At 39.3% G+C, this 60,948-nt stretch overlaps 3 protein-coding genes across 3 annotated transcripts; all 3 read left to right on the forward strand.

The window, feature by feature from the left end:
• Positions 1 to 1,634: 1,634 nt before the first annotated feature.
• Positions 1,635 to 27,428, forward strand: plppr4b (phospholipid phosphatase related 4b). The gene is made up of 7 exons (XM_088322475.1): positions 1,635 to 1,911; positions 17,976 to 18,161; positions 19,325 to 19,454; positions 19,527 to 19,722; positions 19,810 to 19,867; positions 21,340 to 21,513; positions 21,601 to 27,428. Exons 1-7 carry the CDS (start codon positions 1,822 to 1,824, stop codon positions 23,197 to 23,199), a joined length of 2,433 nt encoding a protein of 810 aa, XP_088178601.1. The 5' UTR covers positions 1,635 to 1,821; the 3' UTR covers positions 23,200 to 27,428.
• An 8,067-nt stretch (positions 27,429 to 35,495) lies between these two features.
• On the forward strand, positions 35,496 to 60,277 carry LOC148348321 (uncharacterized). Its single transcript, XM_088321956.1, has 8 exons — positions 35,496 to 35,721; positions 37,651 to 37,719; positions 38,210 to 38,290; positions 38,377 to 38,507; positions 40,498 to 40,612; positions 48,916 to 50,989; positions 51,475 to 51,563; positions 53,838 to 60,277. Exons 2-8 carry the CDS (start codon positions 37,675 to 37,677, stop codon positions 53,919 to 53,921), a joined length of 2,619 nt encoding a protein of 872 aa, XP_088178082.1. The 5' UTR covers positions 35,496 to 35,721; positions 37,651 to 37,674; the 3' UTR covers positions 53,922 to 60,277.
• On the forward strand, positions 42,181 to 43,604 carry LOC148348322 (palmdelphin-like). The gene is made up of 3 exons (XM_088322840.1): positions 42,181 to 42,213; positions 42,317 to 42,440; positions 42,695 to 43,604. Exons 1-3 carry the CDS (start codon positions 42,181 to 42,183, stop codon positions 43,519 to 43,521), a joined length of 984 nt encoding a protein of 327 aa, XP_088178966.1. The 3' UTR covers positions 43,522 to 43,604.
• Positions 60,278 to 60,948: the final 671 nt, after the last annotated feature.

Raw genomic sequence — 60,948 nt, forward strand, 5'->3', positions numbered from 1 at the left:
ACCTTACTTACAAACACTCACCTGAATTTAAAACCTTATTTCTGACCTACATGTTAAACCAACATATTTGCCAAATAAAACATTATTATACCTTGTTATAAATCATTAAACCCACTTTGGCTTAGTCATACCTTTATCATGAAACCTTAACTATAGTTTAAAACCGTATTTTTAACAGCCTCTTTAAAGAACCCATGAAAATATTTGAAAACACTGCTGCCTAGTGGCCAGAAATTGCAATCGCTTTTTACCTCAAAGTGGAATACAAAGCTGGAAGGCGGACGGTTTATATTGAAATATTACCACTAATAATGAAACACTATGCACCAAATCAATTCATTTTGAAAACACTGCTGTATTATAATAGCCATTATTGTTTCAATATACAGTACAATGAAATTTTACCTCGTGTAATCTTTTAAGAGAGAAAGAAAGAAAAAATAAAGCGAGAGAAAGAGAAATAATTAGAAAGAAAAACAAAGAGAGAGAGAGAGAGCAAGCCAGACAGAGAGAGTAAGAGCGAGAGTGAGAGCGAAAGAGAGAGAGAGAGAGAGAGAGAGAGAGAGAGAGAGAGAGAGAGAGAGAGAGAGAGAGAGAGAGAGAGAGAGAGAGAGAGAGAGGGGGATACAAAGTGTGAAAGAGTAAAAGATCGAAAAGAAGAGGGAGAGATAAAGGGTGAAGAGGGGGGGAGAGAAAAAGTAAGACAAAGGGATAGAGAAAAAGAAAGAGGGTGAGAAAGATAGAGAGAAAGCAAAAAAGAGAGGGAAAGAGGGAAAGCAATAAAAAGAAAGAAAGGTAAAAGAGAGAAGAGGGAGAGAGCAGAAAAGCGAGACGGGAGGCAGAGGGGAGATAGAGACAAAGAGAGAGAGAAAAGTGAAAAGAAAGAGAGAAATAGAGAATAAGAGGGACGGGGAAAGAAAAGGGGAGTAAAAGAGGTAGTGAGAGAAAAAGAGGAGGTGGGAGAAAGAAAGAGACGGAAAAGAAGGTAAGGAAAAGAGAGAAAGAAAAGAGAGAGAAGAGAGAGAAATAGAGTCGGAAAGAGAGTGAGAGTAAGAGAGAAAGAGGGGGTGAGAGAGATAGATAGATAGGGAGGGAAGAGTGAGCAGAAAAACGAGACGGGAGGCAGAGGGGCGAGAGAGAGAGGAAGAGAGAGAGAAAAGAGATAAGGAAGAGAGAAATATGGAAAGAGAGAGATGGGGAAAGAAAGAGGAGAAAAAGAGGGAGTGAGAGAGAAGGAAGGGGTGAGAGAAAGAAAGAGAGGGAAGGGGAAGTAAGAAAAAGAGAGAAGGGAGTATATGACAGAAAGAGAGAGAGAGGATGAAAAGAGGGAGATAAAGCAAGAGAGCGAGCTGGCTCCTTATTGAAGGTGAACCGGCTCTTGACAGCTTATTAAGCCCTTTCATTCGCGAACGATCCCTCACTATAGTGGACTCCAACCCCAACACGTCCTTTACTGCACACGCCCCTGGTATTGCGTGACGTCACCCTAATGAGCGCTGACTCCACTCAGTTTTCCCTTCCAGCGGGGGTTATTATTTAAAGACATCTTAATTTCGCCTAGCACGCTCTTAAAAATAATATAAAAAATTCTAGCTGCGCGCATGCGCGTTGCAGTCTTCCTCTTTTCGTGGCATCCGTGCGCTCCGCCTGCCTTGCAGCGCGTAATATGCTTGGAATCGAGCCCCTAGCAGGAGAATAATCATTCAAAACAGAGAGAATTTTTTAAAAAAAAAAAAGGATATTTATTTTTGAATTGATCATATGTTGTGAGTTTGCAACATGAAGCGCTCGTAAGCAGCATCTCATTTTGGATCCGTTTCGATGTCTGGAGGTTTGGCCATGTCTGCGAGAGAAAAGGGGATTCGAACCAAGGACAGTGTCAGCCTGCTTCCATGTTTCTATTTCGTTGAGGTGGGTCATCCATTCCTTCTTATTTTCCATTATTTGAAACTGAAATATCATGCTAATTCTGTAGGATGAGAACGCGCGCGACGATCGTTTGCATTATGTAGGTCAAATCGAAGCGTTCACGTTTTTACACGCAATCACGTTGAAATGATCATAAATTAACCCGACGTTGCAGCGTTTGGAAATCAACCGAATTCGGATATTGAGGCAACAACCAACTGTTCATTTCTGTAGAAGAAGAGGATCGATACTAGTATCGAGGGGATTTAACATTTAAGTCGAGGGCACAGGTGTCAAAGTCAAGGCCGGTGTTTTTTTGGAGGGTAGAGGAGTCAGTTCTAGAAAGCCTAAGGGACAATTTTTCAAAAATAAGCTCCAGATGTTGACCATAATGTGCAGCAGCAAGTTAAAAATGAAGTACAGCAATACCTCGGTATTAAACCAAAGCTCGAACATCGCATAGTTCGAGTTTCGAAATATTTATTCCAGTACCAAGTAACGTTTTTTATTTATATACGTTCCAATGCATTCCAAAATCTTAATGAATTGGGTAACTAAACAATGCAGATAACTTAAATGTGTAGACCAGGGATAACCAACCTTTCCGTTACTGATTAGCGCGAAGGGTTGCAAGTGTGATTTTCAGAGCAGCCCTTATTGCCTCAAAATATAGAAACAAGATACAAAGAGATATTGGCGGGAGAGGGAGAGCCGTTTATTTATCTTCGTCGGAGTTCAAAACAGAGTTCTCATTCGTCCAAGAGACAATCAGCTTTTTATGTAATAAGATTCGCTGACATTTACACTCTGGAGAAACAAGCCTGGAATTTCCCGTTTGGAACTAATATTTTCTCCTTATGTCAAGCCCGACTCCAATAAACCAATATGCATTCTTAAAATTACATGTTATTACTATGTTGTTACTATGTAATTACCAGGTTGTAATCATTTAAGGTGAAAATAGGCTCGGTCAACGACTAAAGATCATTCCAGTTCGAAATCAAATTTCCAAGAAAATCACAATGATATGTTTTCAAAACAGTTCCGTGGGTTACTTAGGTGGTCTTAAGGGGCTACCTGATGCCTGTGTTAGAGACCCCTGTTTTTGACAAAAACAAACCACACACCAAACGTGATGTTACTGCAAATGTCCGGCAGATGGCGCCGACGAACCATAAGTAACAGAGGAACAATCAACATTGTCAAAACAAAAATTAACATTGCATCGATTTTGTCAGTTTTCTTCGAAAATGCGTATTTCTTAATTTACCTTAGACTGGTGTTGTAAAGTGCGGAAGATTCATAGTATGTGGTAGAACTTTAACTATTTAAATGTGAAAACAATGAAGAAACAGAATAGATATAAAAATGTAAACATTTTTTTTAAGCCTTTACAGCACTTTTGAGCAGCAGTGTGACTTCAGACACTTTTCGCAATCATTTCCTTCAACTTGATCTTTGTTATTCTTCTTTTCTCTTTTCCAAACTTTCTTGGGACCTTTTATGAAAGGCTGAAAAATGAATCAAATACTCTAAATCACAATAAATTCCCAACACGGTGTCGGCATTCGCTGTTCTCACTGTTTTCCCTTTTTTCCTAACTCGCTTGGGACCCTTTGTTAAAGTCTTAAAAGGCAATAAAACACACTAAATAACAATCTATTCTAAATACATGTTTTTGAACTTAGTCCCTATCACTGTTTTCTTCCTCCAATTTTCTCGGGACCCTTTACTATTGTCAAAAAAGGCAATAAAACAGACAAAATCACGATCAATTCTCAACACAGTAAATCATGATCAATTCTCAACAGATGTTTTTGGACTTCATTGTTCGCACTGTTTTTTCCGATTTTACTAACTTTATTATCATCAAAAAAGTAAAAAAAAAACGCATTAAATCATGATAAATTTTCAGTTGTCAGACTTCATAGCTGTTTTCCTTTTTCCCTAACTTTCTGAAGACCCTTTATTATCATCAAAAAGGCAATACAACACAATAATCGCGATTAGATCTCAACATATGTTTTCGGACTTCATTGATCTCACTGTTTTCTTTTTTTCCCAATTTTTGGGACCCTTTATTATGATCAAAAAAGGCAATGAACCGCAGTAAACCACAAACAAACGTCCCTTTTTCTCACAGTTTTACTCTTCACAATTTTCTTGAGCACCTTTATTATCATCAAAAAAAGGTAATAAAACACAAGTGTCAGGACCAGAACGGAAACAGGACCCAATTGCATTACGTTTCTCACAAGTTTTATTAAAGAAAAGAGGAAGGACTGCGCCCACGATCCGGTGTTCGCTTGGCGCGGGAAGCCAGTCGCTCTGAACGCGAAAGCGGGTCTTCCGTGGCGAGCGATGGCGGTGTCGGGGACGGAAAAACAGGTCGATAGCCGGGACTGGAGAGCAAAAACATGGTCGGGTCAGAAACGGGTCGTAAGCCGGGACGGGAGAGCAGACGTGGTCAAGATCAACACGGGTCGTAGACGGAGACAGAAGGGGAGCAAAAACGGCTAAGGTGAGAGTCAGGGTCGAAAAGGCTTGCCTCGTATTCACTGAGGTTCGCAGACAGACTGACAACAGGTGACCGAAAGGAGTGGGTTTAAATAGGGACAGGGAGCCAATCAGAGTCCGAGGCAGTTGGCGCCAAAGGAGCGGGCACATCAGTAATCATGACAACAAGAATCACTATAAATTCCCAACACATGTTGTAACACATCATAGTTCTATTTTCTTAACTTTCTTAGGAACATTTATTATCGTCAATAAAGGCAATAAAACACACTATATCATGATCAAGTCCCAACATATGTCGTCAGACTTCATAATTGTTTTCCTATTTTTCTAACTTTGTTAGGACCCTTAGTTATCATCAAAAAGGCAATAAAACACATTAAATCATGATCAATTCTCGACACATGTTTGTGGACTTCACACTGTTTTATGTTTTTCTAATTTTCTTGGGAACCTTTACTAACGTCAAAAAAGGCAATAAAACACAATAATCGCGATCACTTCTCCACACGCGTTTTCAAACTTTGTTGTTTCTAACCGTTTTCTTCTTTTCCCAATTTTTGGGACCCTTTATTATGATACTTGCAATAAAGCGCACTAAATGACAATCAATTCTCAACACACATGTTGTCGGACTTCGTAGTTTGTTTTTTCTACTTCCCTAACTTTCTTAGGACCCTTTATTATTGTCAAAAAAAGGCAATAAAACACATAAATCATGATCAATTCTCAACACACGTTTTCGGACTCCATTACCTTCTATCAAACTTGCTTAAGGCCCTTTTATTATGGTCAAAAAAGGCAATAAAACACACAATTATGATTAATTCTCAACACATGTTGTCGGAATAGTTTGTTTAACTATTTCCCTAACTTTTCTTAGGACCCTTTATTATCGTCAAAAAGGCAACAAAACAAAACACATTAAATCATGATCAGTTCTCAAAACATGTTGTCGGACTTCATAGTTTGTTTTTTATAGTTCCCTAACTTTCTTAGGACCCTTTATTATCGTCAAAAAAGGCAATAAAACACATTAAATCATGATCAATTCTCAACAAACGTTTTCAGACTTCATTTCCTCTTGTAAAACTTGCAAGGCCCTTTATTACGGTCAAAAAGGACAATAAAACACACTGTCAAGATCAGAACGGAGACAGGACCCACTTGCGTTAAGTTTCTCTCAGTTTTATTGGAAAAGGGAAAGGGTTGCACCCACGATCCAGTAATCACTGGGCGCGGGAAGCAGGTCTCTCTGAACGCGAAAGTGGGACTTCAGTGGCGAGCGATTGCGGTGTCGGGAACAGAAAAACGGGTCAGTAGCCAGGACAGGAGAGCAAAAACGTGGTCGGGGTCGAAAACGAGTCGAAAGCCAGGAGAGGAGAGTAAACGTGGTCAGGATCAAAAAACGGGTCGAAGCCGGGGAACAGATGGGAGCAAAAACTGGTGGTAGTCATTGTCGAAAAAGGCTTGCCTAGAGTAAACTGAGGTACGCAGACAGACTGACAACAGGTGACAGAAAGACGTGGGTTTTAGATAGGGACAGGGAGCCAATCAGAGTCTGAGGCGCCGAAGGAGCGGGCACAGGTGCATCACATCGGTAATCATGACACACACTTAATCATGATCAATTGTTTACACGTTTTGGGACTTTGTTCTCACTGTTTTTCTCATTTCCTGATTTTTGGGGACCCTTTATTATCATCGAAAAAGGTAATAAAACACATCAAATGGCCGAACATTTTTTTAAATGTGTCATCAGAGGGGAAGGCTAAAGCTAACGCTAGACGAAAATAACGGACTGTGTCTTTTTTCCTTTCATACCAAACAAGTCCTACCTCAGAAGTTGGTCACCTCTTAGTAAAACAATACCTTTAAGATCCCAGGACTATCCCTCAGGGGACTGTATCCTCCCACTCAGTCGGCGGAAAATGTATTTGTATTTGTGTTGGTACCCCAAGGACTAGCCAAGATGGCTGCTCATCTTACTTAGCGCTCGAGTTTGTCCAAATATCGGAGCGAAAATAACTCAAATTATTCAGTCCAACGCCGATGAGTCGGAATATTAAGTGATTCATACCTGTCAACCTGTACGTTTTTGCCGTACAAAGTACGTTTATTATGCATTTTAAGACGTGTACGACGTACAAGAAAATCTGTACGGAAAAACGCAAATTTGTCAATTATGGGTACCATCCGGTATACACCTACTATCACCAAACGGCAAATCAATCAAGTCAAACGAGTTCGAGTTGTGTAGTGAAAGGAAGTCCGTCCCTTTTTAGAGAACTGGCTTTTTCGGCTCAAACGGCTCACTTGCTTTGATGCATCATATTACGAATTATTATGTTGTATAAAGTTCAGAAAAAAAGGAAGTATAAAAGGAGAAAATAAAAAAAGACAGGTTTGTGGTTATCCCTTTAATCAGTACATTGCCAACAATAATTTATTGCAGAAAATGAATTCATAATTTGAATAAGATGTATTATTCTACTGAATTACATTTGCATGTATTTTTTCCTTCCTCAGTGAACATCCAAGCGACTTCATTTTTGAACTTTTTTATAATAAACCTCATTCATGTCGAGCAACTAAGTATCTCACAACAAAATGTTAATTAACAATATACATGATATAACGAAACACATGTACCATAACATGTTAAACTACATAAAAAACACGTTTGAAAAATGAATATGGTGTAAGATTTTTTTTTATTTTGTAAGGGAAAATACAACAGTTTGTAAGGGCATGGAGCCGTGGAGCTTGACAGGTATGAGTGATTTGAGTATCGAGGTATCACTGTATTAAAAAAGTACATTTACTTCCGCTCCAATTCGATTCTACAGTAAATACCGATGACGTGCGGCCAATTAAAACTAGTTTACACTAATCTTATCAGGAACATAGTTGGTCTCCCTTTCCAGATTTCGAGTAGAGCTTGTGGTGTCTGCCTCCCTTACCCAGCTTGACAATTTATGCATGCTCCAATTCACCCGTGGCCCCTGGCTCTCCAATCAAACCGCCGTCATATATTATAGATTTGCCTCTAATGCTGTACGACGGATGTTGCTCGGCTAAATCGGCGGAGGCCGGCTTTCGCTCGCCTTTCGCTCGCCTTTCGCTCGCCTTTCGCTCGCCTTTCGCTCGCCTTTCGCTGGAATCGACTCCCAAAACCCACTCTTGGCCCGCAGGTTTCAGAGACCGTTTTCGGTAATCGTTGAAGTATCCTTGCCTGCGGAAGGCTTACTTGAAACCAGGTCAGGGATGGACTTTCTTCTGAATGAATGACTGCATTTGCGCGTGAAATGATGGCCGCTTTGGCTAATTCTTGAGCCCTGAGTAAACTGAATTCACTTATTCTAATTTGTTTCGTGTTCAGAGTCAAATTTGAACTTATTCGCCGAGGCATGAGTGTCCAAACTATTTCCTGCAAGAGCTACTGCAAAATAATTTATAGCTACAAGGGGCAGTTGTAAAATGTTTAATTAAAGTAGTAAATGTCTTGTTATTTCGAATGCCATGGGCTGCTTCAAAGTAGATGACGGGCCACAAAAAGCCCTCGGGCCTTAGTTTGGGAACCACTGAATTAAGGGGAATGCATTTGTGTTTCGAGCTACATAGTAGTTAGGATTGTGGCCTAAATCTTTGTAGATTATATTCTCTATACACATTTGTAAACATTTATAACTATCGATAATTTTAAAAGAAATTAATTGCAATGACATGGTTTCCCACCTTGTGTCTGAATATCAAGGATAGTTAAAGGGACAGTGTGTAATATTTAGCGACTTCTAGCCGTAAAAAAGAACAATATGGAGTTAAAAATAAATACAAATATATAAACTATGACATAAAGATGCAGTTTTTAAATACTTGTAAGAGTGAATTTGTATTTATTTGACATTAAATGAGGATTACCTTGAGGGAGTTGTCATCTTTGTCTGCCATCTTGTTTATTTTCCTTTTCTTTTCTTTCCTTTTCCCTTTTCTCTTTCTGTTTTAATTTCTTTAGTATTTTCTTCTTCGTTTTTGCTTTTCTTTTTCCCTTTTTTCTACTTCTTTTTGTTCTTTCTTTCTCTTCCCTTTTTACTTTTTTCCTTCTTTCTTTTTTTTTTCTTTTTCTTCTTCTCTTTTTGGTCCTTTCCACTTTTCTTAGCTAAGTTTGACGTGTTATAATTCTAGTCAAACTCAGTAAAATTTGCCGTATCTTTGGATTATAAAGCACACCTAAAAACCCCAAATCGACCAGAAATTTGAACGTTTTGTCCGGAAAGATATAAATAAGCGCAAAGTCCGATTCATCATCAGCTTCGTTTCACTCGTTCTTTTTTTGCCTTTTTTTGATATCTTTTAGTATATGAGTTTCTGTTTATGCCATTCTCAAACGATAATACTTGCCGCTAATATTAGTGCGATAATGATATAAAATAAAAAGTCTTTTCATATGTCGTCTGTATCATTAATGGTCCAGTGGTTAGGTTTCTGCATCCTTACCGCCGGGACCCAGGTTCGATTCCCATTGCACGCAATTCTGCAACATATTTTGACTGATTAATCATTGCCCTAGTGACTAACTGGAGCAACAGTTACACATATATAAATACAATAGCCCTTGCTGTAATTTAATTCCATGCGCTTTATAGTCTAATGCTTTTTCTATAAGAAAAATGATCCTTAAAGATAATGATAATGATAATAATCCAGTTCTGAAAATACAATACTTCAAGTTCAAGAAAGTTAAGTTAAACTCGTTTTTTTATATCAGATAAGCTGTCTGAGTGGGTGACCAAAATAGAGGCGGAAAATTTCACCAACACATTTTCCAGCGACTGAGTGGGAGGATACGGTTGATGAAAAGGAGAACAGATCCCCGAGGGATAGTCCTGGGATCTTAAAAGTATTGTTTCACTAAAAGGAGACCAACTCCTGAGGTAGGACTTGTTTGGTATGAAAGGAAAAAAGTCATAGTCCGTTATTATCTTCTAGCGTTGTGTAAGGAATTAAATATTAAAACATGTATCGTTTACCAAATTGTTCAAATTAGTAACAACCTACATTCTCCTTACAATGTGCGCTCGTTTCTTGACGGTAAAATATGGAAAAGAGACTGGCATTTCCACACCGGGGCAGATTTAATTTCTCAAATAATTTACCTAAGTGAACTCCATCGAATTAGCCGAATTAGTGTCGCTCAAGTCTCCGTCAAGCCTCCTCTCTCAATCTTCTCTTCTCTCTCAACCCATGTCTCTTTCCAAGCTGGTGTGCCGGCTCCTCCCATGGGCGTGCCAGGAAAACCCCCACGTGGGGTCCAAACCCCTCGCCTCGATGTCTGAAATGGTCAAAACATCCCCGAGTGTTTCTATGTCACCAGGGCCGTCTGCGTCAAGAAGTGCTGATTATCTTATCAGCCCGTTGTCCCAGTTCCCCGCTATCCCTGTAAACATCATTCTCCACTAGGTTGTATTGACCTCGCCCCACAGCTCAGCCAGTAAATATCTTTTGCATTTAAATGTAATTTGTATTTGATCAAATAAAATCCTTTATAGTAAAATGTATAAAATCCTTCAGTTAGCTTTAGCCATCCCTTGCTATGAGTCACCTCAGCAGCATCGGAGACTGGTATCTATTCATCAAAGCTTTCTATGTCTTCGGAGCCTCACAGACGAGGAACTGTCGCCAGATTCTCATTAGCCCGGTTCGCTCGGTGTTGTGAATTTTAATTCCCCCTATCTTTCAATTACATCGTTTAATCCAAAACATTTGCCCGTCCTCTGTAACTTGGAATGACGCGAACTTCAAATGAACTACACACATCGATTTGTCTTCGTTCCGACTGCCTGTTGCGAAAGGGAAGATATACAGTGCTAAGCAAAAGTATTGGTACCCCAAGAACTTTTGACATGTTGCCAAATTTCAGGCTTCAAATTTAAAAAAAAAAAAAAAAAAAAAATGGAAATATTTAAAAAAAAAAATCAACAAGTGAGACACAATTGTGAATCAGAACCACATTACTTTATTATATTAAAAATTAAAAAAAATTAAAAGTGGATGTTGCAAAAATATTGGCCCTATTTTGTCACAGCTCATCCAACAAACCCCAGGAGTTCCCTGATGACTCCTGAATGATCCAATATCAAACTTAATGACTAACAATGACACAGAGCACCTGTGCGTCACGTGCAAGCAAGAATATTAAAATTGAGAGAGAATAAAACCACAGCAAACCTAAGACCTGGCCGGCCCTCCAAACCTTTGGCCCAAACCAGGAGAAAACTAATCAAGCAAAAGAAGCAACCATGAGGGCCATGATCACATTGGATGACCTGCAAGCATACACAGCTGAGACGGGAATATTTGTGCACAAGACAACACTCGCCTTATGCTGCATCAATCTGCCCTTTAGAAGAATGGCCAGAACAAAAAGCACTGCCTTAAATAATACCATAAGACGGCCATTGCAAGAAGCCGCATGGGAGTCTAGTCAGATGAGACCAAAATGGAACGTTTTGGACCGAATGCAAAGCGTTACATTTGGCGTGAGAGTAACACTGCACATCCCCCTGAAAACACGCAGGCCAAGTCAGGCCCACCAAGTATTTTAATCTGGCCCGCGAAACATTGCCGAAAGAAGCACAAGAGAAAAATTGTCTGCAGTTTTAAAATACTTCCACTTGATGTTGCCAAATTCAGGTGCCACTCACAAATCACCTAGAGCTGTACTGCTTTCTTTCCCTCTCTCTCACACACAAACGCACTCTCTGTGTTTCATTCTTTTCTTTTTTCTCTGACTTTATTCTCAGTTTTTTCTCTTTTTTCTATTTCTCTTTCTTCATCTCTCAATTTCTCTTTTTCTCACGCTCTTTCTCTCCCTTTTTTACTCACCTTATTCCTCGGTTTCACACTCTTTTTATCTTTCTCTCTTTGTCACCTTTTTCTCTCTTTCTTCTCCCCCGCTCCCTCTCTCTTACTCCCTTTTCCCATCACTCTCTTCCTCTCTCAGTCTCTCTTGCTCTTTTTCTCTCACTTTCTCACTTTTTCTTTCTCTGTTTCTTTTAGTCTCTTACTCCCTTTTTTTCTTCCCTCATTCATTTTCTCACTTTCTCTTTTCATATCTCTCCCTGTGTCTCAGTTTCTCACTTTCTTCCTCTCTTTATTTCTTTCTCTCTTTCTTTTTCTGTCTCTTTCTCTCTCTCTCTCTTCTCACTCTTTTCTCTCTCTCTCTGTTTCTTTTTTTCTTTCCTTTCTCTCCCTTTACCTCTTTACTGTGCTCTCTCTCTCTATTGAACTCTCTATTTCCCTCTCTCTCTCTCTCTCTCTTTTTACTTTCTCTGTCTCTTCTCTGTCTTCTCCCTCTCTTTTTAATCTCTCTTTTTATCGCTCGCACTGTTTCTTTCCCTCTTTCTTTTTGATCTACTAGTCTGGCCCCCATGGGAAATTGTTTTCTAGCATGTGCCCCCCAGCTAAAATGACTTTGACACCCCTGCTATAGAGCACTTGTGGAAAGATCTGAAGAATACTGTGCATAAATGATCACCATCAAACATTTAGGAATTTGAGCCGTTATGTAAGGAAGAATGGGCAAATATTTCTGTTTCAAGAACAATTTTTTATCTCAAAGGGGGGCATCATTTTTGCAACCCCTCCTTTTCAATTTTTGTTAGCACCTCATGAAATGTTGATACATTTGGTTTTTTTTCACAATTGTGTCTCACATGTTAATTCTTGCAAAATGTTTCCATTTTTTATAAAAGAGTATTAACTCTTAAATATGGTAATTTTTCAAATGGATCTTAAGGGGCCAACACTTTTCGGTAGACCTTTGTTGAGTATGAGCTAAAAATCAAAATGTGTCCTTGTAGTTTTGTCTCTATCTGTGTCTTTGGTCTAGCACCCCACCAAAATGACTCCTAGTCAAAACCCAGAGGAGCCGAATTTCCATTTTTACACATCTATTATTCAAGTGCCAGTGTCTTTTCTCTGATCCCGTTTGGCAATCACCGAAGGCCTGACACAAACAAGTTGGACTTCTTATTCCGTATTTTCATGCACAATGTCAGTTGCGATCTACTTAGTATCAGTCCATAGGACAACGCTAATGATTTCTTGATTGAAGGTTTAGCCCAGGGGTGGGCAAACTTTTTGAGTCGCGGGCCGCATTGGCTTAAACATTTTTTGAAAGGGCCAGGAGGAGAAAAAAAATGTTGATTACATTTTTTTGTATATAGCGATACAGTCTCGAATGCAAACCTCAGCAATACCTGAGTAGCTCCTATGTTGTTAGACAGAGGAAAGAAAAGCTACTGGACTTTTTTTAGGTTTGAGGAGTGGTAACATTTATTTTGTTAAATATGTTTGATTTCGGGCAGCAATGCGGGGCAGTGGTTAGCGCGTGTGCGACACAGTTCTGAGGTCATGAGATCGAACCTTCCTGTGTGGAGTTTGCATGTTCTCCCCGTGGGTTGCGTGGGTTTCCTCTGGGCACTCCTGTTTCCTCCCACATTCCAAAAACATGCATGTTAGGATAATTGGCTGGTCCAAATTGTCCCTAGGTGTGAATGAGCGAGTGACCTGTTGTCAGATTAATTTGTGAAATTAATCTCTGGCTGATATGAGAGTCAAGGAAGATGCAGATTTGATATTTCACCTGTTGTCAGATTAATTTGGGATATTAATCTCTGGCTGATATGAGAGTAAAGGAAGATGCAGATTTGATATTTCCAGGAGGCCTCCAGTTACCGCGGGGAGAAAAATGGACCCACTCCTCTGAATGACTCCTCTTTCTCACCGTGGCCCTGTGACGCGATTCTTTTTATTAGAAGAAGTCAAGCAGTTGTAAAAACATACCATGATGAGTTTCCTGTACCCTTCAAAATAAAGACTGAAAGTATGCGTGTTTTAAACAGAATCATATAAAAGAGTAGAAAAATAGAGAACCTAGAATAAAAAACAGTAAGCAAGTATATTCCATCAGAGCCATTTGTAACGTGAGTAACTGAGAAAATTACAAATAACTAGATGTAATATGCCTTACACCTGTCTGTCCCTGTGTGTCCTGCGACTGGCTGGCAACCAGTTCAGGGTGTCCCCTGCCCACTGCCCGAAGACAGCCGGGATGGGCTCCAGCACCCCCGCGACCTTACTGAAGATAAGAGGTGCAGATAATGGATGGATTAATGGATGTTTTATTTATTTTTCAGTTTGATAGCCGGTCATCTACTCTAATTTCATTGTTAACCTATTTTTAGTAGCAAAACTTACGTTTATCTGCACTGGTAGGGTTTAGAATTAACAATCAATCTATTTTGTGTCAGAATAAGTTACACAGTAGGGCAGCATGGCGGCGCAGTGGTTAGTGCATGTGCGGCACAGTTCTGAGGTCGTGGGAACCTCCTGCGTGGGTTCAAATCCAGCTCCCGGCCTTACTGTGCGGAGTTTGTATGTTCTCCCCGTGCTTTCATGGGTTTCCTCCGGGCACTCCGGTTTCCTCCCACATTCCAAAGACATGCATTTCAGGTGAATTCGCCGGTCCAAATTGTCCCTAGGTGTGACTGAGCGAGTGAGTTGTCTGTCCCCATGTGCCCTGCGATTGGCTGGCAACCAGTTCAGGGTGTCCCCTGCCCACTGCCCGATGATTGCTGGGATGGGCTCCAGCACCTCCGCGACCCTATTGAGGATAAGCGGTGCAGCTAATGAGATGAGATGAGATAAGTTACACAGTAATACATTTTGAATTTCAATGACAGTTCAAATGAATGACAAGAAGGTTCATTAAATAAGCAAAGAAAACACAATTCCAATGTTTTCCAGTTAAGGGGATCCCAAATGCATGGGTGGAGAAGCACCTTTTCCGTTACTGGCTCCATCTGGTGTTAAAACTGCAACTGAGTTGAGCTCAATCGCCATGTGCGGGCCATATTTAACTATATTTTCAGAATTTGCTGCTGGCCAATAAAAACTGACACCCCTGGTTTAGCCATTACTGGACAAAGAGTGTCCCAATAACAGTGAATATTCAAATAGTTAGTAGGACACAATTTTTATTTAGCAGTCAAAACTTGAATGTTTTATTTCTATTGATGGCACAAGCATGGGACTAAGGTGGAGCCTCATCTTTTAAAAAAGTGTATTTATCCAGAAATTTAGTCCTCAACATGTTGATTTACAAAAGACTGATTTAGAGATTTATTAAAAATAACAAACATCCCTTCATAGAAACACTTTTTTTGTACTAATTACAAGGTTCGACATCTTTCTCATGCTCAAATTCAAGCACTTTTTAAGGACTGTCAATGCCAATTTTCCAAGTTCTCCAGTACCATTTAAAGAAAATATCTGATGTGAGTAATGTATTTTGCAGACCTACAATTATATCTGTGATTATACATGCGAGTTTTAACATTGCGTGTCGATTTATCAAGAAATACCATTTTTAGATCTTGACTAAATCTCAAAAATATTTGTTTTTGAGACAAATCTCACCCATATGTCACAAAGATGAGAACACCCCTCACATTTCTGCAGAGATTTAAACGTAATGTTTTATAGAACATCACTGAAGAAACATCACTTTGACACAATGAAAAGAAGTATGTCAACAAAGGCCATGAGTTACTGGAAAAATATCCCCTGGTCAAAGATGAATTGATTTGGTTTTTATGGTGTGAGGCATGTGTGGCGAGAACCAGGTGAGAAGTACAAACATGTTTGTGTTGTGCCTAAAGTCAAGCATGGTGTTTGAAATGTCATGGTTTGGGGCTGCATGAGTGCAACTGAAATTTGGGAGTTGCATTTCATGAAAGGAAATGTACTGTGGAATACTGGAGTAAGGAATGATCCTCCCCTCCAGAAGCTGGGTCGCAGGGGCAATGTTCCAAGGTTTTTCTAAAAGGGATTAGCATAAAGGGGATGTACTGGCCAAGCATGTGTCCAGATCTAAAGCCAATAGAACATCGTTGGGACTTCCTCAAGGGGAAAGTGGAGAAGAACAAGATCTTGCATATCCCCCACTTCCGTCATGTTGTCATGGAAGAGTGGAAAAGCATTCCAGTGGCTGTTTGTGAGGCTCTGGTTAAGTCCATGGCCCGGAGGATTAAAGTGGTTCTGCAAAATCATGGTGGCCACACAAAATATTGAACTTCAGGAACTTTTACTTAAGGGTGTACTCACTCATGATACCAGGGGTTAAACTACTAATGGCTATATTTGGAGTATTTTGAGGTGAAACATGAATTTACACTGCTAAAAAAGCTTTATTATGATGAAATCTCTGCAGGATTGTGAGTGGTGTACTCACGTTTGTGACATACTGTAGGCGTTGCGTAAAATGACTATGACTATGCAGCTTATATTTTCAGGTTGCAGGAAGTACATTAAAATTCACTACTTGAAAACGTTACCTTAATTTTTTGCACGGCCCATAATGAATGTCCATAATTCATACGTAAGCCTTGCACAATACACATTTCAGAGTGCACTATTTAGGTGCAGCATGACACTTCATAGAAAAATGCAGCTGCAGTAAATCACAAGGGAAGAAGAAATGCAAAGCCACCAGAGAGCATTGTCTGTGTCATTTTTAAGCAGATTTTTTGTGAAACGTGTCAACAATTTCAAGCATTTACAAACACTTCATCCAAAATGCAAGCACTTTTTAATCCTTGAAAGACAACATAAAAATTTAAGCATTTTCATGGATTTCAAGCACCCGAACAGACCCTGTATTTACATACAATTGGAGTGATGTAGACTTAGGTAAGCGGTAATGGTTAGCGAGATCTAAGACATGAACGTGTTTACTTGTTATCACTTTATTCCATTGAGAAGTAGTTAACACTGTCTTCCTTTGCTTTCTCTGCTAGTCTATTGGGAGAAATAATAATGAGTTTCTGTACATTTTGGGCTTTTTTCAAATTATTAAAAATGTAGTAGAGCGCTGGTTGTAGGTTTATTTGCATTGGATGCTGAACCCGCAAGGTACGCCCGGACGATCTCTTGACACGACGTGGGCTGTTCAAAAGCTAAAATTCCTTCAAAAAAGAGATTTTTCTTGAGATTTTTGTTCGAACCTCAAGTCAGTCTAGGGAGAAGGCATTTGAAAGCAAAAATCGACACCCCAGAAGTCTGTTACAGCTTTAGCCATAGGTGGTTCTACTCAACTTGACCCTGAATTCCCTCTGATATTAGACATAAATGGACAGATAAAGCAAAAGGGCAAAAGTTGATGACACATTGATATAATCTACCAAAAATACCCTAAAGCAGTTGATAGTGACATCAGACACACCCTCCAAAGGGCATTCGTGGCTCAGGACCTGAGATCACAGTTTCCCAGGGTAGGTTCAGATTCAGATACGAAATACCCTCAAGTGCTCCTCCCCCAACGAGGAGCTCATCTGTTTGCTAGGTGATAACAACCATTGCCAAAACCAAACTATTGCAGGGTTCTTACTTTTTGGGCTAGCGTTGGCCTTTTAATATTTAATTTTAAAATTACAGATCAATTCAAGAGACACTGCCCCTAAAACAGTTATTAGTGACAACTCCATCCAGTGTGTAGGAGAGACTGGACCACGGTCTAAACAAAGGAATAACTCCGGACTAGAAAGTATAAACCTTTCCCTAGTTTGGTTTAGCCACAGTTGGTTATACTAAACCAGCAGATAACCTTTTCTGGTCTTGATATCCTACCTCAACTTCATTAACTACGCCTAAAAAACGCTAATCAATCTATGTCAAAAAAACCTACAATTCTAAGCTGGAATCATTAATTAATTTATTTTCCAGCCGCTTGATTCACAAGGATTATATGGGTGCTGGACCCCACTCCAGCCAACATCGACAAATGGGCAGGGCACACCCTGGACTGGTTGCCAGCCAGACAACCATGTATATGTTCACTCATACCTAAGGAAAAGTTGGACCTCAAATGAACCTGCCATACATGGTTTTAGGATGTGGGGAAAACACGGTGCACATGGAGATAACCCACGAAGTCATAGAGAGAACATGCAAACTCTTAGAATTGAACCCATTGCCTTTAAACTAAAAATGCTAAGTAGTCATGCTGCAAGCTTTGTCATTTTTAAGCAGATTTGTTGTGAAGAACAGCCCACGTCGTTACCCTAAAAAAAGGAGTAAAAGTTTTCTAGACCGGTAAAGAAACTGTAAGTACGTAACCCGTTAAAAGAAAAACAATTAGGTGTAGACAAACACACCCACACACCAGCAGATGAGGCACCTGGAGAATTGAGCACTTGAGTCTGATTATAATCACACGGTGAAAAAACATTTTATGCATCTTAAAGGCCATCTAGGAAAAGGAGCTAGCTGTGATTCAGGCTCTTCATAAAACTGAATTCAATTCCGCATGGTGGATCCACTCAATCAAAGCTCAATCTCATTTCCCTGCCTTCACCCTCATTACCAAATCAAATTGCTATTGTCGTTGAAGCATAGCATTATGGTGGACGTCTAAAGCATTTACCACCTCGTGACATTTAGTCTTGATGTTTTATGACCTTTAATGTGTCTGTGGTTGTTTTTTCCAGCTGCCAATCCTGGTGTCCTCTATGGTCAGCTTGTACTTCCTGGAGTGGACAGATTTGTTTAAACCAGTGAAGTCAGGCTTCAACTGTCACGACCGTAGTCTGAGCCTACCATACATCGACCCTAACCATGAGGTTATCCCACTGCTGATGCTGCTTAGCCTGGCTTTTGCCGGTCCTGCGATCACGGTAAGGAAGTTATTTCTCGCCATAGATGTAATGCACTCAACGGTTGTTTTACAGATCTCTGGTAACAACAACACAATAAATGTTTCTGGATTCCTGACCAGTACCAAGGTTTTCCATTGTAATGATGATATTTTAGACTTACATGTTGCTTTATAGGACACTGAAAGACCCTTCACAGGTGGTGGTAAGCAACATTCATAGCCACAGCTCTTCTTGGGAAGATCATGCCCAGGGCCTCTCCGGCCACCACCAAATATTTGCACCTTTCATCCACAAATATCAGTGCCACTGGAAGCAAGGTGTATTAGTGTCTTGCCCAGAAGGGAGCTGGAATTGAACAGGCAACCTCAATGTTAGTGAAGCCATGGCCTCCACGTGGACATTCATCAGCTTTCTCATCGATCAAATTATTTGACCCCTGGACAAGAGCATTAGACGTATATAGACACAAATCTCTCTCTCTATCTATCTATCTATCTATCTATCTATCTATCTATCTATCTATCTATCTATCTATCTATCTATCTATCTATCTACCTTGGTCATATCCATTAAGAGGGGTGACCGACAGCAAGACAAACATACAATAACAAATAATATAAAAAAGGGAAGAAAATAGCAAAAATCACACACAAACATTTTTGGACCATGGCCAACCCAAATGCCCAAAAACCCAAACAAGTTAAGCACCTTGGCACCTAAGTTGGTCATGCTTTCGTCCCTCCAGATGAAACGGGACAGAAAAAAGTGACCATGTCACTCAGCTCACACTCTTCTGTTCAACAGCAGGGGCCGACAGCTTTCACTGGTTTATCCCTGCTTCATCATACGGGTGCCCTGCCCATCCCTTAGAATGCGTACAAACATCCCACTATCCTTTTAATGCTCTGTGGTGAGGGGCCCTCTCCCCCTGAGTGGTCCACTGCGTGTCGTAAGAGGCGATAAAAGTGGAGGGAGCGAGGGGACTGGGGATCCTCTTGTCTCTATCTCTACTCCCTAAGAGACAGCAAGGCAAAGAAAGGGGGGGCGGGAGACCGAAAGGTCCAGCAAACACTAGTCATATGGTCACTAAATGTGAGAGGATGTGGAAGTAAAGCGACTGAGTGGAAGAAAGAGGAGATCGGAAGGATGGTGTTAGGAAAAATAAGTGCCTATTTCAACAGATCATGATCGGAGAGGCAATCCTGTTCTGTTGTCTGTCACGAAGAAAAAAAGGCGCCGGAGCTGAGGCGAACATCAACGCAGCCGGCTGCAACTTCAATTCTTTCATCCGTAGAGCCATCCGCTTTGTCGGTATGTTTCTTTAACTTCTCAAGTCTACTTAAGAGTTTTTACTCGGGAGTGATAATCGTTTCTTCTCCTCAGGGGTTCATGCGTTTGGTCTCTGCGCCACAGCCCTCATCACGGATATACTTCAGCTGATGACGGGCTACCCGGCGCCCTATTTTCTCACAGTGTGTAAACCCAATTACACCACTCTCAATATCAGCTGTGAGCAGAACCCTTACATCATGGAGGATATCTGCTCCGGGGTCGATGCTGCAGCTATCAACCAGGGCAGGTTAGCATGAAACGGAAACATCGTTGTGTCCTAATTTCACCCCAAATCTTGAATGACTATAAAATTGAGTTACTTTATTCGTTGTAGAAAATCATTCCCGTCTCAGCACGCTACTCTGGCATCATTTGCAGCTGTCTATGTCTCGGTGAGTTATATTTTTGGAAAACTGGAAATTTTAAGTACACAGTAGACCCCTGGAAAACAGCAACCCAACGTTACATTTTTTTCCCTTTACAGTGTGGGACAAGATGTTTTTTCGTCCCTTATTTATAGCATTTTCCCCACTATTCAACTTGAACTATACATTATTTTACATGCCCAAAAACGTGTGTCTCTAAGAGGCCAATCTGTTATTGGTCGACAACATATAAACTGCCAGTCTTGTATTAGTTTGCATCACAGCATGACAAAAATGACGATATGCATCCCACAGTGCCTTTCTCTTTATTCAGCTCAGAATAATGTGTGTTTTGTAAAGACTTTGCTATTCGGCGGTACAGTATCGTAATTTTTGTACTGTATTTATTTGCTATGGATGCTAAGACTTGCAGTGGTGCTTAAGGGAGAAGCAAACCATGAGAAAAAGCAGAGGAAATGAACCTTGTGATTATCAAGAAATACCGGTCCGGAGCCTTCGCTCTGAAAATGCTGGTCTACTAGTGATCCCAAGAGCCAAGAAAAGAACCACAGGTTCGAGAGCGTTCTCCATTCGGGCCCCGATGTTTTGGAATGGTCTTCCCCCTGAGATTCGATCTGCAACCTCAGTGGAACTGTTTAAATCTAGGCTTAAACACACTTCTATTCTATAGCTTATGCATGACCTATATTTCATGTTGACAATATCTGTGTATTATTTGTTATTACAATATCCATTGCAGCCTGGTCATCCTGTGCGGTCATGTGCGGTCCCTTCTTAAGGTTTCTTCATTTTCCTCAAATTGAGGTTTTTGAGTTTTCCCTTGCCCTCATGTAGGTTTTAGATCAGGGGATGGTGTAATAATAGTCTATGGTTTGCAATAAATAATAATTGTAGAGCCCTTCGAGACTCTTTGTGATTAAGGGCTGTATAAATAAACACGACTTGACTTCACTTAACGAAAAAGACACACATCATAATTAACTTTGTGAAGGAATATGGCCGTAACCATCTGCCAATCGGGACAATTATTAAGAATAAGGAGGCAATTAAAGTCATAAAGTCTTAAAAGAGAAAGCTAATCCTCGCAAGTGATATCAGTTTACATTTTAAAAAGTTGTCTCCTCCGCGCTTCCGCATCTGCCCACTAACTCTAGTGTACCAGGTCAAGTCATGCAAATACAATTTTGTTTTTCATTTACATGTATGTTCATTTACGATGTTTTTTAATCCTAAACGCTTATATTACACAAAAATAGCTTTTACTATATACTAGCTTGTGATTTCAATGTTTTCATCTGGGGTAACCAGCTATGCATTACCCTAGGTGTCTGTCCCCTGTTATACACCAAGTTCAGGTTCTGATACTCTCTTTAGAACAGACTAATGTCACATTCTGGGGGGATACTGTATAATCAAAGCTGAGATTACTTGAACAACATGATCAAATACTGTGATGAACCCTATTAATGTGTCAACAGATGTACTTTAACAGCACGCTGACTGACTCATCCAAGCTGCTCAAGCCCCTTCTAGTCTTTTCCTTCATCATCTGTGCAATCATTTGTGGTCTGACTCGAATTATTCAGTACAAGAACCACGCTATTGATGTCTATTTGGGATTCCTGATCGGCGGTGCGATCGCGGTCTACCTGGTATGTCTGTCCTCATTTTTTCATTAATATATGTTTCAGCCTCTGATTTATTGTAAAACTAACATCTCCACGCACTTGTGTTACCAGGGTTTGTATGCTGTTGGAAATTTCCTCCCTAGTGAAGAGTCAAACGGCAGTTGTCCTCCCAGGCACCACTGCCCCACTTGCTCCTTACCACACATTAGTCAAGAGGCAGTGCTTCATCACTATCAAATGAAAGCCAGTTTATCAGGAGAGCCTGGTATTCCCGTCTCCCAATCCGAAGGCATCCTCCATCGGGGTCTTCCGCAGCAAAAGTTGGACAATAGCCTGAAGTGCGCTGGCAGAGATGCGGACGGTATCTCACCCCACAGTCCACGGAGCAAAGAGACAATAGTGACCTTTAGCCATACCCTCCCTCGCGTTCATACGCCACAGGCAATAGCGGCGTACGAGGAAGCGGCCAGACGTCATGCCGCAACCCTTCACCACGCTTCCATGGATTCAAGTAGGTCGAAACAGCTTTTGTCTCAGTGGAAGAGTAAAAACAACCACAAATGTACACTCCAAGTACCCGACTGTTACCCACCTTCAGGAGATTTGTCAACACCCGGTCAGCATCCTCAACACCACGGTAGCATGGAGGTCCGATCCACATCAGAACCGTCAGCTATGAGTCTGGATGCTAGCTTTGAAGCCCACGCGTATCTATCGAAACTGGCCACAGGAGCAAGTACCACTTTACCAAGTAACTGCAGCGGCATTACCGGAGGTGCTCGAATGTTGATGCAATCTCGACCTGGGTCTTCACAACTGGTCCACATACCAGAAGAATCACATGAAAGTTACCATAATAGCTCACCGAAAACAGGAGGAGGAGGGACTGACAGTCTGTCTCCGGTGGATGGAACGGTCCAGGCCAACTGGCAAAGGGTAGCTGAGAAGACCGCAGGTGGTAGGACCAATGATGACGGGAAGAAAACCCAGCCACGAATAATGCAGGTGATCGCAATGTCAAAACAGCAGGGTCTTCTGCAAACCCATTCCAAAAGCTTGGATGAGAGCAGCACTGTTCCAATTTCCCAAGGCTTGCCGCACTATCGAGCTCTTACTACTGACAAGGATCCAGGAAGCACTACAGGACCCAGCTCACTGGGCAGCACGACAGGAAGTATTTCAGGCAGCACTGGAGCCATCGTCCGAATAGATGCCCACCCTGAAAACAACAAACCGATTATCCAAGCGCCTTCCACTGACGGAAGCGGATCGTGGCGCTGGCGTTCTCTGGACCACGGCAATGGAACGGTCGTCGGGCATGGGAGTACGGGAAGCGGAAGTTTGAGGCAATCCTTTGAAATCAACGATCTGAACAGAGACTCAGAAAGCTCAGACTCGATACGAGAAGGCTCCATTGATAGGAAGCGTGTTGCTTCGCCTGCAGTTACTGTCCAAACAAGCCAGCCAGATCAGAAGCTTCATAATCAGAGCCTCTCTACCATTAGAGTCACTCCGGGGGATATCAGTGGCAACGGGTCAGGTGGAGGCGGCGGAGACACGGCCTCAGATATAACATCCGTTGCTTCGAGTCGAGAATCCACGCTACGGCGGAAAGGCCACAACGTCATCCTTATTCCTGAGCGAGGGAACAGCCCCGATATCACGCGAAATGTTTTCTACAAAGGAGCACCGATACCTAATAAGGAATAACGCACAAATTGACTGTTGGTTTTGACATGTGCACCCTTCTTTGATCTTTTCTCCGTTTTGGTGTAAACATATTAACCAAGTTCCGGTACAATCAACCGGAAGTGATCTTGGTACAGACCCCGTCAAACTCGGAGGGGGTGCTGTAGTGACAATCTCCTGGAATCGCTGAGTCGGAAAATGGAGAGAAAAAAAAATCAGGTTTTATTGATCGTGTACCCAGCTAGTAACAAGTATGTCTGTATAAAGCGCTAACTGGCTGTTAGCCTGAAGAGTTCCGGGACAGACTCACCTGCCAGCAAACAGTCTTCCTGTCTTGTTTTTGCTCCCTTACGTTAGGAAAAAAAAATACCATGCAACACACAATTTTACCGTTCATTATATATACCATCAGCATTGATGATTTATGTAGCATGAGATTTTCGTAAACGAAAGCACAACCTTTTACGTGTTAACGAAAAATAATCACTGTGTACTTTGTAGCCACGTTCAGACACCTTTATCGTTAGCTGTGATTTATCAGTGGTGTCAATGGATTTTTTTCTAAGCGGCTCAGTGCGTTTTTAGATGCGGACAGTATGAAAAATACACTTCAGGATTTGACATCAACAACATATAACACAAACAATTTTTTTATATTTGGGCTCTATATGGACAGTCTACAGAAAAGTGATTTTCAAACCATAAGTGTGCTTAGTATTCCTTCTAGAGGTAAGATCTTGGGCCTGGGCCCGACCCAACCCGAACCTGGTCCGAATTTCGGGCTTAAAATGTCAATCATTAAGTGTGTCCGGCCGGGCTTCTCTCTTACTTGTCTTTTTCCCTTCATGGAGGATCTACAAGGCATGCACTTACTTCTACTCAAGTAATTATGTAGCTAAAGAAATGCTTACCAAACTATTAGTTTAACAAATCACTAAATCCAAAGAAACTTTCATCCTCGGGGTTGGAGTAAAAGACGCGTTTCTTCCTTCTTCCACCTCCCTCACGTAATATGTCATTTCCACTTTTTGCCAATAGCTTACAAACTTTACAAATTTTCTCTCTGCTTTTCAGCTAAATATTTCACTATTTGCAGCTTGTAATCTTCACCACATGAATTTTTTTTTCGGTGCCATTTCGTTCACTTTCACTTTCACATTTGTTTGCTGCACTTCGCCGAACACTTGTCTTGAGGGACTCGGCCCTAAATAAACGCCAAGCTGCATAGTTCAGCAGAAATGCACAGTAAAGCTTCGTGTTTACTTTGGTGGCGAATTAAAGCTTCGGGTTTTTTTTTTCGAACTCGCCTATCAAATCAAGTGAATCGGTAGGGCTTGGTCGGGTTTGGGTTTATATACCCGCGACTTGGGTCGGGTCGGGCTGAATTATTTGGCTTAATCTTACCTCTAATCCCTTCTGTAGCTTTGAGGTCAAATAAGCTGTCACTTGCACTGAAAGTGTTTACCGTACCTTGTACTATATGCTGTTATGCTGATCATATCATTATATCCAATGCATTAGTATACTAGCTGATTTTTTTTTAGAGGGCAAAAAATATTTACCACGCAATATTTAAATATTTTCCGCAGAGTACCATCTGAGAGTCGTTTGATTTTTACGGGCATTCTGGACAATGTTGAGGTCAGTAAGAAAAAAAGAATTGCTTATCCATAGTCTCAGTTTTTTTCAGTTAGAAAATGTTTCAGCGTGCCTTTTGCAAATGAAAAAGAAAATGATGTACAGTTTAGATTATTTTCGAATAATAGTATATCTGTAGCCTCCATTTACTGATGCAATATTAAATAGGATAAACCACCACTCACAAAAGTCGGTTACAAAAATTGTATTCCCGAGTCGTCATGTTCTTACAATATATATTTTTGGTGGATGTGTTGGTGTACCTGTTTTGTTGTTCTTTTCATTTTTTACTTCGAAAGCCGGTTTTCGCGTTTAGGGCAAAGACCAAAGTCCTGGACAACGTAGTTTATGCTTTGTTATCTTATTGGTTCTGAAAGCGTTGCTGTCCTCAAAGTCATGGAAGAAAAAAACTTTTAGCATTCCAGGAAATCTGTGAAAAAAAATGCATTCATAATCAGTATTATGTAAAAAAAAAAAAGCAAGTTATTCTTCTGTAGTTTATTGCATGGTTTATTCAGCATATCATTCAATGTATGTGTTCTTTAAATGTGGTCTCTATTTTTATAGGGGTGAATGACTGATGATAACTTCTTGTAACCGGTTTTCATTATATTTTCACTCCAAAGGCGTTATATTGAAATATATGCATATCATTAAAATATACGAGTTGAGTATTTTGAAAATGCCCAATTTTCAAAAGATTTAGATAATTTTTTTTAAAAACAGAGTAATATCTTGGAACTCTACCATAATCCGTTCAGAATCGGTGCTAGACCACCAAGTGGTTCGAGTACTGAAACCTTTTTCCCCATAGGAAATAATGGGATTTATTTTAATATGTTCCTACGGATTCCAAAATACCCAAAGTATGAGGAAAATGTGTACCTAAACAACCTCAAATACCAAAAATATGAATAGAATATATACCTAAACAATGACAATTATTCAGATATGTAGATAATAGAGGATAAATATTATTTAGTATACAGTATAATCAAATAAGACAATTTTAAACAATTTTCTGTTCCTCTGAGCTACGGTTAAACAGCAGACTCTCATAACACCGCTAACATATTCCACCCTAATTTTTGTTTTGTTTTCCTCTTTTCTTAAATTTCTTGGGACCCTTTAATATCAGCAATAAAATGCACAAAACCACAATAAATTTGCGTTGTCGGACTGACGATCATTCTCAAAATGATGTTACCCAAACGGGCTGGAGTAGTGTCGTCTTTTTGAAAAGCCCCTCAAAGACACAGCTTGCAGCTCGTCTGACCAGGAGCCGGGACGTTTATTAGACAGTCGTATACTCTTTGGTTACATAACAGTTATATAACAATTTAATAAGCTCCGGTACATTATGTAAAACTTTAACCAACAAGAATATTTATTACAAAAACATTTTCTGCTAATAATTCTGGCTTCTCGTGCATAACAATACCCATCGTGGACGCCCTTAATCACAAGGAGTCTCAAAGGACTGCACAGGATTACAATGACACCCTCGCCTGATCCTAGACCAAAATATGGGCAAGGAAAAACTCAAAACCAAGACTCATGCATAAGCTTCACATGTCAGAGGCCTTAAAGTTCCTACAAGGTTTCCTGTTTTATTCTACAATAGTAGCCAAGATGACTGCTCATTTCACTCCAATTTTATGTTGGAACACCGCAGCAAACACAACTCTGATTTTTGGGTAAAACACAGATTTTCCAATAGAGAGTCGTCAGAGTACCTAGGTATCACTGTATTTGTATGACTTACTCTTATATTGTTTTTCATGCTTAATTGATCGATTTTGTTTTAAAGAAGCCTTTAAAAATCTGTAGTAAATTCGAGCGATTCCTTCTCTTACGATACATATCTAAACTGCAGAATCAAACTGCCAAAGGTCGTTTCGGCATTGTTATCCCAGTGCCATAAAAATACCTAAAATTCCTTTTTACTGGTGCTCAAAAGTCAGTAACTGAAAGTGTGTTTTATTGCATATCCATCATTTTTTATTGACTAGAAGGAAAGTGCACTATGATGTCTGAATTCCATTACTGGTCCCTCTCATCCTCTCTAAAGTTATTCCTTTAATTTTAATCTAGTGAATAAATCCTTAAAACTGATTTTGAGTTTGACACCCGGCCAAACTATTTTTTAAAACAAAATGTAAAGAAAAATCGATGATGCATTCCTCGCAAAAATGTGAATACGAAGGAAAAGAGAAGTAAGTGGATTTTTGCTAAAAGACAAAATGGGCAAAACTGTGAATTAATGCTCTGTGCATGAATCGTCTCGTGTTGCCACTGGTTGTGTAATAAATGTTTGTTTCTGAGACTGTGATCAGCCGTATGGATTCTATGCACCACGAACAAAAAAAAATGTTGAAAAAAAATGTCATTCTGAGTTTAAAAAGGAGAAAAATATATCATGGAATCGTACTTTTATATTATCACGTTTGCTATCCATGGTTATAACAATATATTGTCTGTTTTTACGACACCAAATATAGTACGTTTAGAAAAGGATGTATTTAAGCAATCCAATTTACTCAACTGAGCACGCTGATCAGGGTAGTTGATTAATTGTGCATTGTCTAAACAATTAAAGTTTGCTAATGAAACGGTTTGTGTCCTATTTGTCTTTCCCGGTTCAAGGATCCCTTAATCGCTAGGGTCCTAGGGGAACCACTTTGTGTGGTGTGACTTGGTCAAGTGCAGACTGGCAGCGTTTTTTTGAGTACGGGTTTGCTCCCCCACATGAAATAGCACTTTATTATTTATTTGTACTGAGTCCATGCTTACCATTAGCGGGAGAAGCCTCCTGATCCGACTCAGATGCAGCACCTTCACTGAAGTGGAAAACGTATTTTTGGGTAGCACAGCATAGACCAAGGGTGAGCAAAGTATGGCTAGCAGGCCACATGTACTTGTAACGATTCTTTGACTTGCCCACTAATTTCCCTCAGCTGTGCTCACTCTTTCAGCCCCAACTGCCACTCGTTTTTTAATTACCTTTCTCCCTATTTAAGCACATCATTCTTGTTCACTCCTGGTCAGTCACTTTTGACTCTGGGTCCCATTTTGATCCCGACCTGTTCCTGTATCCTGCCTAATGACCCTTCCCTGTTTCCTGTATCGATCCCCTGACCCTGGCTTCCCGATCACCTCCGGTTACCTGACTTGCTTTTGATCCCCGACCACGCTTTGTTCCCCTGTATGTTTGTTTCACAGCATACACCAGCCTATCACAGTCGCCCACCCAACACACAACCTGCCCCTGTAATGGCATTTTCTGCTGTCTGCTCAGAACACAAAGAATACATTGATATCATAGACAGTAAAGACAATTAGATTCTATTTTTTTTCTACCCGACTTGCTTCCGATCCCCGACCATGCTTTGTTCTCCTGTCCCGGCTACCCGACTTGCTTCTGGTCGTGACAGTACTACTAATTTTTTTTTTTTTTCCTGTCAACTTTGTACCCGTCATCCTTTTTGTGTCTATAACAATGAAAAACATGACTAGAAAACTAAGTACCAAATTTAAGCCCTTAAAAGCAGAGACCTAATATATTATTTTGCTGTCATTCTGAAAAGAAAAAGTATACAGAAATACCCCAAAAAAACACTACTAAATTAATATGATGAAACAAAAACACTACTATAGAAATATTACAACAGGATTATGACAAAAATACAAGTAATATTACAAAAATACTACAGAAATAATACAAAACTACTACTTTGGAAATGCTTCAAAAATACTTTTACTGAAATATTACAATACCCTGGCAACCAGTTGTTGTCCCCTGCCCACTGCCTGAGGAAAGCTGAAAAGGGCTGAGCCAACCCTGCGACCCTACTGAGGATAAGCAGTGCAGATAATGGGTGGATGGATTACAACAATACCACTACAGTGATATCATAGTACAAAAATCGAACTACAGAAATACGACCACAGAAATTTTATGACAGAAATACTACAAAAAGGAAACTACAGTAATACCACAAAATACGACAGATATGCAGCAAAATTCTACTCTACTATTACACAAATACTACATAAATAAAGCTACAGTAAAATTTCCAAAATACTAGAGAAATACTACATACAGTGTAAATACAACTACAGTAATATTACAAAAATATTACAGAAATATTGTATAAATACAATTACAGTAATATTACAAATATGCAAAAAAAATACCACAAGAAAACTCTGAGAATAGTACTATGGCCATAATTCAAAAATACTAACACAAAAATTCTACAAAAATACCACTAAAGTAATGTGATAATAGAAAAATACTTCAATATAAATAAAACAGAAATACTACTAAAAACAATACTACAAAAATATGATGACACATCATAAAAATACAACTAAAGTAATACTACAAAATTCTACAGGTTTACTCAGCAAATCTGATATGGAAAAACTAAAAAATACTACAGAAGTAATACAGACATACTACAAAATAATACTATGGAAAAACTACTACATAAATTCTCCCAAAATAAAACTACAGTTTAATATCGCAATTTCTTAACGTTACACTTGATTTGTTTTTGGTTAACTTGATTTATTGTGTTTATGTGTAATGTATCTACCTACATAAATTATAATTCAGAGAATTATACATTTCTGCCATGCTCTTTTCACCATTGTTTGTTTACATTTGTTAGATCCTTAGTTGTTTTGGTTTTTTTAACATATTAGACGTGTTTTATTTCATAATAGTCTGCAATAATATGTGGTCTGTACAGTCCTTAGAGACTCTTTGAGATAAAAAGGCTATACAAACAAACCTGACTTGACTTGACTGTACTACAGTAAAACTGCAAACTAAGAAAATACAACAAAAATCCAAGTGCAGAAATACTACAAAAATACAAAAAAAGTACAGTAATACTACAAAACTAAATATCAAATTAAGTGCTTAAAACCGAGACCTAATATATGATTTTGCTTGAATTGTTAGACCTTTCAAAACCAATTGATATGAAATTATTCTATTTAAAAACAAAGAGATGTATCCATGTATATTTATTCACAAATGAAATTAGTTGCCCACCCCAGCATAGATTGTTATCTTAAATGTGTGGGCAACACGGTGGATGGGTGGTTAGCACGCAGCCCCAGGGTGACGAGGTTTAGGGTTTAACTCCAGCTACCGCAACCTCCCCGTGTGGAGTTTGCATGTTCTCCCCGTGCCTGTGTTGGTTTCTTCCGGGCACTCCGGTTTCATGTCAGGTTAATTGGCCACTGCCTGAAGATAGCTGAAATGGGCTCCAGCATCCCCGCGGCCCTACTGAGGATAAGCCGAGCAGATAATGGATGGATGGATATTGTTATAATGTGTAAAATGTTTTGAAAATTATGTCACAGAGTAAAATGACTTTTCACGATAATGTCTCTTCATCCCCTTGACAAAATCCTGTGAGGCAGATATGCAGACTTCACATATGACTTGAAATTAAAATGATGCATTAAATTGTAGCAATTCTCATACATCAAATGAAATTATTTTAGAAATATTTAGTAAGGGCAGCACGGCGGCGCAGTGGTTAGCGCGTGTGCGGCACAGTTCTGAGATCGTGGGAACCTCCTGAGTGGGTTCAAATCCAGCTCCCGGCCTTACTGTGCGGAGTTTGTATGTTCTCCCCGTGCTTGCGTGGGTTTCCTCCCACATTCCAAAAACATACATTTCAGGTGAATTGGCCGGTCCAAATTGTCCCTAGGTGTGACTGAGCGAGTGAGTTGTCTGTCCCTGTGTGCCCTGCGATTGGCTGGCAACCAGTCCAGGGTGTCCCCTGCCCACTGCCTGATGATTGCTGGGATGGGCTCCAGCATCCCCGCGACCCTACTGAGGATAAGCGGTGCAGCTGATGAGATGAGATGAGATATTTAGTAAGTATTTGTTGATAATATTTCCAAATCTTTGACAGACGACTTCTTTTTAAAGAAACAGAAAAGGTTACTTTCCCTAGTAACTTGTTACTTTTACTATAAAGTAATTCAGTTACTTTTAGGAAAATATATTGAGTAACTATAACTAATTACTTTTTTTAGGTAACGGTCAAACACTGCTGATACCACATCCTAAATCACTGGGAGAAAACTATATTGCTCTGAAGTTTTGAGAATAACATCATATAATACTGAAGGATTTTATACATTTGACTATAAATAATTTTATACGATTGACTACAAGTTACATTTAATGCAAAAGATATTCACTGACTGGGCTGTAATTCAATGTCAGGGCACCCTGGTGGAAAATGTTGTTTACAGGAACTCCGGGAACGGGACGTAGGGCTGATAAGATAATCAGCACATCCAGACGCAGAAATTCCCTGATGACCTAGAAACGCTCAGTGTTGTTTTGAGTATTCCAGACATTGCGACGCCCAGAGGGGGCTTCCTTGGCACGCCCATGGGAGGAGTCGGCACGGCATTATGCGGGGAGAAGATGGTGAATAGGAGAGAGCTAAAGAAGACGCCTTCCCAGAGACTCCAACGACACTAATTCGGACGTTTTCGATGGAGTACACTTAGTTAAATTGTTAATGAAATCAAATCTGCCCCGTGTGAAAATGTCGGCTTTCTTGTTCATCTTTTCCCTCAAGAAAGGAGCGCGCATAAATTGTTGGGTGAATGTCGGTTGTGTTTGGTTAATGGAGTCAGATAAGTAATTCGAACAATAAGGTAAACGGTACATTTTGATATTTAATTCCCAACAATACGCATTGCATAACTAGTGACTCTCATTTTTGTTGAAAAAACAACTTTGTGGCAATGATTTTATGTCCTTTGCTTTTGTGACACATTGAAGGCTTTTTTTTGTCCGGCAAAGAACTTTAGTTTCGTGTCTATATTTAAGTAATTTATGTATTTAATTAAATAATTATACTGATGTAAAAATGTACTAGAAAACACTCAGAAAAACACACATTTTAGTATTTTATATGAGAGTGTTTGAGTAAGACATGAGGGTCACGATAATAAGATGACTAACCCATACTCATCAACATTACCATTTATGCGTTAAACTAACGCTATCGTTCTCTTAAAAATGGCTACCGCTTTTTTTTTAATGTACAGCTTTTTCAAATTTAAACAAAAAGAAAATCTCGACTCAAGACTAATTTTAGGCTATGGCATCATTATCTTGAAGCAAGATAAAAATTTTACGCGTGAATAAACCGCACCAACAATGGTGTTAGATTTCCGATTCTGTTTTCAATCTAGCTCTTTTTCTTGTCAAAAGGTTGCTAATTATGTAGTCAATCCTGGTCTGAAAATATCCAATAGGCAATCTCTTTCCTGTCCACCAAAACATTGGTCCCATCCTTGTTGGATATATCCACCAGGGGCCAGAGTTTCTCACACATTTTTATCCCTTTGGCACCTTCTCTGCTCACACATTCTCGCTCAAATTGTCCATCTGCTTATTCCCATGTCCAAACGCAGCTTGTAACTGTGATTTGGATTATTTGAGATTTTAAGAGATAGCCACAAGAAACAATCTACCTTATTGGTATTTCTCACACTTTCACATTAATTAATTCGCTTTTATCGTCATGCTTAAGGACTGTACTTCCCAAATGTATTCAATACGTGGACTGCGCAATTGGGGAAAAAACACTGGACCGTGTGTACAGTAAGATCAAACATGTAGTTGGAGTCGGCCATCTCTGTCTGTCCCTCACCCCCTCATATACCCCTCTCCGGAGGAAAACAAAGCCTATGCAACAAGGACAGTACAAACATCTTCTTTGTTCCTTTATCTCTTTTTCTTCTCTATCGTCACTGTAAAATGTGGACCCGGAGTGCCACGTCCAATTACGTTGTCACAATATATTCAACCCATGTTGTAACAATGACAATAAAGGTATATTCTATTCTATTCTAATGGTGGTGTCCGTAATATATATTCTACATTCTGACAGTATTTTCTAGCTGAAATCATCATTGAGACCACTGTCAAGCTGTCTGAATAATCTCGTCTTTTTTTCAGATTTTTAGGATTTGGATTGGCATTTGGACTGTATTTGAAACAGTCCTTTTCTTACTTTCACCATTTTCGTCCTAGAATGAAAGAAAACGTAAAATTGCTCTCTTTCCCCCATGTCCCCTACTCTTTTCCTTGAGCCTAATGCATTCTGTTGCCAGAACACTGATAATAAAATAATGTAAATATTAAATATAAATATTAAACATGAGTATTAAATATAAATATTAAATATAAATATTACATATAAATATTACATATATATATATATATATATATATATATATATATATATATATATATATATATATATATATATATATATATATATATATATATATATATATATATATATATATATATATATATATATTTAGGCTCTTTGAACTCAGTTGGGCATTGTTAACACACAATAGACAAAATATTTAAAAAAACAATATGTCATTAACGTAACTTGATTTGTTTCAGTAACTTCAATTACACCTATACCAAGTATTTCAATAAGCAAAAAAAAAACATGAAATATATAAAATTGATAAATTGTGTTTAGTATAATTGCACAGTGTAACCTTGAAATAGAATTGGAGGAAACCAAGGTCAGGAAGTTGCTTGTAGACTTACAAAAGTGCTCCAATTCGATCCACGTAGTTTAATTTATTAAGCGAAAAGAAAAGTTTCCCTTTCACATGGCTGACAGGATATGACCTGCTTTAGTTCACATTGAGATCACATTAATGCAGTGATCGTAAAGTGGATTTTAAACATTCATTTCCAGTAAAATCCAAAAAGACAATCATTTTACTACACCTACTTCCATTTTTGAATCCGGACTCAAAACCCACCTCTTCAGATTTGCCTATTCATAATAAACTGCCTCAGATACCCCCCACACCCCTTTTTTATTTTTTATTTTTTGTTTTATTTTGTATTTATTGCTTTCTTGTTTCATTGTTGTTTGATATACTGTGTACAGTAACCTTGGGTGTTCTGAAATGCGCTTTGAAGTCAAATGTATTACAGTGGAACCTCGGTTCTCGACCATAATCCGTTCCAGAACCCTGTTCGAGAACCGATTTGTTCAATCACCGAAATCATTTTTCCCATTAAAAATAATATAAATCATTTTAATCCGTTCCAACACCCTGAATGTTTACCATGAATGTTTAACGTAAACATGAAGCTAACCCAGGCTAATCGTACATTCGCGTTATCGTAATCTTCCGTACGAAAGATTACGCTAACATGAACGTGTAAAAATAAAAAAATCAGGTCGTTTACAAGTCATTTAGCACCACAAGTGGCTAGCGCTTTATTGGAAAGGGGGCTCCGTTCCAACACCCTGAATTTTGGGCTCAGTTCCAACACCCTGAATGTTTACCTCGAATCATAAAGCTAACCCAGGCTAATCGTACGTTCGCGTTATCATAATCTTCCGTACGAAAGATTACGCTAACACGAACGTGTAAAAAAAAAAAAAAGATAAAGAAAAGAAATATGAATTGGATTTCTTACCTTTGTGGTGGTCAGCAGAAGGCGCATGCTGTATTCCCCCTAGCAAGATCGGAAACTCGCACACCTCTTTCATATTTAGCTATTATGTCTTTCTTAAAGGCAATATTTGTACGAACAACTTTTCTTATTTCACCTGTCCTGCTTGCACCGACCTTCTACGGAGGCATAGTTAGGGGCTAAAACACTCCGTTCACCGATATTAAAAGCGAAAGCAAAAAGAGGCAAGTGCGCACGTGATAACAGTTGGTCACGAAGGGTGGGGGCGATCTACACCCGTACGCCGCTCAGCATCGCACTCTAGCGTACGCACTCACGCATTACCGGTGTTCGAACTCCGAATTTTTGACCGAACAGCGAAGCAAGAATTTCTCAAAGATTTGTTCGAAACTGAGAGGCGTTCGAAAACCGAGGTTCCACTGTATAATCATTCATAATATTATTATTATTAAACGTCCCTGAACACATCACTATCGGGCAACTGCCCAATATGCATACACAAAAGCAACCTTACGAAACTGCAGGCTTGCGCCAATTCAACAAAATGAGTGCTACATTGAAGGAGGAATAGAATACGGACACTACGTACGATCTGCACAACAGATAAGGCTCACGCACGTTTGTAAGCCTCATCTCTCTTCTTCTCTCTAGTATCAGTGATTGAACTAATGATAGACATAATTTGTCCATCGCTGCATTATGTATATGTAAATATACTTTGGAACAGAATTGTAATCCTGCAAAGGAATCCTTATTTTAACAAATTATTCCTGTAATTTGGTTGGGTTTTTTTTTTACATTTTGTTGTATCCTAATTACGTAACATTGTTAAACGCATTCTGTAACTCTCCAAGCCTGTTGATAAATATGTGAGAAACCATAACAACACGTTATACATTTCCCAAATGTCAACCACTGAAGACATGTAAGTCGATCACTCTTCAGGATGCCATTCTGAAGACCAACAGTTTGAGTCAGTTCCTCCTCCGTGCATTGGCTGGTAATCTTGTACAAATTTGAGTGGGAATTGTTGCTATGGTAACAAAAACCCATTCGTGTATTGCTGGAAAGTGGGACATGGTTTTCTGCAACAGCAGAGAATGTCCTTTCTTTTTGCATAATAGATTTAAATGGGGAATTAGAATATTAAATTTTGGACATTACACATTTTGGCCTGGGTTATAATAGCTTATTTGAGTATTCCTGTTAAGTGTATTTGGTTTGAGAGAGTGAGCGAGTGAGAATCTGAGAGAGAGCGAGAGGGAGGGAGGTGGGGTTGCCTTCCGAGCTGCCTGCCTACACAATCTCCTCAACACAATCCAAGACACTGTAATGATGTTGAATGTGCTTTACGAGTAACTTCTTTAAACCAAGGACGAGAAAAACATTGGGTGAGTGAACATAAGATTTTCTTGGTACCGTAACTTTCAAGTTATTTATTTTCTGCACAACTGGAACGCGACTATGTTTTAGTTGGGGCTCGGAATTGAGGCCTGAGGGTCTATTGATTGTCTGGTATTCTTTTTTATAGATGTCATGTTTTGCAAAATCTCTCGAAGGTTCCGATGATCAGAGTAATTGTTACATTCCTATAGCAATAATAATGTTAAAGTTTGTAATTAAATGTCTTCAGACCTGATCCTTGTGAGAGGACACCAGAAAATCCAACCCCTTTTGCAGCAAAATTTCTAATATCAGAATAATAATCAAATGCAAAGATACAATCCTACCGTCCTACAAGGTAGGTATCTTTAAGCACACCTAAATGATAAGGAGAAAGTAGTTCCTGCTTGTAATCCATGATCAAAAAACGTCTGAGAAATCCCTCTAAATCCGTCAAATGTCTTCTATACTTGCATACCTGCACTGATACTAAGTAGCATTCTTGTTTTGGACCATGGGAGGTAGACTTGTACTTGAGAACTTGTTGGTCAATAACTGCTGGCCAGCTAATGAGTGAGCAGTTAATCCATCACAGATCAGATTAAGGAGAGGACGGCGGAGATTACAAATCAGGAGGACCTTGTCTGAATGGTGAGGCAGACAGGTATTGGGGTCACGTATCACAGTCTGCCCAAGATCACGGACAGGTCACCAAGGGATAAAAATACGCTCACCTTTACTCAAACTTTCTTCACAGATTACCAAAGAAAGAGCATGTAATTAATCATTGGATTTAATTGGTTTATGTCACACTTAAGGAACAAACAAGTATCAGTTCCAAAGTTCTATTAAAAGTAGACATTTGATAAATTGTGCTGACAGGACGATAAAGATTTTACATGTTTTGATTCTTGTTGATATTCTCTCTTAGTTCGGACTCAATGCTAGCAGGATTATTTTTAGCCCGGTGGATCAAACTGCCGTGGTGCCAACAGGTGGACAAGCAAACAGCGGCATGACCTTTACCATCAACAACTACTATTCTCTTTCATTCTTAAGAAGGTTCGCTCTATTTAGCACAGTATATGGATGTTTCATTAAAATATATTATGTCAATTACTGCAGATTCAATATTAAGGAACATCATATCGCAGTAAACACTAGCTATTCATTCTGTGTCTACATATTGGGGGGTAATCCTGCCAAACCATTAACCCAAACTTTTAAATTTATAACAAATCTCTTGAGCAAAGCAAATTTGTTCAAGGTCAAGGCTGTTTATATATACTATCATTTACGCTCATAAATTACAATTCGAGAATGTTTGCATGAATCCCATAAAGGGAGTAAGAACTATTCAACAGGCTCTCCAAAGCTATGATGGGATGTGTTGCGTAAATCCAGGCAGACCCAGACCCTTTTAATCGGCTCCTTAGTCAGAAGGGGTTTGTTTATCACGCTATGTTTGCTTCGCCTGCCTGGTTTTCGGCTCATCCGGCACCAGACAGCAAAATCCTCTCCTCAACATCAGCATATGAAATATCCAATGCAATTGATTTTACCTTTCTCTGTCAATGGAAAGAGAATCACAGAGCAATGAAAGTCTGGGAATATTTCTGTTTTTAAGGACTGCTGTTCTAAGAAACTCCACATGTAGTTTATCCAGGCGTGGAGCTTTCGCAAATGGCATCTGTGATTCTGCTCTGACAGAAATACTACAAGCACTTGCTGTTCTCTTGGCAAGCTTTTGATATTTTTCCAAATCCTACCTGCTTGGATAGCCAACAACAACTTATTGACCTTCAGGGGAAAGAAAGACAAGAAAAAGCCTGAGTGACCGAGCAAGGCAAAAACAAATAGTGTCCTTGACAAAAGACACACAAATCAAAAACTTCAAATCAGTACCTAACCATCATTAATTTGAAATTCTCTTACAGATAAATCATTGTATTGAAGCCATCATGGAGGAAACAGATTTGCTGAAAGAACGTCTCCAAGCTATCACGGTAGAAACGTTATTATTTTATGTACGGTATAAAGAATGTACGTAATTAAAGCAGCCGGTGCACTTCAGTGTTTTGTCAGTTCCAGTCAGTTAGCACTGCTGTGTCGAGATCTTCACGGTTCACCCACCTTTAGTCACAGACACCACTATCTTTGACACGGTCAATGTCAGAGGGGCCTATAAATACTTGGAGACAAAATTAAAGAGATCTCCTTTCACTGGTAACAAGCGTAGTGTTGAACAGATACTGAATCTGAAGCTATTATAAGGCTACAGTTTCCCACCAATGTCCTTAGCATCACTGACACAAAAACTGAATAGCAGTAACAGTTTAAGGACTTAAAAATCCAAAAATTAGAGCATACACTGAAGTTAGTTATTGGTAAGGTGTTGAAATCTGTTGCTTTTTGGGGTTATTTATGGCTGTCACCTCAAGGTTGAAGCCTTTGACCTGACAAATGTACAACAGGTGTAAAAACTTTACTCGACAGGACAAAAGGAGAGTCCAGGAATGTATTACCCAGAAAAGAAGACAGATAGAAGAAGAAAAACTAAAACTCCAATACATAAAGGTAAGATTTAGTAACAGAGCGGTAGATACAATCTTGAAGATTGAGCCTTACATTAGGTGTTCAAAGATAATGTATTTCATCAACAGAAGAAAGCCTTGAGGGAGCAATGGCTGATGGATGGTTTGAGTCAGCAAACCGAGGAGGAGCAGGAAGCAATGAGGCTTCAAGCACAGAATGAACAGCAACAGAGTGATCAGTTACAGAGCAACATTGACAGGTAACGGCGGGTTGGTTATTATTAGAGTATCGCACACTTTACTATGGTGAATGCAAAATAAAGATTCTCCTAAAACTATATGCCAGGAAGCGGGGCTGCAACTAATTAATATTTTTTTCGATGAATCGGTCAAATATTCTTCCTATTAATTGATTAATCGGATTTTTTAAAAACACATTTTTAAGTTCCTCCAAACTTTAAATATTGAAGTAGTTGACAGATAGAAAAACTAGTGCACAACACAACAGAATATTTTATAATATAAAACAATAAAAACAGTGTGTGACAAAAAACTTAACCATGTACAAAGATACATACAAATATATGCTATGCACCTCTAGATATTCTTTTCCTACCACTTGATCCAAAGATTTCACATTTAGACTTACATGAAACAATAACAAGGAAAGTGCAATCAATTTTATGTGTAACAAACTTTTTATTTGCCCAAAATCTTAAAAATGTAAGCTGCCTTTTAAAACGTGTTAACGAATTCGATTTTTGGGTTAAATCTATATATATATAAATAACATTTCAAATCTCCTAATAATATACAATATGCTTAAAAGGCTTCCCCTTGTGTTGAGATAAAAAGGTCATCATTATTATTTTTCTTTTTACTTTATATATTTGATTACTTTATGTTCTTTTTTTCATCTCTGTATTTCTGCAGCACTATTTGTTCCTTTGTTATCTTTATAGTGTTTGAAGGTTTCGTGCCAATTCTGCTTTCAATTATGCAATGTTCAGTAATAGTCATACCTAAGACTTATAACATTGGTAAAATGGCGGCGCCCTCTGTTGGCTGCGGCTGCATCGGCTCGCTACAACGGGTCAGGTGTATCGACATTTCGTTCTATGTACATTGTTACAAAGAATGACAATACAAAGGAAATTATTATTATTATTATTATTATTAATAAATTATTTTGAAAAAAGTAAGATACTTTTAAAAAAACGCTCTTAAGGTGTCCTTTGCTGGATCAAAGTTTTACCACAACTTTACTACTTCACTGTGAGATCCATTTGCTTTGATCAACGCGCTTAGTGGTTCATAAATTGCACAACCCGACAAATTGTTTCGGTAATAAGTTGCCAATGCTTTTAGTATTCAATTTTTATCAATTTTGAACATTTTTTTTGATTTGTTGTTGCAGCCCTACAAGAAAGTGAGCTAAGAGCTAAACATTTGTAGTGATTATCATTGGTGGTTTGATAAGAAGACCGTTTGCTATAGTCTTTTGAGGTTCTGACCTCTCCTTTCCAGTTTTGCTAAAATTCTAGTGCCAAGCGGGGTCTCAGAATCTCTGCACATCCACTGACCAGTGTAGTCTTCTTGCCTTTCTCCGGGTTGAGGGGTGCTGACAATTCAAGGGGAAAAGTGTCTTGAAACCTAAAACAAATGGTCTTAGGTGAAAGAGAAAACATAATAAGCCCTTTTATTCTGATAGATCGTAAAACCTTTATGGTATCATTTTCACTAGAAATAAAATGTACTTCTGACTCACTTGAGCTGAGTCAATGAAGCCTTCTTTCATCTCCAGCCAGTGTGTCCGATTTCCTGACCAACTTTTGCTATCCATTACAGTACACTACAAAAGCCACCAATCAATTGCTACTAAGATTATCGGAACCATGTCATGTGACCTATCGAGACAAAGAAGATTGGTCTAATATTTCGTACCAACCTTGCCTACATTAAAGTAAATGTCGCAAAAAGATAAATAGCCCGACACCCAACCACAATGCCCTTAGAGACATGACCTAAATCAGACGGCATCTCTACTGGATCTGCAACATACTATATCCTCTTCTTCTTTACATAAAATGGCTTTATTAAAAATCTAACTTCTGAATGTATAAAATCATAAAACCCTTTTAAACAAAAGTGTTTCTCTAGTTAAAAGAGCAAAGTAGTCTATCAAAAAACAAATTAGTCTTTAAGATTCTCGTGGGATGTTATTAAGACCTTCGTTGTTTTATTCATCAGGATGGAAAAGGAAATAGAAGCTCTGGAAACGGAGGAGCTAAACATCTCCGCCAATGAGGAATTTGTTCTGAAGCGATTAAAAGAGGTGGAGAGGACACCCGAGGACATTATTAAGGTAGGCTGCAAAAGTAAAACAATGAGTCTGTGGCTTTAATTGCTTGCTTACCTTCATTGTGCTGCAGTGGAATGTTAACTGAGAGGCACTAACCACATTTTATTAATCTTAAGGCGAGAAGGTGAAGTCTAACAAAAACATCAATTGGATTTTCTCTGGCTGTTGAATGGAAATTGCTTGACATTCTGAGAGGGACTGTTTCTTTACATCAATCATTTAACTGGTTTGATGAATAATTAGCAGTGGGTTATTGTGATGCTGAGTGTCTCGGCTTTTGGCGAAGTTTGGCATGAATGAAGTGGAGATTTGTGTTTGCTTTATTTGTAAATGTACCTGTAAATATATTATATACAGCCCTTCACAACAATTCTTTCGGGGTACCAAAGTGCTTTACGGTAGATATTTGATGTTTGAAGTTATGTTTCATCTGTTTACCAACAGAAAGTGGTTCAAGTGTTGATCCCTGTGGGATGCCATGACTAATACAATAAGCAAAACCAATAAGCAATCTAGACAATACGTTGTGGGTTTTTATGATATCAAAAAGTGTGATTTTTGTCTTCTTGATGCAGTTATTTACAACCGTACCATTGAACAGAATGTCGACATCTGGTGTGTTGTGAACAAAGACTAACTTGACTTTCTGATGGTTGCCTGGATTGAAAGAGAGTGGCGTTGGCTGGCACGCAACCTCAGTATTGCTTTGCATAAACCTTTTTGGAAAATACTTTTAACGGACACGTTATTTTAATATACAAGTACTCTGTCTTCAAATTTAGGCGTTACGTGCGGACTTCTCTACAGGTAAATGAGCTCCTTTTGTTGGTTGTGTTATATGGATGCTTGATTTGTTTATCGATAACATCATAATTGGAGATTTGAGATGAAAAATGATCAAAAGTAGCATTAATATAGCATTTGAAATTGTTATCAACTAACATATGCACAATTGCCTTATATACTCTATCATCCATCCATCATTTGCAATGCTTATCCTCAGTAGGGTCGCGGGGGTGCTGGAGCCCATCCCAGCTATCTTCGGGCAGTGGGCAGGGGACACCCTGAATTGGTTTCCACCCGGTCGCAGGGCACACAAAGACAGACAACTAACTCACTCATTTACATCTAGCGCCAATTTGAATCGGCCAAGTAACCTGACATGCATGTTTTTGGAATGTGGGAGGGAACCGAAGTGCCCAGAAGAAACCCACACAAGCATGGGGAGAACATGCACACTCCGCACCGGAAGGCTGGTAGCTGGATTTGATCCCATGACCTCAGAACTGTGCCGTGGACATGCTAACCACTCAGCCGCCATGCAGCCCGCTTTAAGGACCATAATTTAGTCATTTAAAAGTTCAGCTACATGAAAAAAAGCATGATTTGAGTTTTTTCCTCCTCATAGTGTTTAGTATTGACTAATATAAAATGAATTGCTGGAAATGTTTCTTTGTAAATAATGTGCTATTGAATACCTACTAAAACAGTCGGTGGAGCTTCCACCAAGTAATTAAAGGTGGGAAAATCATGAAGAGCCTTGAAGTGATCCAAATTCAGTAACAAAAGCTATGAACGAGAAACTTGTATACAGCTTGTATACAGTAATTACTATGAACTGTAACTGAAAGAAAATCTTCATGATCTCTGCATGAAGCTGTGATTTTGCAGCGAAATATATTCAATAAATTACTTTATTTAAGATAGTTCTCTTTTTCAGATGATAATTTCATTTCTTTCTCAGATACGACCCAACCTGTTTCATTACAGACCCCAGAAACTCCATTAGTCCCTCCGACGACATCAGCATACAATCTGAAACCCCAAAATGGTAAAAGGTCAAATACAAGAATAGATGTGTGTGAGAAGTATACATAATTTAAATGAAATACCTGGCTCAATGTTTTTCTGAGCAATCACATTTTTTGTTTAAATTGATCATGAACTTGCAGTAATTGGCTTACCTATCCATCCTATGTTACCTAGGATCAGTTATAGCTTAGTTTTGCAGTTTTTAAGACCATACAATTCTACTAGGACTCCAATTAAAGAAAATCTAAGACCCTTATTTTGTTGGGTTTGCAGCAACATTTGCATTGGAGATCAGCGTGGAGCATGATAAAAAAACAGGAACAAGTCAAGTGGTCTCTACAGCAACCATCAGTCCTGAAAACATCCAGGAGAAAGGCTTTAAGGTGTACGATGATGGAAGAAAATCTATATACGCTTTAAAACCCGATGGAGGATCGACGTCTCCTGGTGTAGACGGCAAAATGACGCCTGCGCAGGTCGATGAGCTTCTGCGACAGGCCACAGATGAGAATGTACCTCGAAATCTGCAGTACCATCAACCCGTGTACTCAACTTCGTATTCTGGCACGAGCAGACCAAAGACTTCAAATCGAGTGCTGCCGAAAAGCCAAAGAACTCTTTCCACGGTCAAAGTCAGACCGGAGGAAAAAACACCACCTTCAGAGCTCATTTGTACAGAGTTAGAAGACAGTCGCTTAGTAGTAGCTAACCCTAAACTTAATTCCCGGGTGGAGGGTTCCGACAACACTAAAACAGTTTCAAAAGTACAGAGTTTTACCTCTTTCAACAATCAACTGGACTCAACACCTATCACCATGATTTTTATGGGCTATGAAAATGCCTCGGATCAGGACTTACTCGACTACCAAGCAGAACTGCTTACCGTGGGATGCAGTGAAGATGAGGAAGAAGTTGGTTCTGTAGAAACAGATAACAACGAAGAGCCTATATCTTACCACCCTGAAGGATACAAGAGCAAAGTGTTCCAACCTCGACTAACAAAAGGCTACAATTGTGACGATAACAACACAACCTGGAATCATTTGTGTCTTCACAGGCCAACGTTTATGCATAAGCCGGGAAATAAAAGACAATTGTAAACACAAAAGTGATCTAGAAACCGTATGTGCATGAACATAAAGCTTTATAGCGTAATGATTCACGAGTGGGACCATATGCCGGGAAGCAGGCTTAAAAAATGTTTGATGACAAAGTGACAAACCAAAATAAACAAGTGGTCTCAAAACAGCGAACAAAGGGCCCTAACCAAAAACAAATCTGACATGACGTTGCTGTGGCAATGACAAAGACGATGACAACCTCTGCTGTCAGGCACAGTCAATATGGAGAGCAATAATAGTAATGAAGAGCAGGTTTAAGGACAAATTAGGTGCAGGTTGGTGCTCTCCTGCCAATCTCCCCAGTTTGGCGCCCTCTAATTGTGAAACAGTGTATCACAGCCTAACAATTTTAGGGTTTAAAGGACATTGTTTATTATTTAGTGCCTAGTTGTGATAAAAAGAAAGAATATTAAATTAAATAATAAGCAAAAATGCATTAACTATATTATGAAAGGGCATTTTTAGGTCGAAACATTTTTATAATTTAAGAAAACATGAGACTAACCTAGAGGGAGCTGACATGATTGTCACCCATCCGGCAGCTACGGATACCTTCAAAAACCAAAATCTCTGTGGAAAAAATAAGAAGAAAAAGGGTGCGATTTTGTCACTTTTAGTCTTTAGATTTTATTCTTCGTTGTGCCACGTAGCACTTGCCTTTAAACAGTCACAAATGGTGGTAAATAATTCGACAGTGTCCCTTTAAAGAATCAAAAATCCGAAAAGAAGAGCGAAATAACCCTGAAATGTGTTAGTTAATTGATTTTTTTTAAACTTTTGTGAGTATTTTAAGAGAAACATATCATGTGTCACACACAAAATCTGGGTGAGAGGAATTGTTCATTTTCCTCATGTTGAGGTTTTTGAGTTTTTCCTTGCCCTCATGTTGGTTTCAGATCAGGGGATGGTGTAATGATAGTCTGTAATAATAGTCTGTGCAATAACCTGTGCAGCCCTTTGAGACTCTTTGTGATTAAGGGCTATACAAATAAAATGACTTGACTTGACTTGACTTGTTCTGATTAATTTTTTTTTAATTTTTTTGCTCACTTCAAATTGTGTACACGATAAAATAAAAATTTGTACAGGATTTTATCAACTTTTTTTATCTAGGTTTTTTTATTAGGCTGGTTTCGTTTTGCCAATTTCAGCTCTAATCCAGATCGTCTAGCTCACAGTTAACAAATGACAACATCGTAGATTGCTAATATTGTCGCGGCATTTTACATAGTGTGTCGTGTTTTGAGTAAATAGGTGCGGCATTGTCTTTAAGGTTTATTAGCGTTTAATAAGGGGAATGACAATTTTTAATATGGGGGTCAATTAGCTGATGTTGACAGGTAAGGGGTGACTAACACTCTAAGTTTTGATTGATTCAAAGCTTAACACAATATCAAGTCACAGTTGTCTTATCTCTAACCTTTTAAAGCAGCTTCCCCGTATCAATGATGTATCCAAATTCCCACTGATTATAATTGACGGCAATTGTGTCATTAAATAACAATTTTAAACGACAAAAAGTGTGAGTGCTTGTGTTTGAGAAAAAAACGGTCTTCCTGGTGCTGATTAATGGAAGCCCGATTATTGGTCCCCTGCCCTACACCCATTTCTGTAGCCGTCCAATGGCTGATTCTGCAAGCCGGGCAGAACAGTTAGTGTGATGCTGCTCTTAGAAACAGAGCTGAGTCTTGTGCGCCAGACTGCCAGCCACTCTCTCAGGTAAGGTCCATCAATGCAATCTAGAAGAAAACAACCAAAAACTTTGGTACGGTTTATTTTTGCATAAAGAGAAACGGCGTTGAGTTTGCAGCTCGTGAAGACTCCCGTCATTTTTCTTATTTTTTTTGCAGATGATCGATTATGTGCTGTCGCAGGCTGTGTGTGTGAGTGGAATGTAAGAGTGTTCTCTGCAATGACTGGATTTACAGGTGCAAAAAAATGCAAGAACTCATTGATAATATTGTAAATAACAGGTAAAACTAAATAAATTGAAGGGCTAAATCAGTTTTTATCGCAACAATTGAATTGTCTTTGTGATCATTGACATCAATGCGGTGAAACATTGTATACAATGAGATTAGACATGGCACTCCAGGGTAAACATGTGATAAAAACTTTAGAGGGAGAAAAATAACATAAGAGACTGATAAGGATAAATTGGCCAATCATTTACAAGGTAGTGCTTGGAAATTGGCCTAAGTTGTAATAATAGTGCAATGGAATAATAGAGCAATAACAAGGTTGGTTGTCACTTTTTGGACCGATACTGTTATGTATATGTGTGTATATATAAATAAGACACTTTAAATGTTGTTGTATTACAATTTGCTGGAATACTTTTTATTTATTTTCTCAATTTATAATTCCTGAACAACCATTGGGTGATCGATACTTCCATCATTGACCGCTCCAAGTATTTTGAAATCCTGGTATCGACAGGTACCTATATACTTAGTCAGCGGTACAAATGGAATTTAGCTAGTGTTTTTTCTTATTCCTTCTGGTCTTAAGGCGCCAAATTGTGATGGCAGCCTGACCACTGATGAGTTGGCGAGTGGGTGGCAGAGGAGGTGGCAGTGTGCCGAGTGTCGCTGCTAATGGTTACCATGGCAACTCAAGTCTGTTACACGCATGTGTCCTTGTAGCTTTTTTCTTGTTTTAGTGTGCAAGGAACACATTTAAAGTTCCCCTTCATCTTGGAGAGACTTGGGTTGTCATGTGTGACTTGTAATATTGAGTTCAGTGGATGGGTTGAGGAGGGACAGATTGAGGTTCTAGAGCCCATCCCAGAGGACTTTAGGTGAGAGGGAGAATCACAAGGAACAAATAGACACATTCACACTTACATTCACACCATTAACTGACGTGACTTTTCCAAATCGTTTCTAAACTAACAGTCTTTGATCAGTACCAACATGGTTAAGAGGAGCAAAAGTCCAAACACCAAGTTAAGACTCAAGTATTTGCCCCATAAGTCCAAGTCATAGACAGCTTTCTTTGACATAGCACAAGACAGTATGGGACTAATAACATAAGCTGTTACAACCATTAACAGTGCAATGCTGTGATGTGTTTGGCTTTATGTGTGTCATGTGACAAATGATCCTCATATTGAACATACCTTTGAACAGTCCAAGTGAAAATTGAGATTAAAAGCTCTCTGAATTTACCAGATTTCTTTCTATATACTTAATAGTTTCCAAGATATTCATCCATCCTTCTATCCATCCATCCATCCATTATCTGCACCGCTTATCCTCAGTAGGGTCGCGGGGGTGCTGGAGCCAATCCCCGCTATCTTCGGGCAGTGGGTAGGAGACACCCTGAACTGGTTGCCAGCCAGTCGCAGGGCACACACGGACAGACAGTTCGTAAACTCATTCACACCTAGGGCAGAATTCGGACCGGCCAATTCACCTGACATGCATGTTTTTGGAATGTGGGAGGAAACCGGAGTGCCCGTGGAAACCGACGCAAGCGTGAACATGCAAACGCCACACAGGATGTTCGATCTCATGACCTTAGAACTGTGCCGCACACGCACTAACAACTGCGCCGCCATGCTGCCCGTTTCCGAGATATTCAATGTCAAAATGTACCCAAGACTTTTGGAACATCCTCTATTGAAGTTTAAAGTCCAATCCAACTCGAAAGTCCAACCTTATTTCTGGTCTTCAAGTCCGAGAAGATTCACGTTTTAGGCTCACAACTTCAAGTGAAGTTCCAGTGTTTAAGATCCAAGTCAAGTCCAAGTATTTAGTTACCAAGTCAAGGTCCACTGTCTTTTACAAGTCTTTAAGTCTTTTTTAATCAAATTAAATTCCTATCTCTTTGACGCCCAAATCAATTTTTGGGTCTTTGGTGGACAAGTTGAGTAGATTTAGGAATTGTGGCCTACAGCTCCAAGTGAAGTACCAGTCTTTAAACTCCTAGTCCGGACCAAGTACTTAGTACTAAGTCAAATATTAGACCAGTAAATCCAAGTAAATTTTGAGTTCAAGTATTCTATTTAGATTTGAAGTCAAGTCTCAAGGCGTAGACCCACAGCTCAAAGTTCATTCTAAGCCTCAAGTTAAAGTTTAAAGTTAAATTATCTTCCTAACTCTTTGATCAACAAGTCAGAGTTTAAGCTCAAAGTCAAGTCCAAATATTTAGGTACCAACTCAAGTCTTTGACACACAAGTCCATGTAAAGGTGTCTCTGTTTCATGTCCAACTTCTGTTTTTGGTACCAAGTCCAGTCTCAAGTCTTTGACATACAGCTCTAAAAAAAAGTAAATGTCTTAAAGTTCAAAGACCAATTAAAATCCTAAGTCTCTGACCCACAAGTATACGTCCATCTTTCAGTCTTTTTTAAACGAGTCCAAGTAGATTTAAGCTTCTGGCCCACAACTGCAAGTTAAAACATAAGTATTAAGCTCCAAATCAAGACCGACTATTTAGGTAACAAGTCAAGTTTCAAGTCTTTGACCCACAAATCCAAGTCAAGTTTGTCTTTAAGTTTGAAGTCCAAGTCAAGTCCAAGTCATTAGGTACAAAGTCACGTCTCAAATGTTTCATTCACAAATGTATCTCTCAGATCTATGAATCACAAATCCAAGTCAAACCAATGTACAAAAAAACAACTCTTTGACCCACAATATCAAATTTTTAGATTTGAAGGCAAAGTCAAAGTTTCAGGTCTTTGCCCGCAAATCCGTGTCATTTTCTGGTTCATTCCGAGCTTATACATAACATGACTGTTTTTTAACACATTTATCTTTTTCAACGTCATACAGAGTCACTCCATCCAAAGTTTAAACTATGTTTCAATGCCTCGATGTTGTTGTAGTTAGCATAAATGCATCTTTAAAAGCGATTCTTCAGAATGAACGACAGCAATGGAAAAATGAACGCTCGACAATACATCCGCTGCGACCCGCTGATCATGTGTGGGAGGCAGACACGGTCCTTGGGTGTTACATAAGCAGACTCCTAATGCATCATATTCCGCTGCTTTAAGCTTGGGAACACTTTCGTCTTCTGCTGGATAACCCACTTAAACAAAATGAAATAATAAAGCTGCAGCAACATCCTTACTCTTTCCTCAACAAACACCCACACATATGCACCCATACACTGGCGCACAAACAAACATCTCCATCGCCTCCCTCTCCTTCCAAGAATGTTTCTCTGCTCGGCACAAAGCCTCCCGAGACAGACAATCATGGTCGAAAGAATAACCAAGGCTGTGGACAAAGATCTCAATTGTACTGTTCTTGCAGTGCAAATTGTTTTCGAACAGAACTTTTTTTTAAAACAGTCATAATTACACTTGGAGAACAATGTCTGACTCACTGTTTTTCCACTTCTATTCCCTTCCTAATTTATTCAGAACGCTACTTCGGAGTCAAAAGACTCAGATGGCCGAGAACTAAACAAAGGTTACCAAAGTTCAGAGAATCACGACTTGGACGTCGTCACTATGGAAACTGATGAGCTACCAGAACTGGACAGCGTGGAGGTCACTGAAGCTGACTCAAACCAAGAAGAGGAGCTAATTTGTGATAATCTCGACCCATCAGCTTTCAACAATGAATTAAATTCTAGCAACTTCTCGTCTGACCTGATGACCAGCACAGCAGATGAGTCCCCCAGCAACCCAGAGACCGGGGTTTGCGATGAAGTACTGACCCATGACAAAAAAGAAGCGGCCCCATTTGAGGAAGGACACGACGAGCTCAAAAGGAACGAGTCCATCACTTCTTCTGTGTCTGACACTCTGTCTAGCGCTGAAAGCTTTTATGAAAACGAAGCTCATACTAAGATACAAGAGCAGGATTCAGAACAAAACTGTGTGCTTGAACAGGTTTTCGACCCACTGAGGCCACTTGAAGCTGAAGAAACATCAGAAGTGGAGCAAGACATATGCCTGGAGGAACCTCCCAATCTAGAACAATTTCTTGATGAGGAAGATGACAGCAATTACTGCAGCGACGACTTTCACAACTTGGAGGTGTACGAAGGTGACCCAGAACTCATCGAAAACCTTTCAGAACCACCAGTTCCGGAGGAAATTATTCTAGAGCAGAATATTCCAGAAGACGCTATGTCAGACGTATCAAACGAATCTTGCCGTTATCTTGACCCCGATGAAGCCGATGAGTGCCTAAGGGTTGAAATTGCAGCCGCGTCTTCTGATAGTGAGACGGACGAAAAATGGAGGACAATATTTTCCTCTTCTATAAACAAAGAGGATGACGATTCTTACCTGGACAGCCTTCATTTAAGTGCACAAGAGCTTTTCGTGCAGAAAGTTGAAGTGATTGAATCGGAGGACCAAGGCAACGACCACTACAATGAAGTCCAACTTAACGTACCAGAAAACGAAGAACTGATTGAACAGCCGGATACTTCGCCTTGTTCAACACCGCCGCAAGAGGTGAAATGCATCTCCATAAGTCTCCAAGGCCTTTCCAAAATCTCTGAAGATGATAATGAAAACGGGAAAGATGACAGGTATAACCAAGGCACTCTGGAAGAAAACCTGCAAAATACGTATGATCCCAACAGGAAGCTACCTAAAGACTTCTGCGTGATACAAGAGACGACCAGCGAGAATGTCAGCACCGAGCACGTCGACTTTCAGCTGGCTCGTAAACAATGGCGGGCCATGGAAGAGCAAACCCAAAACAAGGTTGTCATACCCACAACCAGGCAGCCCAATTTCCACGGCAGCCACAATTGCATGTACACGCCGGTCCGAAACATCGATAGAACAAACAGGAAGTCTCAAGATCTAGAAAGCTTGACACTGGATTACACTCACACTCAATTCAGCCCATGCTCGGAAGATTCCGGCTTGGACGATTCCAGCTACAGATCTCCAAATGATGACTTTGAGACCCCCGTTGAAAGAGAGATTCGCTTGTCAATGGAAAGAGAAGAGAAATTCCGAAAAGAAAGAGGTCTGTCCTGCATGGGTAAGTCTGCAGACGCTCAGTTCTTCACCCCATCGCAGGGAATCCCAAGATCAGTCAGCACTCCGCTTACCCCGTCTTTCATCATCACCTCCTCCCCAACAAAGGAACCTTTAAAAAACGACACAAACGTCATCATCCTCGACCCAAGTTGTGAATTCGATTCCAATCCCAGGCACGGAGAATGGCGCTCCGAAGACAATAGCTCCAACCTCATAATTTTAGAGACTTCCAACCTGATTATCCGCAGCGCTTCGGACTTCTCCCTCAACAAAGTCTGTGAGCCCCAAGAGAAAATGTTCATGAGCAACCCTTTTTTCAAGCTACGTTCGAGAAGCACAATGTCTCTGGTGGATGAAGAGATACAGATGATGAAGCAAAGAGAGGAAGAGCTGAGAAAAGAGAGGGCCAACCTTTATGGCAAAGGAAGGTTCAACGAGAAGAGGATGCTCTCGAACAACTTGGGTACTCTGTCCCTCGATAATCCAGGTAAACCTATAATTCTGTAAATCGGCAAGAATCACACTCCCACTTTATGTACAAATGAACAGGGTTGGGTAGGGTTACTTTAACTGGATTACTTTCAATTACTTTTGGATTACTCCAATACCAAATATGCTAATAAAAGACAAAAGAAACTAAATATGAATAAAATGACTAAATTTTGTGCAGGCTTGGGGAGTAAGGGAATACATGGAACGGCAAAAATGATGTTGGCAAGCTGCTTGGATTTATTTTCATTTTGTTTCTGTCGCATTTTATGTTCGTTTTGCCGGAGATCAAAGAGATCAAAGCCAGGAGAGAAAGCTTACCACGTGTTGTGAGTCATCATTTTATTCATATTTAGTTTCTTTTGTCTTTTATTAGCATATTTGGTATTAGAGTAATCCAAAGGTAATTGAAAGTAATCCAGTTAAAGTAACCCTACCCAACACTGCAAATGAACCTATTATTTATTTCTACCACTTTTTTAGCTTCTTTACCAATGACATGCAAGTCGTCGCCTTCATCGCCAATGAAAACCCCCAAGATGGACCGATCCACTTTATCCTGCGATCACAGAGTAAGATATCGCAAACGCTTACACAAATGAAGACTATGTATTCCTTTACATACAGTAGAACTCCGAGGTACAACATTAAACCATTCTGAAGTAGGATCACAAAGTGAAATTGCCATATAGAAGGGGATAGAAACGTATGGCGATGCATAGCTAAAGCGTTCCGAACCCACAGTGCCCCATATAAAAACATTGAAATGACAAAATAGTACGCATTCACTTGTGTAATATACGTTGAAGGATTTTATACATTTGACTATAAGGGATTTTATACGATTGAATACAAGTTGCATTTATTGAGTGCAATGAAGATTTTCACAGAGTAGGCTACAGTTCAATGACAGGTCACGTCGTTCCAAATGCAGAATATTTTGACTAGGGAATTTTGATAACAGGACTCTGACGGAGGACGGCAGGCGATGTTTTGAGAACAAGGCCCTGATCCTGATGACGTAGAAACACTCGGTGTTGTTTTGAGTTTTTCCAGACATCGAGGCGAGGTGGTGGAGCCCACATGGGCGCTTCCCTGGCCCGCACATGGGAGGAGCCGGCACACCAGCTTGCGGAAAAGACTGGGGCCGAGAGAAGAAAGCGAGAGATCGAGAGAGGAGGCTTGACAGAGACTCGAGCGACACTAATTCGGCCATATTTGATGGAGTTCACTTAGTTAAATTGTTTAAGAAATTAAATCTGCCCCCGTGTGGAAATGCCCGTCTCTTGTCCACCTTTTCCATCAAGAAACGAGCGCGCATTGTTAGGTGAATGTAGGTTCTGTTTGGTTAATGGAGTCAGACAACTAATTCTAACAATTTGGTAAAAGGTGCATTTCTAATATTTAATTCCTAACAATGTATATAGAATAAATTAATACATTATATGTATACTGGGTGGCAAGAGTCAAGAACTCACTAACATTCTTGCATTTTTGACTCTTTCTGGGAGATTGATTCAGAGGAGGGGATTCCCAGCCCCATCGCTCAAACCAACTGATATGTCGCAACACCTCTCATTGGGAGTCATAGGTGACCAAAACCCAAATTCCGACGACTATTGTAGAGCGCCAAGCAGGGAGGCAATGGGTACCAAAGTTGTAAGTCTTAGGTATGACGCGGGCGCTCTACCTCCAAAGACACCGAGCCTATATTAACATAAAAAAATATGCATTTAATGAAAATGAAATTGTATCTATTTTTGGTGTGACGCGACTTGAGCTGGTACAGTGGAGTTAGTGGGTGGATGCAGATAGAGTGAGGAGACGGTTACTGAGAATTTAAATTTGTGATTTAAAAAGTAGCACAATGATTGTCATGACCTGAGAAGATTTCCTTGCTCTTATGTTTCTCTTATTGTCTTCTCTCTTTCTCTTTTTCTTCCTTTCTTTCTCTCTCTCTTTTGCTTGTTTTTCCCTTGTCTCTTTTCTGTTTCTCTTTGCTCTCTCTCATCTCTATCTTTGTGTCTCCCTTTCTGTTTTTGTGTTTCTCTTTTCTTTCCTTTTATTCTCCCTCTCTCTTTCTCTGTATTTCTTTCTTTATCTCTTCCTTTATTTCGCTACATTCTTTCTCTTTCTCTCTCTTTCTCTATGTGTCTTTTTCTTTATTTCTCTGTTTCTCTTTTTGTTTTCTCTCTTTCTGTCTTCTCTTCTGTCTCTCTCTTTCTCCTTTTCTCCCTTTCTTTCTCTCTCTCTCTCTCTCTCTCTCACCCGCTCTATTTTTCCTTGTCTGTTTCTGTTTCTCTTTGCTCTTTCTCATCTCTTTTTGTGTCTCTCTTCCTTTTTCTCTTTTTATCCCCTTGTCTCTCCCTCTCTCTTTCTTTCTCCGTATTTCTTTTTCTCTCTCTCTGTTCTTTGTTTCTCTCTTTCCCTGTGTCTTTCTCTTTCTCATTTTTCCTTGTTTTTTCTGTCTCTCTTTGCTCTCTCTCATCTCTATCTTTGTGTTTCTCTTTTTCTCCCCTTTTCTCTTGTTCTCTCTTTTTTTCTTTGTATGTATTTTTCTCTCTCTCCATTCTTCCATTCTCTTCTCTCTTTCTCTATGTGTCTTTCTCTTTCTCTCTCTCTTTTTATCTATCTCTTTCTCTCTTTGTCTTCTCTCTTTCTCTCCTCTCTTTTGTGTCTCTCTTTCTCTTTTTTCTCATTTTTCTTCTCTCTCTTCCTTTCTCTTTAATCTACTAGTCCGGCCCACATGGCCCCGAGCTAAACAGAGTTTGGCATTCCTGTTTTAAAGCATCTTAACTAGTGAGCGACCAGAGGTGTCCTGAATCTTGAAAACAATGTTTTGTCAGTTTCCAGAGGGCTTCACCGCAGGACGACGCAAGAGTGCCATGGCTCTTCGTTGGGAAGCAGGCGAGTTTACCAAGAACGACTAACAAGGGGACGAGACATCAATCCAAGCCTTCACCGTGCCGTGTTGCCAATATTCATCCGATTTTGTGAAGTCAATGTTTGAGTGTTGCTTTAAGCTGCAATAGAAATGCAAAATGTCTGCCGCTGCATTTTTTTTGGGGGGGCAATGGTCAACAGAGCGCTTAAACAATCAAGCAGTAAGAGTCAGTGTGCAATTTTTGACCACTTGTCGAGTCGAGAAAAACATACAAGCAATTCTATTCAAGCCATTATTTATTTACTTTGTAAAGAGTTAGTTTTAAAATATGTTGAGCGAAGACAAGAAGAAGATAACTGTGCCAGGCGCTATAAGCTAACAAGTCGTGCAGTTACAGTACCTTGCAAAAGTATTAACCACCGGAGAATTATGTGACATATTGCTATATTTCAGGCTTCAAACCTCCATCCATCCATTATCTGCATCGCTTATCCTCAGTAGGGCTGCGGGGGTGCTGGAGCCCATCCAAGCTGTCTTGAGGCAGTTTGCAGGGGACACCCTGAACCGGTTGACAGCCAATCACGGGGCATACAGAGACAGACAATTCGCTCTCTCAGTCTCACCTAGGGACAATTTGGACCGGCCAATTAACCTGACTTGCATGTTTTGGGAAACCGGAAGCACGGGGTGAACATGCAAACTCCACACAGGAGGTTCGTTCTCATGACCTCAGAACTGCGCCGCACACGCGCTTACCACTGCTCCACCGTGCTGCCCAGCTTCAAACCTATAGATAAATAGATAAAAATGAAAAGTACATGTTGCAAAAATATTGCCTCCCATTTAGTTAATACTTAGAACAACTTCATTTTGCTGTGGTCACAGCTACAAGTCTTTTTGGGTATGTCTCTATGAGTTCTGCACATCTTGAAACGGAAATATTTGCCCATTTTTCCTTACAAAATAGCTCAAGTTCCTGAAGATTTGATGGTGATCCTTTGTGCACAGTATTTTTTAGATCTTTCCACAAATGCTCTATAGGATTGCAGTCTAGACTTTGGCTTGGAAATTTTAACATATTTATATTGTTAGTTTTAAACATTTCCTTTGTAAATTGTCTTTATGTTAAGGGTTGATGTCTTGTTGGTAGGGGAACCCATTCTCAGGTCTTTTGCTCCAACGGATTGTCTGCTAGAATTGCCCTGTATTTGGCTCCATCCATCTTTACATAAACTCTAAGTTTATGCTGGAGAAAAGCAACCCCAGAGCATGATGCTGCCACCACCATGTTTGACAGTAGGGATGGCGTTTTAAAGGTGCAGTTTTACGCTTACGCAAAACGTAACGCTTTGCATTCAGCCCAAAAAGTTTAATTTTTGTCTCATCTGACCAGAGCACCTTTTGCAAAAACCAAACAGGCCTTGTTATGGTATTCTTTCAGAAAGGGCTTTCTTCTTGACTCTCTTCCATTTATGGTTCATGCAGATTTAGGCAGAGTACAACTAATAGTTGTCTCATGAACAGATTTTCCCACCTCAGCTGTGTATGCCTACAGGCTATTCAATGTGTTCATGTACCTCTTGGTTGCTTCTCTGATTAGTTTTCTCCTTGTTTGGGCCAAACGTTTACAGGATGGCCATGTTTTGGGAGGTTTGCAGTGGTCTAAAGTGTTCTCCAGTATTTTTGCAACACCTACTTTTCATTTTTTTTGTTGCTGTAAATATAATATGGAATGTTGCATGAACTAGGTTCTCACATGCTAATTCTTGGAAAATATTTTCAGTTTTGTAGCTTTACGTTTGAGGCCTGAAGTGTGGTAATATGACAAAAAGTTCTTTGGGGGGGCGCTGTAATTTCACTAAGCACTGAATTAACTCTATCGGTAAGACAAAAAAAGCACACAAACAGAAAAGGTTTCACTAGTAATATTTTCACAACTGCCTTTCACTTCATTTTGCACAACTTCAATATAATCTTAAGCCCAAGCAGTGACATGCAGTCAGGGGAGGCAGTTTAATCATAGCCTCACTTGTCCTCATAGAAATATAAAATCCAGAGTAGAATAAATTGTGCTATTATGTATTCCCCTCTAAAGTCGGTTTACATTTAACTTCACAGTCGACGGATTTTCTTGTTATAAATTGCTGAATTTTCATATTATATCATGAATACAATTAGTATGTAACGTATTACTGTGCTGAGCGTCTGCAGAGTAGAGTGAGGCACGCAATTCTTTTGCCTTATGGTAGAGGGCAATAGTGAGATCGATGATTCTGATTTGAGCACACCTTAGCCCCAAACAATAGAATCAGTAATAGCATTAGCAATTAATATATTTTTCTCTTTGCATGGAATTTTTTCTAAAAAAAAAAATCACCCATCTATTGATGTTTTTATTTAAAATGAGCAGCTCGTGGGCTTTATTTAGGAGTAAAGGTGAAACAATAAAACATTTTTTTATATGCTACAGTTTAAATATAGCTTTCTTCTTCTGCCAATCGCATGATGAATAAGATGTTAGTTTATTTATTTGTACATCTAACACAAACCTCAACGCACGTCACTGGGTCCGACTCGTCATTTTATACGCTTTCAAACTACCGGATGCTAACTTGCAGAATTTTAGCATGTTTTGCCTCACATGTCAGATGTATTTTTCCTCCAAGTATGCCAAAGTTTTCCTAATCGCGAGGAGCAGGAGCATATATTAAAAATAATCATGTATACATGAATGAGCTAAAATCGGCATGTCAGCAATATTTGTCAAACCTTCCCACAATCCTCAACAATACGGAATACAGTGTTTTGACCCCAAAAAATCAATTTCAGGTCATGTTTTTCTTAAAGTGTGTTTGTAAACGAAGCTCCAGGGGTTCGGATCATTTACTCTTTATTGTAAAGATGCATCAAAACAAGCACACGTTATTAATGAGCTTTTGTGTTTGTATTGTTTGATAATTGTACATCAGCTCAAGTCTCAAAGGTAAATGATAGCTTAGTGTGGGAGAAATGGAATCCAGAGCCTTGAAGTGTAAATTGTTGTTGGATAGGAAAGCAGAGATAGAGGGTTTGTTTACATGCAGGCGATAATCCGATTGGAAATGGAATATTGCACGTATTCCGAATATGTGGAGTCATTTAAACGCGTACAATAGTCCTAATAGGACTGCAAGGATTTGATTGCAATGGTGGGTTTAGTCCTTTCATTTTCCGATTACTATAGCATGTATATGTTCTCGAGTAACCTCATTGCTTGTGGGCATACGTAGTCTCCTTCATCTGCGATATTCTTATGCCCCAAGGCACTGTGGGACCTGTAGTTTAGAGACGAATAATACCGTATTAAATCCGTATTATTTGCTAAAAATCTGCATGTATATTGGTTGATTTCCCGTTTAGTTTTTTGCCCCCACAGCAAAAATGCCACAGGTGTTTCATACGGTGTGTATCCATCCATGTATAGTGTAAGTCTATGCTTTTGGCTAGCCATGTACAAGAAAATGTTGTAGACACACAAGACGCAGCAATGCCGCTTACTTTTGTATAGAGGAGGATAAAGCATGGTACTTTGTTGAATTTGGTGAGTGATTTGAATCAAACCTGAGCTGCCAAATATTGAAAATGGTATTTCAGAATGGGTAGAGTTTTCCGATTTTGGGGAAAAGATTAAAGATTAGACAATTTTATCACTTGAAGAAAACTATAAACAACAAAGTTGCACCCATTGATCACAATTTTACTTATTCATATGAATAACTGTTTAATATTTGTTAAAAAAAATAAACGGATTTGGGGATAAAAATGTAAATACCGGTAGTGATGGACAACTTGAAAATTATTAAGAACTTGTCATATTGATTGATTCCTCTAGAGAACGGGTGCTTATTACAGTGATCGCGAGCTACTGGTGGATCCCAGATGTAGTACTGGTAGATGACAGCTAAGTGAAGCTCATGTTATGTTAAATGAATGCAAATGGTAGTGATCGCGATCTACTGGTGGATCCTAGATGTAGTACTGGTAGATCACAGGAAGCTGTATTCAGTGCTTTGTGTTTGTACGGAACCCACTGCCATCGTAAACTGTAAAATGCAGCACTTAAGCAGTGTAGTGTTGGTTGTTATCTCTTTGCAACGTCATTGGCCTTAAAAATAAGTCTGACGTGACACTTTTTGCGATTAGACTTTATTTTACGCAAACACATCGATTTGTTTAGGCTTGCACCGCCTTGTCAGTATTCAATTACTTAAATTAGTCATTTGTTTTTTAATGGAGACTGCCCTTGAATCTTCATTCGTTCTAGTTAGTTTTTAGTTTGATTCAATCATGTAAACAAAATCCTCTAAGCATTCGGGGATACTTAGATGTTCTGCAGTTTTCATGATAGGTACATCATTTTGAGCTGATTTTTAAAGAAGCTTGTATACTGGAAAGGTGTGAGAAACCGTGCTCTAGATAATAGTCTTTGTTTAAAGATGGACTGGAAATGTATTTGTATTGAAACCAAGGACATAGTCTTTCTAGGAGTTAAATTAGCATTGCTTGATTCTTGTTTTGATTGTTGTTTTATTTGAAAACGCGTATTTCGGAATTTGCTATGAAGCGGCGTGGTAAACTACAAATCATTCATGGTATTTGGTAGCTCTGCAAAATCATCCTTTATTTAATGTCAAAAGATAGATGCGGAAATTGTGTCTTTTTGACGTCGCCCTTTTAATTGGAAGACTAGCAAATGTTCTGAATTCAGGGTTATTTGTTTGTCTTTAGGGATATAAACTTCTGATTGCTCCAGAAATCCAATATTCCGTTTCCAATGGGATTATTACCTGCAGGTAATTCAAAATAATGTTGTTTATGGGGAGTTGCATGCTAGGCTATTAATTTTGAGCCTGCAGCGCAAGAAAATCCTTTCACTTGGGAGTACTGTAATCCTTTTAACCAGCATTCGTCATGTGGCTTTTGTACTACATGGCGCTTTGGCTTCAATGTGTGTGAATGTACGACAAGCGTATTGTTAAAATCAGTCTTTGCTCTAACCACTGCTCATACCTTAAATGTGGAACTTATATATTGACCTATTTTTGATGTTGCTATCTTACATTATTGTCACTTTACTCTATATGACCAACCCGGGTGGTATAAAGTCTAACATAAGCAAAAATGTCGTTCGAAGGGTTTGCTGAAATGTGCCATGATGTCGTTTCTATGTATTTTTGTAATGTCAAAGAACAAATACATATATGTGTGTGCATATTTATATATATATTTAAATAAAGCAATCAATAAGACAAAAAGCTAAATTTAAGGAGACATATTATGCATGTTTTTTCATCGCTTAGGGTGACAGCATTGCAGCTCTGCATTTGATACTATAGAGTTGACTTTGTCTTAATTATGAACGAAGTAATATTTGTAATGTTACAAATTTGACTAAGAAAGAAACTTTTGAAGTGACACGTTTACTCCAGAAAACATACTATTTGTGTACACAGAATGAAAATGTCATATTTTCATAATATGTCCCTTTAACTTCTTGTTAATCAACAATAAAGGTGCAGCGTTAAAGCGATACGTTCAGTTTTTCATTTCTTGTTTTTATTGTTCTAAGAACATGAACTGAAACAACAGGCTTAGTGTTTTGTTTTGTTTTTTTGCTTAAGTGTTGCTTCATGTTTTATCTTGGTTAACTGTTTAAAGGGACAGTGTCTATTATTTGAACACTATTGTGTCGTGCAACCGAAAATGAGTGCTTAAAGGGAAAAGGAAGAATACAAACTACGGTCATTTAAAGCGACCGAAAAGCTCCTTTTACCTTTTTCACCCAGCCTTTTACCATTATGTCATAGTATTTTTGCTTATTTTGTCAGTCATCAGCTTGAAAATGCTTGTTAGACAATCGTATCACTTCAAATAAACCTGCAAACAACAAAGTTGCGACCATTAATAACAGTTGTACTAATTTTGTATGAATAACTGTTTAATATTTGTAAAAGTAAACAAATTCAGGGATAAAAATGGAAATACCGGTAGTGATGGACAACTTGAGTTTTGTTAAGAAACTGTGATATTGATTAATTCTGTTGGATCACGGGTGCTCATTACGTTTTTTGCGATCTACTGGTGGATCCCAGATGTACTGCTGGTTTCTGAACCCAAAAATATTTTAGAAATTCACAATTATATCATAGTTCATGTGTTTTTGCTCATTTTGCCAGTCATTATTATGAACTTATTTTCCCACTAGGGGGGCGCTTAATATTACACACTATCCCTTTAAGCACTGCCCACCTCAAAATTCACTTGTTTGAATATTCTGTCAATGTGGTTGCCGGGAAATGCCTGGAAATTCATTCATTGTCCATGCAAAACGTTTGTGCAACAATAAAACTATTTGAAAAATCACGTGGCTGTACTTTACTTAGAACATGTTCAAACAGATTATTATTAATGTTTTAAATTAGGGCGAAGTACTGCCAGCAATGTTTCTCTCTTCATGTTCTTAGATCATGAAGTCTGCTTGAAGAGATTTCTCCCTTTCCGTTAAATAAGATCAAATAAGTAATCCCATCTTAGAACAGGAAAAAAACTGACAAAAGCCCCTATCTCATAAAGCTGGGTTTAAATATGTAATCTATGATATTTCTTTAATTCCCACATTACATACGGAGGTCCTGTCAATAGCCATAGATGTTGAGGGGTTTTTTTTGTTTTGTTTTTTCAGGGAAGTCACCTTTAGTGGATTTCATCGACTCCTAGATTTGGAAAGTAAATTGTGGACTAGTATGTTGACATACAACATTGATATACAACTACCATCAAATATTCAACAGTTTAATTCTTTACATAGCGGACACTATTTATCTCAGAGGAATCCATAGCTTCAAGGTCCAGGATTTGTCACGGTTGCCCATTGCCTTCACTTGGCCCCGCCCGTTTGGCGCCAGCTGCGGCTTGTTGCCTGATTGGCTTCTCTCCGATTTAAGCTCAGGGCTCTCACTCACTCCTTGTCAATCCGTCAATGAACCTCTGCACCCGCAAGACGTGAGTTTTGACTCTATCTGGGATCCTGGTTG

The sequence above is a fragment of the Urocampus carinirostris genome, chromosome 18 (genome assembly GCF_059441175.1).
Source record: "Urocampus carinirostris isolate Australia breed hairy pipefish chromosome 18, RoL_Ucar_1.0, whole genome shotgun sequence".
NCBI classification, from domain to species: Eukaryota; Metazoa; Chordata; class Actinopteri; order Syngnathiformes; family Syngnathidae; genus Urocampus; species Urocampus carinirostris.

Excerpts from the sequence above, each read along its gene's own strand:
- plppr4b (XM_088322475.1), top strand. The coding sequence starts at position 1,822 with ATGTCTGGAGGTTTGGCCATGTCTGCGAGAGAAAAGGGGATTCGAACC. Across the intron at positions 18,162-19,324 it reads TTGCCGGTCCTGCGATCACG|ATCATGATCGGAGAGGCAAT; the intron begins GTAAGGAAGTTA and ends CTATTTCAACAG. Across the intron at positions 21,514-21,600 it reads GTGCGATCGCGGTCTACCTG|GGTTTGTATGCTGTTGGAAA; the intron begins GTATGTCTGTCC and ends TTGTGTTACCAG.
- LOC148348321 (XM_088321956.1), top strand. The coding sequence starts at position 37,675 with ATGGAGGAAACAGATTTGCTGAAAGAACGTCTCCAAGCTATCACG. Across the intron at positions 37,720-38,209 it reads AACGTCTCCAAGCTATCACG|GACAAAAGGAGAGTCCAGGA; the intron begins GTAGAAACGTTA and ends TTTACTCGACAG. Across the intron at positions 51,564-53,837 it reads CTTTATCCTGCGATCACAGA|TTTCCAGAGGGCTTCACCGC; the intron begins GTAAGATATCGC and ends ATGTTTTGTCAG.
- LOC148348322 (XM_088322840.1), top strand. The coding sequence starts at position 42,181 with ATGAACGAGAAACTTGTATACAGCTTGTATACA. Across the intron at positions 42,214-42,316 it reads TTGTATACAGCTTGTATACA|TTCTCTTTTTCAGATGATAA; the intron begins GTAATTACTATG and ends TATTTAAGATAG. Across the intron at positions 42,441-42,694 it reads CAATCTGAAACCCCAAAATG|CAACATTTGCATTGGAGATC; the intron begins GTAAAAGGTCAA and ends TTGGGTTTGCAG.